The 72,089-nt window shown below is 41.7% G+C and overlaps 3 protein-coding genes and 1 long non-coding RNA gene across 7 annotated transcripts; 2 read left to right on the top strand and 2 right to left on the bottom strand.

Moving 5' to 3' along the window:
* Positions 1-10,500: 10,500 nt before the first annotated feature.
* On the top strand, positions 10,501-11,782 carry LOC133930102 (aquaporin NIP1-4-like). Its single transcript, XM_062376802.1, has 5 exons — positions 10,501-10,662; positions 10,828-11,049; positions 11,151-11,348; positions 11,448-11,509; positions 11,587-11,782. Exons 1-5 carry the CDS (start codon positions 10,501-10,503, stop codon positions 11,780-11,782), a joined length of 840 nt encoding a protein of 279 aa, XP_062232786.1.
* A 17,031-nt stretch (positions 11,783-28,813) lies between these two features.
* Positions 28,814-31,385, bottom strand: LOC133883714 (uncharacterized). The gene is made up of 4 exons (XR_009902951.1): positions 30,434-31,385; positions 29,959-30,031; positions 29,226-29,856; positions 28,814-29,146 (listed from the first exon to the last, which is right to left on the bottom strand). It is a non-coding gene; the product is annotated as an uncharacterized LOC133883714 (long non-coding RNA).
* A 504-nt stretch (positions 31,386-31,889) lies between these two features.
* LOC133931135 (protein FLOWERING LOCUS T 1-like) lies at positions 31,890-34,484 on the bottom strand. The gene is made up of 4 exons (XM_062377942.1): positions 34,226-34,484; positions 33,816-33,877; positions 33,671-33,711; positions 31,890-32,297 (listed from the first exon to the last, which is right to left on the bottom strand). The coding sequence occupies exons 1-4, from the start codon at positions 34,415-34,417 to the stop codon at positions 32,071-32,073; spliced, it is 522 nt and encodes a 173-aa protein (XP_062233926.1). The 5' UTR covers positions 34,418-34,484; the 3' UTR covers positions 31,890-32,070.
* A 29,306-nt stretch (positions 34,485-63,790) lies between these two features.
* LOC133930305 (E3 ubiquitin-protein ligase CCNB1IP1 homolog) lies at positions 63,791-67,706 on the top strand. Of its 4 annotated transcripts, none has more exons than XM_062376934.1 (9): positions 63,794-64,123; positions 65,324-65,431; positions 65,548-65,620; positions 65,899-65,944; positions 66,032-66,062; positions 66,352-66,607; positions 66,678-66,841; positions 67,026-67,290; positions 67,406-67,706. In XM_062376934.1, exons 2-9 carry the CDS (start codon positions 65,362-65,364, stop codon positions 67,410-67,412), a joined length of 912 nt encoding a protein of 303 aa, XP_062232918.1. In that variant the 5' UTR covers positions 63,794-64,123; positions 65,324-65,361; the 3' UTR covers positions 67,413-67,706. The 4 variants fall into 4 exon arrangements, with proteins under 4 accessions (XP_062232921.1, XP_062232919.1, XP_062232918.1 ...); XM_062376936.1 differs by having other exon boundaries at positions 63,795-64,123; positions 67,053-67,290; XM_062376937.1 differs by lacking the exon at positions 67,406-67,706 and having other exon boundaries at positions 63,791-64,123; positions 67,053-67,294.
* The last annotated feature ends 4,383 nt before the right edge of the window (positions 67,707-72,089 follow it).

The raw sequence follows: 72,089 nt of genomic DNA, 5'->3' as shown, positions 1-72,089 counted from the left end.
CACGATATGAAGTTCTGTCGCACTAGCCTCAAGCAGCTCGAGCAGCAATGGCAAAAGGGGTGGCACTTGGGGAAGGTCTCCAGCTCCAAGCTGTTGGGGGATGATAGCGACGATCTCACAATCCAAGAGGGACCTCACGATGTGAATCACATCTTTGGGGGGTCATCTAGCTAAGTCCAAGAGACAAATCAAGAACACCGAGCGGGAGATCCTTGCCGTTACTCTAGCGCTGCCGAAATCCCCATAAATAGGTAGAAGTCCCCATCTCCTTTGATCAGTCTGATTGCCCAGAAGTCGTTAATCAGTCAGGCCGCTATCCAATAGTGGTTGAGCTCACCAGCAATAATTGTAAAGTAAACTGAGTACTTGTCAATGGTGGGAGTTCCCTCAATATCTTGTTTCTTGGTGCTTTGGATAACATGCAGATACCTAGATCTAAGAATGAGCCGTCTAAGTACACCTTCTATGGCATCATACCAGGCTCTTTGTCCAAGCTGCTTGGATAAGTCTCACTACCCATCACTTTCAGGAACATGGAGAATTTCCGAATGGAGAAAATCTAGTTCGATGTGGCCGATTTTGATATGGCATATAATGTCATCCTTGGTTGACCAGCCCTTGCAACCTTCATGACAATGGTCCAGTACACATACCAGTTTGTGAAAATGCCAGATCCCAAAGGAGTCATCAACGTCCTAGGTGATAGACTTATGGCATTCAAATATGATAGAAAGAGCCTCGAGTTGGTAGGACAAATACCCCTTCACAGGTCTAATCCCGTGGAGGAAGAACCCAAGCCGTCAAAGCTAAAAGTTACTTCAAAACAAGGCAGAGAGGTCAAAACTGCTTTCCCATGTCCAACATAGCCGGCTCGATGCATCTAACATAAACGCCAGGTTCGAGTTAGAACTCGGGCCCGCCAACTCAGCTCTAGGTCTTATTATTAGTAAGAAGTGTAGTTCGTTTCATCTTTAAGAATAAATAAAGTCAAAATGTTTCCTATAAATAGTGTTCGATTTGATTAATTTCTCCTGAGCTACTTAATGGCTAATTCCCAAGTCTGGTAGATCTTCACCAATCTGATGAAGCAATGGCATTCTAAGTACCCACTAAGGCGGGAACAAATTGTGCACTCTCGATATAACATCTTCTCTAATTCTTGACTATCCGATCGAAAATATTACTTCAATCGAATAGTCAGGCGCTAGGGAAATAGAATCTGTCTTTCCTCAAGAATTTTTATTGTTTACCCGACTGATATGCTTGCCATGTCAGTCAAACAGTCAGGGGTCTAGAGGAAAGTATATCACTCATAGAGCAATCCAAAAAAGTTTCGCAATGCCGCTTGATCATGTTTATCTTCAGGTGGTTAGTTCAAAGGAGCCTCAAGATAGAACCACAGAGATTCAATGATGGGCTAATACGTTCTTGAGTACACTCAAGACAATGAGTTTGTAACACTCGAAGCAAACCTCACATAGCCTAACCCGAGCAATTCGCGGAAAAAGTCATCAAGGTATCCTCGTGGCTAACTACTCAGCAGTCCACGCTCATCAAAAGACACCGAGTTGCTCTAGAAGGGCTATGTGATGATTCGTTTTAACTCCCCAAGACATGATTAATCAAATAGAATTGTGTTGCAGGTTCAAACTCACTCGAAGGCGTATACTAGGAGAGTTCAAAACTTATTACATAAACTACGTTAAATGTTCTAGGATTTGCAGGAGCATATGGCAAGGTCAAGGCATCGTTGATCGCTGAAGCTACTCAGGCGCCCTCCCATTCGAAGGTTGCCGTCTATGAAGGGTTGCACAAGGACATCCAAGTTAATCTAAGTAAAATGACTCTTGAGAAATCTTAACGTACTTGCTGGGCAATAGCTCGTCACCGCCTTGTGCTCCTCGAGACTCAGGTGTCGGGCCATTCATAGCCACTTGTTGAAGGTTTCCCCAAGCTTGATGATATGTTAAAATTAGTCCATGGCATCTACATCCCGCAGGGAATGGAGCGACTGGCCGAACTTCCTAAGCGAGCGGTTGAAGGTCTACAAAGCATTCTTTTCCATGGGAAACATGGCATCTGATTACTTCTGAAGGATCTCCGAGTCCTCCCTCGCCAAGGCCTCCGACTCCCTCAGCCAATTGACCTCGGCCGCGAGCTCTAGCACACCGTCCACCAGGATCAAGATCTTAGACCAGCAAATATATTAAAGTTACACTCACTTGACATCTCTTTTCGCAGCATAGATACTTTGGCTGAATGGTGTGTTGCCTCCGACTCAGAGCAATGTTTTCTTTGACCAGCTCTGACCGAAGAGCCCCCAATTTTGAAGGAGAAGCTCAGAAGGAGTCGACGAAATCACGGATAATCGAGAAGGTCTCCACGAGCTGGAGATCACCTATGCAAGAGACAATGTCAAACAAAAGGAAAAATCCCTTACGTTGAGAACGTATCGGGGGGTCACGCAAGACAATTAGGCCTGAAGATGTTTCAGGGCTGCAGGCTCGCCCCCATAGACGGATTTGTCACAGGAAGATCTGTGACTTATTCTACAGTCACGTCCACCTCCATGGTGCTGGCGCCCATTGCTACCTCGAGAGCGTCATCCGCCCCGGCCTGCTCGACCACAATCGAGTTGAGCTCAGGGCCCGGGAGTTCTACCTCGGGTAAAGCTGCACATGTGATGGTTGGAGGTAAAGGATCTCCCAAGGTGACTCTTTGAAGCTCCCCTGTGGCCGCAGCAGGAGTGACGAATGGAGCCAAAGAAGATGACATCCCAAGGCCTCCATCCTTTGGTGGGAGGCTGGAGAATATGGGACGTTATGAGTGAACTGAATAAGGAAAGGGATAGTCAAAGAAAGTCAAGTCCACCCTAGTAAGGATCATAACTCAAAGTGGACAAAAACTAGTGGGGCCATGAGGGTGAGGGAGTTCTGCCCGAAGTGCTGGCCGACCCACCACCCTCCGCTGAGAGAATGGTCAACCGGAATATTCCCCTGGTAGAAGGGTGACTCAGATGACTCAACAGTCAACCCGCCTGTCAGGGAAGGTCGCTGGTGTCCAAAATCGGACGTTTGCACCTCTAGATCCTCCTGCTCCAATAAGTCAGGCAAAGATGGGGGGCTGAGCAGGTACAACCAGATCCTTCTCTGGGGCCAGTAACCCCTCCTTCGCGAACAAAGCAGGTACAGCCGGGGGTTAGACCAGTTCGACTGGACTATCCCCTGGGTTCGCCAAGGAAGGCTGGACTGTGATATCACTAGATGAGACATCTGTGCCATCTTCGTCGAACCCTCCTATTCAGCGACGGGTGTGATCTTCCTTAGACGCTTCAAGGGACGTTGCTCCTCTGAGCTAGGGGAGGAACGGATGGGCATGACCTCTTTCTCTACTTGCCCGCTAGCCTCAAACGGGTAGGCCCATGATGATTTGGGTGGACGAGGAGCCTACAACAACTGTACAACATGATTTGCACTCAGATGTTGGATGTCGATACATGTCATGGGGAAAAAGTCTTTACCATGATCTCCTTGCTCCTGACGCCGTCGACATGTCACACAATGCCCTTGGGATGTCCTCACGTCGCCCCGAGTATTGCTCAATGAAAAGAAATTCAGCCTTCTTAGAGGACTATATCTAAGATGAAGAATTTCCATCAGCAACCAAAATGATGGAAGACAAAAGGCAAAGATACTCGGATGATGTCTTACCATCCGATGTATCCCTAGTCGGGTCAAAGGACCCGGTGTATTCCCATGCTAGGTGGTCTCTGGCCTTGAGAGGATTGATCCGGCACCGAATGAGGTCGAGCACCACATCCCAAGTGATCAATCCTCGCTCCCTCAGATCCTTGATCTTCTTGAGGATCGCTCATATCTCGCTTGTGCGTTAGGCTTCATGTGCCAACACAGATTCTTCTTCACCTGAGAGTTCTGATATTCAATGGACTTCTTGACCTTGCATTGGAAGTAAAACCAATGCGAGTGCCACCCAGGAAGTCCTGGGCAAAAAAGGGAGATATTCACTGGAAAAACTGTTCGGATGGTAAAATTGACGGAATGCATTGAGTAGGGACCTTACCCTGATAAAGGCCTCACATAGATGAAAAAAGATGCTCATCATAGTGATAGAGCTGAGATTGAGGTGCACGAGCTGCATGCCATAGAACTCCAAGTTGTCTGTGAAGAAGCTGGAAGCCAGGAGCTGAAGTCTACAGTAGGGGAACTCTTCAAACATTACGACTTCGTCAGTTTTCGGAGTGGGGATTTCTTCACCATCCGCCGACCTTAACGGAACTAAGCTCTGGGGAGGGAGCAATGGCTGCAATCTTGGTCTGTGTTGTAGCAAGCAGGAGGAGGCACGGGAGTTAGTCTACCCGGCGTGCCTTGAAGGTCACCATAATGAAAGTCTTCTTCAAGCACGGGTGAAAATTTAGTTACAGGCTATGCACTACTTGATAGCTTTCAAACATCCTATGGCTTATTAAACAATGTTGTTTTTCCAGCGCTGTGCTGAAACTCTGTAAGAATGTACTGAGCCGTGTGCATGACACGATACAAAGGCCAAAAGTTTCTTCCATTATCTAAAATAAAAGGAGACAAGACATACACATTGTCTATTAGGTGTCTCAATGTGGAAAGCGCTACAAGATTTTCTAACTATCTCACAAGTTCACTCTTTTGACCTTACAAATTAATATCTAAGAGCTAGATGGTCTCTTAGCAAAGAGACAACCTACATTTTCTCTTCTCTTACCCCCAACTAGGATTTCGCTGATGTGGCTATATGCTATGAGATGGTTAAGGTGACACCATATATCAGTGGCGGACCCAGCTAAAATTTTTAGCTGGGGCGAACTCGAGCGAAAAACTAAACCAAAAGTAAAAATATACTACACACCGCATTCGTATATTGCAATCACACAAATTAGAGTGTAAACAGTAAATGAACGACGTAGAAGAAGATTTCAGATGATACATCTAATATGAAGAAATAAATAACAGTTCTTGCACCAGCACCATATAATTCAAAATACACCAAAAGATAATGGATCAAAGCAACCTGTCAATTTAATAAAGATCATTTAGTTAGTGATAATGAAGTGATCATATGCCTTAAAAATTGGTGAAAATTATGAGAATATACATACTACTAGTCAAACACTAAGCACGTCTAGATCCTTTAGGTTTCCTCGGCAAGTCCATTTTTCGGTCTTTTATGACTTAAAACCTCTTCTTAATTTTATCACAATCATGTCCTTTAAAAATCTCCTTCTCAATGTAGCACACCAGCAAGTAATTGAGCCAATCATCGGACATCTTATTGCGCAAATCTGTCTTGATTAAGTGCATAGCTGAGAATACTCTTTTAACTGATGTCGTTGCCACTGATAGGATAAAATGTTAACTCAATGAGGTGATAGACCAATGAGAAAGCAATATGCTTTTCAGTTTCAACCATCTTCATGGCCAAACTTCCAAGATCATGACAAGCAGTGAAATCATCAATTCTTCTCACATGTATAATGAAGGTCTCAAATTGATCTTTTATAAGAGAACGATCAACAATTGTGAAATATTCGTCATAGATCTCCGTTAGTCGAGCAATCTTACCAACATCAAACTTAGAGAAGAAATTTCTTGATCAAGATAAGAAAAATAAACAAGCAACTCTGATGATACCTCATTGAAGCGATGATCCATCTCTGTAATAATAGCATCAAGTGCAGTAAAGAAATTGAAATTGAAATACAGTCCGGCCCACTGCCCATCAAAGTTGCTGTACTCTTTAGGCCCTTGTTTCTTTCCTCTTCAGCAGCATCAACAGATAACAGAGCAGAACGCCAACACTTTTCTTCTTCACCTCCAGTCGGCTGGACGCACGCAGCCCACGCCGGTAGCTGGGGCGGCCGCCCCACCTCGCCTATAGGGAGGGTCCGCCCCTGCCATATATATACTTACTCTTTACACACTTTTCTGCTGACATGCATAGAGGTGAAAGGTCAAGAAAAGTGAAAGAAATCTTTGTGTGGAATCTGTTTATATACACATATATATATATATATATGTATACATATATATATATATATGTATAGCTCAAATTGAGTGCTAATCTATCCCATATAAACCACAGGTGCTGGATGACGAACTTTGCGAAGAATAAGCCAAAAAGTAGTATCAGGAAAGTCAATCCGGCTGCAGCTGTACTGCCTGTCAAACTAGCAATTACGCATGTATTACACACACGTGAAATCAACTAAGTAATCATGCACGTGCCGAACGTATGCGTGATTTTTGTACATCTATGATTTTTGATATAGTTTAGGCATCAAGAATAAAAATAGATAGTCATGTGTAAATCTAATATCACAACTAATTTATTTTTCAAAGTATCTCATGCCTAATGCACTTAATAATTTCCAGGAAGGGATGTTGTCTTCACATTCGTTCGTATTATACTTCAGTAGGTTTAAAAAACTATTTTCTCAATTGATAGCCATCCTGCGTGTGCATTGCATATCAATAACAAGAATAATAATTGGACATAGATCAATGTTAATTATACATAGTTGTGCGATAGAGGAGACCTACTCTATGAATCGCTGGTTCTAGTCTTTCTCCATTACATTTGCACATGAACTCGATAACAAAGAAACTAGAAGCGTTCCTATATAAAAATTAATTATTATATTTGCACTCCACAAATGAATCAATTATAGTGGGGTTAGAAGCAAGTTATCAATCATGAAACCAAGGAACACCACAAGGTGGCTTAAGAGTCCATATGAAGATATCATAATTCGTACTAGGGTTTGCTACTTCCATGGCAAGCCGAAAGTTCTTGGCAATCTTTTCATGTTTGGGTTTATAGTTTACATAAAATGGAACTTTGAACCACGCTAGCACAAGAAGAGGGTCTGGTACAGATATAGTTCTATTATCCATGTCCAGTGTGAACAGAATGTAAACAATGAAGGTTGTATTATTCAGGACCTCAGACTGCCCTCGTTGCCCGTGAACATTTAGAACAGGAGCTTCCTCCACACCACCCAGTCAAGTTACAGCTGCATGTGTAGGCCATCAAATCAGAATCATATTTGTACCCGAGATTGACTCCGTAAGGAAACAAATGAATTTAAGCAAGTAACTTCTATTACCAAATATATTATCTCAACATTGGAAGGAAATGGAAACAAAAAAGAAAGAAAATACATTTTCACATGATATGGGATCCGTGGAGATTGGATGAAAGGTTGCACCTTTAGTGGCCTAGTGTGTTTAGAAAGAGAAAAATATATGAAAAGAGGATAAAATCACTCAATATCAAATATCTCAACATTTGAAGGAAATAGAAACAAAAAAAGAAAGAAGATATATTTGTACATGATATGGGGTATGTGGAGATTGAATGAAAGGTTGTACCTTAATGGATTAGTGTGTTTGGAAAGAGAAAAATATACGGAAAGATGATAAAATCACCCAATATTATCATTTTTAGCTTCCCTCAAATATCTCAACATTGCAAGGAAATGTAAACAAAAAAAAGAAATAAATATATTTGTTCGTGATATGGGGTCCATGGAGATGGAATGAAAGGTTGCACCTTCAGTGGCCTAGTGTGTTTGGAAAGATAAAAGTATATGAAAAGAGGATAAATCGCTCAATATTACATTTTTAGCTTCCCTCAAATATCTCAACATTGTAAGTAAATGGGAACAAAAAAAGAAATAAAATGTATTTATACGTGATATGGGGTCCATGGAGATTGAATGAAAGGTTGCACCTTCAGTGGCCTAGTGTGTTTGGAATGAGAAAATTATGCAGAAAGAGGATAAAATTACTCAAAATTACTATTTTTTAGCTTCCCTTCAATATCTCAACATTGGTATTGAAAGGTATTGATTGAACCATTTGTGTAATAAGAAAAAGGACTAAGAACGAAAATATTCTATAAAGATGCATATGGTATGTTACAGTGACTCAATTTATCTGTGAAACAAATTAAGCAGACATGAGAAGTATAGAAATTGACCAAAATTGAAATAGATATTAGAGCTTTGATGTGGAGCCTCCTTATTTGTGACTATCCTTGATGATGATTGGAGTGTGTTCCTCCTGACTATGATAACATAGATGTATACCCCCAGAACACAGACTAGTTCATGGCATCGAAGTTGTAAGGGTGGTTCAGACAACAAGCTTCATGTAGTACTGTGATTTCAAGTTCCAAAATGTGTGGACAGTGTGTCTATCGGTTCAAAATCAACATTGGAAAAGTCGTAGATGTGTCATGTTCAGAATGCATGGTTAAATCTTTTTGCTTTAGGACCAGGCGCAAGTGCCTCCATCCTAGTTCCCTGTGATATATATATATATAACAATGTTGAGTTAAGCACATCAAAAAATGAAATGCATAAAACTATACCAAAAAATTTGAGCATATAAGTTTATCCATTAGGATAACCCTTAGGAATGGATGGCCATCCGAACCATACTGGATGGGTGATTTCAACGTAACCCGTGCACGCACTATCAAACATCTTTTGTAAGTATGTTTCTTCTCCACCTGATGGAACTGTAGTGACCTATATCTGTAAATTGAAAAGCTACTGGTTCATAAACACTTGCCGAAATGTACAAGACATGCAGTTATAGGTTATGAGATAACACATGATGAGATAGAAGAAATTGATTTGCCTGTTGATGAAATACATTCTAGCATTTGGCATAGTCAACGCATAAACCATCCTGCTGGATTGTGAACGACGTAAGATCATCTCAACAATTACCGCTTGACAAAACAGGAAGAGTGGAAAAAGGATGATCAATGCGAATGCTTGCAGCAAGGGATACGTGTGTATATATATATATATGTATATGTATATATGTGTATATATATATACATATATAGACTAATCAAATGAATTTTCCCACCAAGACTTCACCAAAAGGTTTAAATTTTGAGCAATTTGGCTTGCCTATACTATATGTCAACCTTGAGTTGTGCCGGATATTTTATGAGTGATTTATTTATTTAATTTGGAAGGAAAGTGACAAGGCAGTAATGTAGTGCAATAATTTTTTGATATGTGATAATGTAGATTCTGATCGTCTGCGAATATTGGCGTGCATATAATTTCATGCAATAATTTTTTTTTCATATGTGAACAGGTAGGAAGATAGGACGCAACTCAGGCAAAATACGCAAGGAGGCGTTGGATTTGATCTGGAGGCATTGGATGGGGTGTTCAACACTAAATGCATTTGTGGCTTTATAGTTTAGATAATATTGTTAGGGGGCAAAAAAAATTCATGGAAAATATAATTAACAAATAAAAGCATCTCTACAGATGGAAGGAAGTAATAGTGTATTAATACTTTTTAATGCTAATAGCATCTATTAATTATAGATTTTAAAATTTATTGGAAGTTTCTAAACAATTGAGAGGAGAGGAGAGGAGATAGGGGGACCAACTTTGATTGTGAGTCGTTTGATCGTATAAAATGTATGATGAAAATCGTTCGGATCTACTGTAACTCATTATTTTATAAGAGTATAAATATAGAAGTATAGATGCATGCCACTCTAATGTTTGGGGGTGCATGATTAGTTTTTGGAACGAGAATTTTTTCTATGAACTAGTGACGAAGCCTAGTATGTCTCGCTTCCACAGCATGAAGAAAGTCTAGCCAATTTGCAATATTTTAATTATTTCACAATTTCTATATATATAACCTATTTTGAGGTATCACTTTTGGCAGGAGCAATTTGTACTTTTACTTTTCGTATTATGACAGACTAGTATGAATTTTTCTACTGAATGCTATTCTGTTAACTTCGCGCACATATCTTGAAAATCCTGAATCTCACACTCATCATATATACGTGCTTTGCTGGTGCCGTCCATGTGCCGTTTCAAACGACACTTCATCCCAGCTTCCCAAGTTTCGTTAGTACGCGTGGCAGAGCTCTTAACGTATGCGCACGCAAACGGACGGGGAATCTGGTTTTGTATCCATCCTTGGCATTACCCCTTTTGTCGATATGTCCAGTACGTTTGGCTCGTGGGAGTTCTCGTTCATTTTTGTCCATTTCATTCATCAGCACCTTGTGGCCATCCAATCCTCTCGCCTGAATAATCTTGTATCGAGTGAATTCTTATTTGTTAGCGGATCCCCAATGATTGAAGTAGCAAATGAACACATCAAAACCAGTCTGGGAGAATCCGAAGAACGTAGGAAAGCGGCAGGGCATGGTGAGCAAAAGAGCAAAACTAGCTGAGGCAGGCCAGCTGCTAGGCATCTCCTCTGAGGATGCCGGACAGGGTAGGCTCGGCATGCACGTCATTTGGAAAAGCGACCGTCTTACTCCTTGCTTGCTCATATATATATGTGTTGAGCTCGACTTGGTCCCTGCTTCTCGCTGCCATTTCTCCTCTCTGCATCTAGGTGTCCTAGTCACTTGGGTTCCCTCCCTGTTCACTTCCAGGAGAAGGGGGAGATGGCAAGGCGAGAAGACGACTCCCACACCAACGGGTCCGTGTTCGAGGCGTCCGTGGAGGAAGGGAGGAAGGACAAGGCGGAGGTGTACGACGATCACCAGCCTGAGGCTCACGAAGATGCGGTCTGCGGCATGCCGGCGTCCGTCTCGTTCCTTCAGCAGGTACGTGATCGTATCGATCGAGTCGATAGTCGTACGCTAGCCTGCATGTATCAATGCAGCAGCAGAATGACACTTCCTGTCCTGTGTGTGCGCGCGCGCCTGTCGTTGCTTTCTCTGATTAGTTTTCTTACACTTTGCGGCCCTTGCCGGCGTGCTTGCACGCAGCTCCTCGCCGAGTTCTTCGCGACGTTCTTCTTGATCTTCGCCGGCTGCGGCGTCATCACGGTGAACCAGAAGAACGGCATGGCCACGTTCGTGGGTGTCGCTGTGGTGTGGGGCATGGTCGTCATGGCCATGATCTACGCCGTGGGACACGTCTCCGGCGCGCACATCAACCCCGCAGTCACCCTTGGCTTCGCCGTCTCCGGCCGGTTCCCCTGGAGGAAGGCAAGTTAACTAATCAAACGGCGGCACGATTAACCAACTACTGGTCCACTTCAGCGATCCATGACTAACTTACTCGATCGATCGATTGCATGTTCATGCAGGTCCCGGCGTACATGCTGGTGCAGACGGTGGCGGCGACGGTCGCAAGCCTGATGCTGCGGTTGATGTTCGGCGGGAGCCACGAGCCCGCGCCGGTGAACCTCCCTGGCGGCTCCAACATCCAGTCCCTCGTCCTCGAGTTCATCATCACCTTCTACCTCATGTTCGTCGTCATGGCCGTGGCCACCGATGACCGAGCGGTAACTAATTGAGCTAAGCGCGCGCGCTCGACATGTCCATCTGAAATTCTGAACCGATCAGACTGATGGACGCATGCTACTTCTCACGTTGCTGTGCAGGTCGGGCAGATGGCCGGGCTCGCGGTGGGCGGAACCATCATGCTTAACGTCCTGTTTGCCGGGTACGTACGCACGCACGCACGATTCCGTTTACTTATTTCCGCTGAACACACATGACATATGCCCGATCGATCAACAGGCCGGTGTCGAGTGCATCGATGAACCCGGCGAGGAGCATCGGGCCGGCGCTGGTGGGGAGCAAGTACAAGTCGCTGTGGGTGTACATCTTCGGGCCGTTCGCTGGCGCGGCGGCCGCAGCGTGGGCGTATGGCCTCATCCGCCCCACCGACAAGACCCTCGGCGAGCTTACCAAGAGCATCTGCCGGACCAACTGACGAGCTGCTCAACGTAGTACGTACGTGTGCATATCTTCTGCGGTTGTGTATGTTTGGATCGACGCATTCCTGTCCATCCAAGTGAGTGAATAATACAGTAGTTAACCGGTATATGCCGTGGCAAGTGTGGCGCCGGAAGATGGTTATAATGTCGCGTTATGCAATGGTATGATCGGCTGGATGAGTATATACGAAAGAATTAAGGTCGATGTGTTTCGGTCGATACATGTTGAGACACGCAATAGAAACGAGACGGTAATGATATTATAGGTGATAGGTCGTAACCGTGACATATTTTTAACGTGCAAGTGACCGGTAACTTTTTTACCTGTCACTTATGTTAAGACATAAGTAACGGGTTAATAGGTTACCCGTCTCTTATATTTAGATACAAGTGACGTGTAAACTCTTCACCTGTCACTTATGTCACAAGTGACAGATTAAGAGGTTATCTGTCACTTATGTGTAGGTTATCCTGCAGGATTGTCCTGTTTCCTAGCTGCATCTTGCAGCATAGTCAGGATTTGACAGTCATCTTTTCCTTGCAAATAAAAAAGATACATACAAATCCACATTAACAAATACACTTATATAAGAACTTACTTCATCACAGAATCGCAAAGGTTACGAAGTTCTAATCAATTCATCATAGATCGCAAATGTTATAAAGTTTCAATCAATTCATATTACATAATACTTCACATTCTAGGGTTTCTATATTGCAACTCGCCATGTGGGTTAATGACTTCATATAGCAAAAATGACCGTATTAGGTCATAATTGTGATTTTAGTGATTAATGATAACATAGTCATTGGGACTAACATATTTGTCAAAATATATGTTAGTATGTCTTATAGATACAATACATCAAGAAGCCACCGCAGCCGAGGTAAAGTTTAATTGAATTAGAAAAGTCCAAGGAAGATTTACTCCATCGGAAGGTCCGATATAGAGGAGTTTGCACTCATAGGAGTATTGTGTTCAAAGGCTGATAGCCTTACCGGATGGTCCGGTGTTCAGGGGTTAAACTCAACGGAGTATTTTTGACGAAAGGGGAGAAGGCCGATGACCTCACCAGCTAGTCCGGTGATATGCACTAAGTAACACCGGAGTATTTCCTGCAGAGAAGAATGCAAGTGTAGAAGACTAAAGATCAATTCACCAGACAATCCGGTGCTTAGTTTGTGCACACTGGAGTATAGTACCAGAGCATTTCTTGCAGAGGTGACCGCAAGTGCTGAAGAATGAAGATCAACTCACTGGAAGGTCTTGTGATGGATTTGAAGGCACAAGTGAGTGTCCTGTGTTCACAGAGGCATTGTGTGAAATTTCAACGGCTAGTTTCTGAGTTTGTACTCACTGGATGATCCGGTATTAGTACTACTGTTCTCACCAGATTGTTCGGTGTTAGCAGCTTTTCTAAGCCATTGGAAAAATGGCTAGTTATTTGATGCTATAAATACCCCTCCACTCAGTTATTTGAAGGTGTGGTATGCTGCTGGAGTCTAGAGGAAGCTCATATACACTTGAGAAGACATCCAAGCCACCAAAGTGCTTATCCAAGGCAATTAAGCACATGATTAGAGAGTGTTTAGTGTTTATAGGCCTAAAGTGAATTTTAGCTATATGTTGCAGCATAAAGAAGGGATCAAGAAGTGATCCTACCTTGTACCGAATGGTACGTCGGCAACTTGGAGTCTTAGTAACTCACCAGCATCTTGGGCCTTTATTGCTCAAGCTTATTGACCCTCTGACTTAGTGTGGAGCGATAGTAAGACACCTGTACGGGGACGTAAAGACCATTGTCTTGGTGGCTCAAGCTCCAAAGTAATCACAGCGGTAAGTGACCGGAAGAGAGGCTAGTCGTGAGATTTTACCTTGGCGGCTTGGTGGCTCATCGTGCTTGAGATCTTGTCTTGGTGACTAGATAGCTCAAGAGCCATAACCGGAAGAGAATTGGTGACTGGGTGCATATCCTTTGTGGAGCTCTAATATGGATTAGGGGTGGCATTCATGTCATCAATACCACATGACCTCTTGCACTAGAATGTGTCCCGTGAGGTCAATCACCTATTTGGAGGATCAGCCAGTTATGAGTCCAAGCGACAGGCCAAGATCACAGAGTGGGAAATCTTGTCCACCTCCCCTACACGACCCAAGACCCTTAAGTGGGTGGACGTTCCAATCTCCTTCGATGGGTCTAATTGTACTGGAGTCATCAACAACCCAGGCCACTATCCAACAGTGGTTGACCCCACCATCAACAACTGCAATGTAAATTGTATCCTAATTGATGGAGGGTTCCCGTAATATTGTTTCGTGGAGCTCTAGACAACATGCAGATACCGAAATCCAAGATTGAATTGGTAAAGTACACCTTTCATGGCATTACCCTGGGGGATTCATGCAAACCTCTAGGCTGGGTCTCACTGCCAGTTACATTTGGGGATTTGAAGAATTTTCGGATGGAGGAACTCCAATTTGACGTGGCTGATTTTACCAGATTGTAAAGATATCAGGTCTGAAGTGGGTCATTCAAGTCCAGGGTGATAGATGCAGAGTGCTAAAGTGCGAACGTAAGAGCCTCAAGCTAGACAATCCGCCCCTCACGTGAGGTCAACATTGCAGAAGAGGATCTCAAGATCTCAAAGCCTAAAATTGCACCTAAATTAGGTGATGAAGTAAAAACCATCACCCTGGACCCCGCAAAGCCATCCAGGTGCATTCGGATCAGCACTACGCTAGATCCCCAACGAGAACTCGCACTTGTCACGTTCCTGTGGGCTAACTCAGACGTATTTGCTTGGCAGCCATCCGATATGCCTAGAATTCTTAGGGAGGTGATTGAACACAAACTAATAGTATGACTCGACACCCAGCTAGTTCGGAAGAAGCTTCAGCGATTTGCTAATGATCGTAAGGAGGCCATCTAGGAAAAAATAGACAAACTTCTGAAGGTGGGCTTCATAAGGGAAGTCATGTATCCTGAGTGGTTGGAAAATCCCATTATGGTAAAAAAAATCCATTGGAAAATGAGGAATATGCATTGACTTCACTGACCTCAACAAGATCCCTTCCCACTTCTGAGGATCGATCAGCTGGTTGACTCGACCTCTGGTTGCGAAATGCTCAGTTTCCTGGACGCTTACTCAAGATATCATCAAATTAGTATGAGCAAAGAAGATGAGGAGAGAACTTCGTTCATAACTCCTTTTGGAGTTTACTATTATGTCAATATGCCTTTTGGCCTAAAAAGTGATGGGGCCACCTTCCTACATACCGTCCAGCTCACCCTTCACATTCAGATAGGGAGGAATGTGGAAGCATATGTTGATGACGTGGTAGTCAAGAGTCGAATCAAGGAAGACCTCCTCACTGACCTTCGAGAAACCTTGAATAACCTTAGGAAGCATCGGATGATGCTAAATCCTGAGAAGTGTGTCTTTGGTGTAGAATCAGGAAAGTTACAGAGTTTCCTAGTATCCAATCGGGGCATCGTGGTGAACCTAGAAAAAATTAAGGCAATTGAGAAGATGTGTTCCCCAAGGAATAAAAAAGAGGTCCAACGGCTAACATGATGTATGGATGCACTCAGTCAATTCATCTCCTAGCTCGACGAACAGGGACTACCTTTCCTTAAGCTGCTGAAAAATCATGAGACCTTCAAATGGACCAGTGATGCCGAGACAGCGTTCCAAGATCTCAAAAGAAAACTCTCCAACACTCCCGTCCTAACATCATCAGAATTAGGCAAGGAATTATTCTTTTACATTGCAGCTTCCCCTTAAGCTAGCAACACTGCGGTAGTCGTGGAACGACCTGTTGTAGATAAAAGGGAGCGTGTCCAGTGACCCATGTATTATGTCAGTGAGGTGATGCATGGATCTAAGGTACACATGGAGGAGTGCATGTAGATTACGCTCGAGTACCCCTAACTATATAAGGTAGGGAGGGGGCACGTCCAAGACACCTTATCTCACATCAAACCAATCCAAGCACAAGCAAGTCATGCCTTTAGATATCTGAAGTCACAAAACCCCTCAAGATTAGTCGAGTACATAGAAGACCAACACCCATCTAAGATCCATAGCAGAAAATAATCCCCTAGTCAATTAGATCTTGAGCCCTAGACACAGCCAAATTCGCCTACTTCTTAGGGTTAGATACCCCATATTTCATCATTGTACTATGCGATCCAAGAATAATCAAGGCAAGATATGACGTAGGGATATTACCCAACTCAGGGCCTAAACTTGCATAAACTCTGTGTCTCTGTGCGCGATACACTTCTATGGCTACACATGTATCCCTATTTTCCTTATCACAAAATAATATATGGCCAAGTATCAAATCCTCGATGATATCTAGTAGAAAGTTAGGTAGAAAGTTGAAAGCAACTTCAGTGAGCATTATATAACAACCCTACAAATGAAAGTGTAGCAATTTCAATGAAAGTTAAGGTACCGATTTTTGCAAATAGGTTAGCTACTTCAGTGAACTGTTAGATAGCATCTTCTGTGAAATATAGTGTAGCAACTTAAGTGCAAGTAAGCTAGAACTTCGATGAATGTTGGGTGCAAACTTTGAGGAAGCAAATTTAGTTAAAGTCAATAATAACTTACATATGTTGTATGAGTAATAGGTAGCAATTCACAACTTTAGTGAATGTCTAGTAGCAGCTTATGTAGAGCCTTTGTAACAACTTATATAACAATTTCAAAATTTAACTTATGGTAACATCTTATGGATATGGTGTAGCAATTTTAGCGAGCGTTCAGTAGCAACTTCAATGATATATTTAGTAGCAGATTATTTTTTAAAAAAACTCATTGGCAAGTTTATATATAAGTTGCTAGTATTATTACATATAACTTGCCAGTACATATAACTTGCAAAATACACTTAATTAATATGGATATCATTTTGTTAGGCTCATCGTAAAGGAACACAACGGTGCGAATAGAATCGAATATGAACAACGGATGTGGGAGCTATGATCATTCAAAGTAATGGAACATACTAGTACAACCATAATTAAATTCAAACTGCTAACTGACATGAGCCACTGTTTTGGCCCAAAAGCCTCTCCCTTCTCCAGTTTCACACCGCACGCCCACCCTCAGCCCAACATCACCACAAAACTCCCCCACTTGGCCTGCATGGGAGACGCGGGCCCGTTTCACGCGCTCGATCAGACTTTTTTATTTTTATATTTTTTCTATTAAATATTTAAATAAGTAGACTCTTGGCAGCAAGATTTGTATAAATAGGCGCCTACCGCCTCTGAAAGGGTTGCAACCCTTTCAGAGGGCGGTAAGGATGGCCACGGTAGCAAATCCACCCCTTACCGCCCTCTCAGAGGGCGGGTGGGGCTAACCACCCTCTCAGAGGGCGGGTAGAGAGTAACTCCGCGGCCGCCACCCTTACCACCCTCTCAGAGGGTTGAGAGGGCGGTTATGCCCCTTGCCGCCCTCTCAGGGGGCGGTTAGGGAGCCGCCCCCGCCCCGCTCTCCTCTATATAAACCGCAAAAATGAGGAAAAATACTCATTTTAATCTAGAAAAAGAGAAGGAAGAGGAGAGAAGAGGAGAGGAAAGGGAGGCAACGCGGTGAAGCCCTATTGTTTTCGATCTGCGGATTTTGGATCGTGTTTTTCGGTAATTTTTTTATACTTATGTTTTTATTAGTAATTAAAGTACCACTAGATCTAGGGTTTAGCGGTATAACGATAGCTATATTAGATACGACATAGGGTTTAGAAATGTAGAAAATGCTGTATTTTGTAGTATATTGTAAATATTAATTACGACATGGTAGGATAGCTATCAGATGCATAATAGTATTTATAGTACGGTAGTTTTGAATATGTAGATTTTACAGAATAATGCTGTAAGTAATAATTATAGCTAATTAGAAACTTTATTAAATAGACGGAGGGTTAATTAATTTGGTTTGTTTGCTTAGGGGCAATATTAAAGAAACCTATTGTTAGGCGATTATCGGTGTTGGTAATTTTGTTAGAGTTTCGATAACCAGAAATATAATTTTCCGGTATTAACATTGGATATATTTTTGGATGTTTCCAAGGATGTTAGATAAATTATATTTTCAGATATATTATGGTGAAGGTCAAATTAGTTATGGTCCTAATGGTGCAGATCTCTCTGGGTTTCAGTATGTCATTAAGGGACTTAGTAGAGTCAATGAGAGGACCATAGTGGGCGTGTGCAAGTGACTGATGCGCCATTTTCAATTGGATCCCCAGCAACATGATCTTAAGCTGAGAGCTGCGCTAAACCGTGCTAATCAGGGCTACTTTGGGGAGCTCGTCCCGATTAATGTGACATCTACTTGGAGGCAGTATGTAGATATATCATGTGACCGTGGTCTCCCTCTGGTTTTGTTAGCTGAGGCGTACTAGAAGGATCCAACAGCGATAAACTCTATGGAAGCAGTAACGGGAACAAATCAGACAGTGGTAGATGAACCAGACCCGGCAAATGTCAGAGACAAGCAAGATGTTGGGGATATGCATGAGATGCAACCGGGGGGTGTAGCCGATGAGGGGGAGCACATCCCTAGCATAATTGAAGAGATAGAGATGTAGGATCAAGAGCTGGAGGAAGCCATTGCCGATGAGGATTCATCCGACGAGAACGGAAATTCTCCTGTTCTTGCAGAGTGGAGGAATCAGGAATTTTCGAAGCTAGTGGTTAGTGAGGATCATCGGACACCATGGGAATATCATGAGAACGAGGTATCCTAGGGTGCTATATACCCTAGTAAAGAGTCTGTTATTGATGCAGTTAAATTCTGGTCGTTGTCTCTTTGGAGGCAGTTTAAGGTTGTGAAATCGAGTAAAAGGGGGTATGACATTAAGTGTTTGGTGTCTGATTGTCCTTGGTGGGTGCACTCATTCAGGGGGAAGTGGGTTGAGTACTGGGAGTGCTCAATAGTCAAAGAGCATAATTATCACATTGAGGAAATAGAGTTCTCCCATCGGAACTTGTCATCTGCTTTTGTTGCCAATGTTATGTATGGAGAGATTGTGGATAACCTGAAGAATGAGCCACGATCAATAATCCGTGCTATTGAAGAAAAATTCCAGTATACAATAAACTACGCCAAGGCATGGAGTACGAAACAGAAGGCTATTGAGATGAGGTTTGGGACATATGAAGATTCATATTACAATCTACCGTGCCAATTAGCCATAATATGTGCAAGAAACCCTGGAAGTTACTATGACATCAAGCATTACCCCTCGACTGATGTGAAGTATAGAGGGAAGCAAGTATTGCAGCGTGCTTTCTTTGCATTTGCGGCAACCATCAAAGCATTTAGGCACTGTCGATCCATCATTTGCTTGGATGGGATGTTCCTCACTGGGAAGTATAAAGGACAAATGTTGTCTGCAATTGGGGTCGACGGGAACAACCAAGTCCTGCCACTGGCATTTCCCTTCATGGAGAGTGAGAACAGGGACAGCTGGTATTGGTTCCTTGAGCAGGTGAAGCATGGTATTGTTCTGGACCGGGATGTTTGTTTGATTCATGATAGACATGCGAGGTTGTTGCAGGCTTTACTGGATATGCAATATGGGAGTGTTCGATGGTGTGTTACAACAAAGTGGCCCGACTTAAAGAGCAGGTGGTGCATGCGGCATATGGGTGCAAACTTTTACAGACAATTCAGAAACAAGGACTACATGAAGCTTTTCAAGAAATTGTGCAGCCAGAATCAGCAGAGAAAGTTCAATGCCCTATGGGAAGACTAGACGAACAAACCATGAAGCAGACAGCTGAGCTAGCAGCCACAGGTTATGAATCGATTGCTCTTGGACCTCTCCCAACAGATACTCCTCAGATAGTAAGGAGGTCAGGGTTAGCTATCAGGAACTTTTCGCAGTGGATACAAAATAAGCCAAAAGAATGGGATAATGACAACTAATCTTGCTAAGGTTTACAACTGGGTCATGCGGGGTATGAGGTCCCTCCCACTTGTTAGAATTATAGAAGGTATTATGCATGGGACTTGTAGATATTATATTGATCGCTACACAGCTGCTTCAAAGGCATGGAAGATAATCGTATGCTGTATGGATCGATGCTATGTGAGTACATGGAGAAGGCCACAAAGAAAACACATATGCACCGCGCCAATCAGGAGGGAACTAGGGAGCACAGGTTCAGTGTCCTGTGCTGTGATGAGGGTAGTAGGGGTGGTAGACGTGAGTGGCATGTGCAAGAGTGCTTGCTTAGGATTGAAATATGCATCTATACATGCCAGAAGCCACAATTGCTACATAGGCCGTGTACACACGTCATAGCTGCACGTGCGGAGCACAATATGCTTCCCAGGTAATATGTTTCTAAGTACTTTATAAAGGATCAGATATTGAACATATGGAACCATGAGCTGTATGGCTACGACATTGTTGATACATTTACAAGTAATCCAAGTCTGTCACAAATCTATGTGCTAGACTTCAAAAGGATGAAGAACACACTGGGACATCGACAAACTCACCGGATTCAAAACGATATGGATGAATCCGAGACGGGTCCAAGGGTGAAGCGATGCAGCAAGTGCAATAAAACAGATCACACATACATGTACTGTCCGAAAAATGTACCTGTTGTGTAGGTGCGGGCATGACCGCAGATAAGTGTGAATGTATTTAACGTATCTCGCTGTTATATTTGTAAGGTATTAGCCTTAGTTACCTACGTTGCATTTGGACCTTACATTTGTACCTGATTGTGTACCTACATGTTGTAATATATTCATGTAACTTTTCGTACGTGTATGTTATATACTATTCACGTAATTATGTGTATATTTTCATGTAACAGGCTGTATATATTATTCATGTATATGTAGTTGCAATGTATATTTGGTTTCAATATATATTCTTCTTATCTACATGTTGTAATATATTCTTGTATATTTGGTTTCAATGCAAATATGACGCACCCACCAACCCCCGAGCTTCTTGACCCTGCAGTGGACAAGAAGCACCGCAGCTTCTTATCAGCCGTTCACCAGACGGAGTTAGGGGTATCCGACCACGTGGCCTTGGAGAGCTACTTACGATCGACGATCATTAGAAGCATTGGTATGTCACTAATTAGCTACATATATGCCAATTTATTTATTTATTGCATGCCCCACATTCACGTTCTATTCCCAATGGTGCAGGTTGGTAGCATCTGGACTCCTATCGCTGTGTCGTTTGGTGGAGGCCCGAGCAACAGAGAACCCTGAGGCAGTGGCGAGACGATTCTATTTTGATCGCTCGCTGATCGCTGTACTGGTTGATCGATGGAGGCCTGAGACTCATACTTTCCACCTCCCCTGTGGTGAGATGGCTCCGACGTTGCAGGACGTAGCCTACCTGTTAGGCTTACCTTACGTTGGAGCTGCCGTTGGAGTCATCGACATGAATGCAGACTGGATGAACATCATGCATCAACGTCTCTCCACTGTTTAGCAGATTGACGACGCACCCGTCTACATGCCCGAGTTCTTGTCGGATCCACGTGGCCCACGAAGAAGTGTATCCTACAGTTCCAAGTACCTTCCAATTTACCTTCCTAATTACTTTATGATTTTTCAGATATTACTCATCATCATTTGCATTACTTGTAGCCTGCATACATGCACCCGGAGGCCGGCTTGTACTTGGTTTCGAGGCAGTTGGAAGCCTACCTGCTTTGGTTGTTTGGCTGGGTTATGATCACCAGCGACCAAAGCCACCTGGTGTTGAGGACCCTTGTTTCGTACTCGAGGTGGATAGCGGATGCGGTGCCCGATGATGTCCCACAGTTGAGCTGGTCCTCTACTGTCCTTGCTGCGATGTATCGAGCATGGTGCGACACGTGCACGAAGAAGGAGTCACTAGCTATATTTGTTGGGTGCCCACTACTACTACAGCTGTGAGCGGTTCGCGATAGGCCGGCATATTGTCGACCAGTCCCCGTACCCTGAGTAATAGTACGGTGAGCCTGAGGAGGATGGGCCCACCATGGCCTCACTGTGGTGTCGACGACAGGTACGCACGCAATATTTTAATGCTTTACTTGTCACATGTTTTTGTTCTGGATTCTTACTATGTTTCTCCACAGTCGCACTAGGCGCATGAGCAGGTCCATAGTGCGTACGAGCTTTTTAGGTCACAGTTCGACCATCTTCGTCTAGACAACATGGTCTGGACCCCCTACAGCTACTTGTTCATCCAAGCTCGTGTGCCTTTCGGTCTATCTCCGTTGTGTAGCCGTGACGAGGAGTACTGGCTTACGAAGAAGCCGCTCGTCTTTGACATCTACGTCGAAGAGTACTCACCCCACCACGTCATGAGGCAATTCGGACGCTTCCAGGGTTTCCCCCTCATCAACGTTCGCATGATTCCAGGCCACATCCATAGGTCACTAAAATCAAGTAAATAATCCATAGCATTCATCTCATTAACAGTCTATTTAACGTGATTGACTTGCAGGTATACACGAAAGGGACAGCCGGGTGGCAACCTCTGGGCAAATCGCTTGGCGTTGTACATCTCAGCATGGTCCCATGCCCTTGAGGATGTCGTGGAGGAGGCTCGTCCTTTCGACGAGCCGAGCTTCGAGGAGTACCTATTACCTGTGGTGGTACGTGCCACGTACACGTACACGGGTCACCTACACCCCAGATACTGTCCGGGACCACGTCGCATCGACTACGGAGGCCTACGCAGGCCATTGGGGACGAGGACGTTGCATTAGCAGTATGTGTAATTAACATCTCATTTATTTATCATATAATTCCATAAGAATGACTATAAACTGAAATTCTCATTTCTTGTTTGTTTCCACAGGCCGATATCATTTATGATATCCATAGGGACGCGACTGGAACCATGGACCTCCTCTGGCAAGGGGTGCAGCTCAGTGCGGCGGATGTAGCGGGGTTTGTCAAGCGGGTTTTTGACAAGACCGCACGGGCCCCGAAGCTTACCTCTTGCCGATCCATCGTAGAAGTCACCAGTGCTCCTGCCAGGTTGAGTGAGGTCCACACAGAGTCGTCCAGGAGGTCTGATGTGCAACGCCGTCCACCAGGACCGGCACCCACATGGCCACCTGGACCACGCCCTACATACCCGAACACAATAGGTATGGATATTTCATACGCACGTCATTTAGAGATATTCTTTTGTTACTAATGCATTAATTTCAAACAAATATTAGGTGCACAAACACACGTCTCGACACTGCCACCTAGACCAAGCCTAGTGCCGACAGCCTCACCGCTTGCAGGCTTCTTTGGTAATGGGTGACACTACATTGCCGTATTCAATATATTCAATAGTATATCTAATATTTTCCATAGGTTACTACGGTGATGAGGCCGGACTGTCTTCAGCTGCACCTGGACCGGCCGCACCTGCATCGTTCGCCCCCTACTACGGCACACACGCCTGGCCATCTACTACTGCACCTGCATACCACATAGGTACACTATTGCATTTTATACAAATACATTCATCTGCACATTTTCTGTATCTAAAAAATTCATCTGTTCATAGGCCCCTCCAGTCAGTACACATGGACGACGGCGGAACCTTCGCAGTCGTCATACCCGAGTCAGGAGGATGAGCTTGGGCCAGACCCTCTATTCAACCTCGTCAGGATCTTCTTCAGGGGCACACCAGACTACGACGTTGTCGCGCAGTCCCAGCTGTCTAGTGCTCCACTTCGTACACAGCACACCCAGGAGGAGGCCTCGACACCGTTAATCCCTACTTAGGCCTACCAGGCAAGTTGGACCACCCGACGCTCTGACCTACTCTAGGGGGCACGTGAGGGCGAACTAGCGGCAGCGGCTCCGAGACCATGATGGTGGGACCGGCCGACGGTAGCGGGGGAGACAACAGTAGGATTGTACCTTTGCTTTTATAACTTACATGTCTGTTTCATGATGCATCTTCAATTAGCGAACTATTCTTACATATTCGTATGTGTCTACTCTCTATGGTCTACTTACCATGTCATAACTGCATTTTTTATTCCAACGTGACCGCACGCTAGTTGCATTTCTTAATCCAACGTGACTACACGCTACTTTCTATCGTCCTCGACTTTGTATGAACCGTTCATGACAGACCTAGAAAAGCATTTCTTACAATGCTACTTATACACAAAGTGACCACTCGAAACCTCTATCGGGAGTCTAGCTTTAGACACGAAGTGGCCACACTACTCAGCTTGAACCATGAGATGACAACGCCTCTGTCCTGACATAATCTGTAGACACGAAGTGACCGCACAACTTAACTTTAACTATGAAATGACAACACATCTATCCTAGCGTAGGCTGTAGACAAGAAGTGACTACACGGGAGAGTTTTAACTATAAATTAAATGACAACACATGTATCTTAACACATAGAATCTCTGCCCAGCATCAATGCCATAACTTTTCCATTCTTGAACAAGGAATCCAATGCTTCAGCCCGCAGCAAGCCCATACATGTACTCCATGCACCTGCCCTCTGCCACCATAAATAACCCCACCTTCATCCATGGATACACCACTCATTTCTCAGCTATCTCAATTGCAATGTCTTCCTCAGCTCCACCAAGCCCACCCAGGAAATATTGGGGTATTTTCATCCTCTAAGGAATCAAACCACCGATATGCTTATGTGGTGACATTTATAGGCTTCGCGGGTCCGAGGACATCTTCTACACCTATGGCCTACACTTCTTCATATGTGCCAACTACCAATACGACAAGCCTCAACATGGACCATATGAGTACCCACCGGTATAGCGATATAAATCAGTCATGTGGCACTTTCCACATCTTGTTCCCAATTTCACGCACTGTTTTACTAATCTCTTATTTATCCAGTCTCCTCCACCTATCTGTGACTTCATTAAATGGCTCGACATTGAGCAAAATGAAGATCAGAAGCGGTAGGTCGATATGAGTATGCGGTGAAGAAGGGAAGCTTACGCACATCGGGAGTACAAGCAACAGCAGGAGGAACTACGACTGAAGCGGCAGGAAGATGAGTGCATGAGGAAGGCAGCGCAGGACCATACTACGGCTCAAGCCCGCAAAGCTGGGAGGGAAAGGAAGCAGGGGAGGGCCCGTCGTGCTAAGGCGACTGGCCCTGATGCCTTGAGAAATGGCAAATATCCTATGTGCACTCAGTAAAGAGCATCTAATGTAACCCGACATGTTTTCACTCTCTAAGGCATGTTAGGATTAGCAGCGGTACGCTATTAGGTAGGTCTTTATGCGTACCATACATACCATCATTTTTTATTGTCGTGTCTTCGTGGTTAGGATCCCATGTAATGTTTGCCACCGTATGTCCCATCTAATGTTTGTCGCCGTTTGTAACCTCCATGACGGGTAATATGCTAAAAGCGCTTCACATCTATAATTTATTCACAAAATTAGATTTTGTATCCTCCCAACAATAGTCACTAAAAAATTATTGATATAATTTTACATCAAATACATAAACATATATCGACAAATTTACAACGATCCACAATTTCCAAAATATCACTACTCCATAATGCCGTATTGGCCACTTTTTGACCATTTTGATCCAAAATTTGCAACATATCAGTTTCAAATATTTTTCATTGAACGAATGTATACTGTTTTTCAGATTGAGCTATACAAATGTAAAATTAAAAAAATAAACAAATTTCACCAACCTGGTCCTACCTACCCTCCCAGAGGGCGGTTACTCGCTACCCACCCTCTGAGAGAGTGGTTAGCTCCACCCACCTTCTGAGAGGGCGGTGAGAGGTGGCTCTGCCACCATGACCATCTTTACCGCCCTCTGAAAGGACTGCCTTTCAGAGAGCGATAGACGTCTATTTCTGAAAATCTTACCGTCAGAAATCTATTTATTTAAATAATTAATAGAAAAAATATAAAATAAAAAAACTCGCTCGGTCGCCATATAGAGTTTCCGATACTGGATCCGTGTAACTAGGCTTAGACCAGTTCGTTTTCGGATGTGCAGGCCATGCTTTGGCCCAATTAAAACAAGTACTATTATATGGGGCGGCCAAACAATTGGTTTCCAAGTACAGGATATCTGAAATATCAAGATACCACCATTTTAGAATCAATTGTTTCTTATGTTCCTCACAATCCAAAAAGAAAAAAGAAAAACTGTTTGTTTAGTTTCGACAATGAATCTGGGCGAATCCAACGATATGTGAATCCTAGTTCTTCTCTACCATGCATAAGGAAATTTCGTACCGTTATCTATCAGGAACTACAATTTCACCACCCATGCTTTCTCGACAGCTGCCGGATACATGAATCGACCAGCAATAGGAGAGCCCCTAGCTACTTGCTGGCCTGCAGCTTGCAGCACATTATTATTCTCAAATCTCCGTGGCAAGTCAAGTCTCCCAACGAGTAGTTTTCAGCTTCAGCTATTCCCACTACTGAAAAAGCAACCGTCCTATCGCATAGCATCGGACATATGTTGTGAACAAGCAGCCAGAACCACATTAAGAGCTCGTGTTAAGAGTTCTTGTTCAGTGACCACATTGTTCATCGACCAAGTTCTGCATGAGCCTTTCAAAACTGGAAACTTGTCTGATGGGGGGACGACTCGAAATCCTAGCATCAAGGACAAGTTGCCATTCTCTCGACCACACATGCTAGAATACTTGCCAACCAGTGATGCTAGGATTCGCAAATAGACTGGGAGGAGAAATCGGAAGCAAAAAATCTGGTTGTCATGCGTTCCTATTCGCCGATTTTGTCAGCGATTAACTAAACCGGAAACATGAGACAAATTAAAATTAGATGCACTAGTACTTAGGAAATTCAGGAACCGCGATCAACCACCCTGTCAGCTCACTGTGCCACCCTGTCCAAAGGAATCGCGATCTGCCAGAAATTCAGGAATGCCTAATAGATTTAACTATTTGAGCAAAGAAGCAGTGGCTCAAGAAGACAAGAAGTACATCACAGTTAAGCTTGTGTGCAGTTGCTTCGTTCTACACAGTCAAAGATTCACAGATGCGGGCTGCAGCAAACGAATAAGGCGGCACGCTTACGACCAAGAAAGGCCACCGCTAAAACAATGATGCCTTTGGCAAACTCCTCAAGTTGATACGCCTAGGAACGAACAATTGATTACCCCAAAGCATCTGAGCAGCAACATATGGAACAAGTCCTTGTCAGTCGTCAACTTTTCAACAGGGATTGTGGCGGCAAAAACTGAAGAGAACCACTAGGCCGCATCACTATATATGGCAATTTTTTGTATTAGCAAAATATACTTAAGAAGTTTGTCATCCACTAGTACCATGCCTGTGCGTTGCAAAGGTTCCTAAAATTGCATATCCATTTGTTTGGTTTTTGTTACACAATACATTATGCTGCATGCAAATACATCGTAAAAGATTGCAACGCTTAAAAAACTTGATACATGGAAATCTCACATGTACCCACGTGAATACATTTTCCCTATAATTTACAACACCACATGACTTCAAATTTGTATAATGCTCATGTAAAAAAGAGAAAAGGTATATGTTTGCTTGAATCCATCGGTCCTTTGAGGAATACTTGCAACCTTGCAATATGTAGAAACGATTGTATAGTTGCAACATCCCAGTCATACCTGCTAGAGGAAATCAAGGATTGGTGCTTCTAAATCCTTTACATATTTGCTAATCCATTTCTGAATAATAAGCATATAGGTGTTTTGATAGAAAAACATTAAACCTAACACATATTCACATTAAAAAAATATCGGCGAAATGATTTCACCTTTATAGAGAAAGCACGTATTACATGATATCTTTGGCAATGCTCTTTATACAATAGACATTGGCCAAAAGGATTTCACCTTAAACCTAGGATCACTCAATGTCAAAACAGTCAAGCCCTACGGTTGTCAATCAAATCTCCTGGGCAATACAGGTAAGTAGTAGAAATAGCAGTGAGCTTAAAATGATTAAAACAATCCGGGAATTAGTTAACTCCATGTTTTCATGCTACATATTCCATTCATCACAGGACTTGTATAACGTCGGAGCTCATAACTTCATGGTGTTCAACATGGCGCCAAGCAATGTTTAAAATGAGAGGCTATATGAAAAAGCAAGCTACTTTGATTGATGGAGCAACATCAATTTTTCTAAACCAACGAGCAAACAGTCGGTGTAAGCAGTACAATACATGACTGAATACACTAGTCTGATTGGCACGCGTACGCCACGCCCATTTTTATTTTGCTGTGTAAAGCACGATAAAAGAAGACTAAAAAATTAAGTTCACAAATTTTGTACATTTCAATATTTATTTATAAAATTATTAATGTTAAACACATTAAATTAATTATAGAGAAAACAATAGTACTTTTATGCATGCACATAGTTTTAACATGTAGGTGAAAGTAATACTAACCTAAAAAAATTTGTTTCATATTTTTTTGAGTTTTAGATATTTTTCTTTGCATTTTAGATTTTTTCAGCTGATTTATTAATGTAATTAATATTCATTTCGATATTTTGCTAAAAAATTTTAGAAAAAATTACATATGTATGTATATATACGTATATACCAGTATATATACGTATATACGTATATATATACATATACATATATACCTATACGTATATATACATACATACATCTAGGTATACATATATACGTATATATGATATGTATATATATACGTATAGGTATGTATACGTATTTGGGCCCACTGCTACAGTAGCGAGGCCCTGAGAGGGCGCCATTCCTTCATATAGATATTGATATAGCAATGGGGGGCAATAGCTTCAAGATCAGTTGAGGACTTTAATAGGACGAATCTATCTGGAAGAACCTGTGTGCATCTCCTCGGTGTGTGTCTTCCATCCACAAACCCCTTAGGGCATTCTTAACCTTCAAATTCAGAAAACATAGACATCCAGAGAGGGAGAAATGCATGACGTGACGTATAATAAAAGTAGTCATTCTACTCCTCTAAAGAAAAAGGAAAGGAGTCAACCTGCTGTTCAATATATTTTATCTTCCGAATATTCTCAACGTGTACACATTTACAAAAATCTGCACTTGGCTGTCAAAAATGGCGTAAAGGTGGAATTGCAAGTTTTTTTCCTAACCAGTTCACAACTTGCACTTAGTGTCAACCATCCTTATGAAATCAATTTACAAAGTTATATTGCATACAAACTGCATTTCCTAACCATAACCCAGATAACTCGGAATGAAAAAAAATTGCTGAGATCCCTGTTGCACATATATGCGGCGAGAAGAATGACCAGCCAACTGTGACGTACTTGCGCATAGTAAGCAGATTAGCAGATCATGTATCTTTCATCCTAAATCAATAAGGTAGTGAGATGATAAGACCCAAGAAGCATGCTCAAAATGGAACATGGGAGTTCGATCAGGACGTACCTGCTTGACAACTCCATAGAGGCGCGGGTCTGGAAGCAAGTTCGGAGGTCGACTTCCGGAGAAGGGGGCTATGCAGGCGGAGGGGCAGCACAGCCATTGGCAACCAGCTCCCCGTCCTCTCCATGTGGCTTGCCCTCTCGCCTGCTCCATCGAATCGCCGGCTGAATGAGCAGGGCCCCATGCTCTGTTCGCATCAGCGACTTTGGCCCTCGTCGGTTCCCCATCTGAACACCTCCCTTGCAAGGCGTTGAATCCGCCTGCGGCCGGCCAGATGCACTGGGTGGTGGAGCTAACGGACCTGGCGCCGGTCGGTGGATGATGATGAGCATTCAACAGCTATCAGAGGTACACCAGAATTAACATGGCCAATCATATAAGCACAGCTATGCAGCCACTCCACTTCAGGTCAGTAAGTTCCACACATAAGACATAAGAGTGTTCTCAGAGTTGCTAATAAACTTCTGTACAATTACGAGAAACAGATTTGAGCCCAGCACAGATTTGAAATCAGGAAACATCCATTGGTTCAGTAATATAAGCTGTGGAGTTCACTGAGCTGCCTTTGCCACAAATGATTATTCTGGGAAGCGATAGCTCATTACACATCTGGGGGTGAACCACCAGGAACTAACTGTGAGAGTACAAAAGAGTAGAAATAATGTTAGACATGGCAAACGGCATTAGAAAATAGAAAAAGCATTTAGCAAAAGCATTATCTGATCAAGATCCTTACAATGGCTATGTTGTTGCCGTTCAGGAGTATCTGGTCAAGTTTTGTAATGCGACGACCTTCGGCAGTGTATTTGCTGCAGAGCAACAAGAGGATATGAAACATTGACACATTAAATCGTTAATAGCACCGGTTGGGAAAAAAGATCTGAGTAATCTACTAAATTAGTCGCAAGTATAATGGGTGTTGTAAGTACAAGTTTCGGCTGTAAAATGACAACTATTCATGTCAGCATTTTGACACAAACTCATGCTATACTTTCTCATTTTTTTCTTATTTACAGAGGATTTCAGTATGAACCTAAGAGGTCGTACAAAATTGTTAAAGATGAGGACCTAACGCAGCTAGAGGGAACATTCACCAAAAACAGGACTTCGGGGCTTGGACTTCGTGACACAAATTCAATTACAATTTAGAAGTGATATCAGACTTATTACCACAGACTTGCCAATCGATTCAATGTGACAGAGAAAGCAACCTGCATAGATGAACTCGGTTGGCTTGATCTAACCAGCGCATGCGCCAACGTCCCAATCGACAGCATCGTCCTTCTCCAACCCGCTCACCCATCTGCAGTACCAGAACCTCGTTGTCTAGGCCTCGGCGGGAGTGGGAGATCGGCTGGTCCAGTGGGGGTTCCCGAACCCGGAGGGCAACGATTGCGGCGCCCTAACCCCGGCCGGCAGCGGTGACCCCAGGTGGTCGATTCTGCAGGTGGACAGAGGCATGTGGACGGGGTCGGCAACCGCGCCACCGGTAGCGGAGGAAGAGGAGGCGAACAAGCGTCGGGGACGCCCACTGCCTCGACGGTGTCAGCCACAGCTTGAGTCGTCGGCGCGTGTGGGCCTCAAGGATCTGTTCGCCTGTCGTTGTGCTGAGACCCGCCGCCGCCACGCCATCGCTGAGGCTCACCGCCGTCCGCCACCGTAGATCATGCCGAGCGTCGCCTGACCTCGTCACCGAAGGCTTGCTGTTGTCCGCCACCACAGATCGCGCCGATCTCCGCTCGTGCCCCGCCGCGCTGAGGCCCACGCGAATCCCGCGCAGGAAGAGGAGCGGAACCAACCACTTCGCCGTCGTTCTCGAGCTCCACCATGGCCATAGCTGGTGCAACCCCTCCGAACCCAGCCTGCCGGCGGTGGATCAAAGAGCGACGGGGGAGGTGGGAGCAGATGCGGGTTGGGCCTTGCGAGGGAGGCGGGGATCTGGCAAGGGCGGGCGGGGCCGCGGGGTAGGGGAGGGGGGCGTCACCTCTCGATGTGAGATGCACCGGCGGGTGGAAGGAGGGCCAGACTTTGCCGCGTCCCATCGGTCTCCTGCTGGCGGCGAGGCCGCCTATGGTGATGCGCAGCAAATTGCGGTGGCGGCGCGGTAGACGAAACCCACCCGCGAGCGGGGAAGGCGGTTGTGGCGACGTGCCCAGGTACTTTATTTTTGAAAGGGACGTGCCCCTTTATTTTATTTTTTCGAAAGGTTGTTGCGACGCTTCTTTTCGGTAATACTATACTCACTTTAATCGCAAATAAGTACTGTTCCGGGAACATAGATCTATTATAGAGAATATTAAAAGTCACTGATACGTAGACTATACAGAGGAGCGGACCCACGTATAAGTGATTTTAATGTCTTTGTGGTACTACAGATGATATCGTTTACCGTTCTAGACATCAATACGGTTCCAAAACATATATTTAATTACTAATTTTTGGTGTAAAATGTCTATAGCATATATCAGATTTATACTATTATAAAACTATTTTTGGGCAAATCTACTTGTATTACTTTTCAAGTATTTTAACTCAATACATAAAGGGTAATTTTTAACTAAAATTTAAAAATATTGACAATAAACCATCCAAAATGACACATATGTTATATATCTTATTGTTACTGACAAAATGTCACACCTGTATTCTCAATAGTAACATCTTGTATCATAAACTTATTGAAAGGCAGTCATCCTCATGAAGGCACACACAAGAGCCTACATGTACAACAAGTACACCTTATTCTAGCTTTCTTGGTACTGTATCACAATGCGGTTTTGTATAGGTAAGCACGCATATGCAGCTAGTATTTAGCTCAACTTGCCTTCAACTTGAACAGGACTGGTAATCAGGTGAACCTTCTGCCACCTGTGCCCGTTTGCCGCTGACAATTGAAGTACATGGCGGCCACAGGCTTGCCAAGGTTGAAACGGCGTGCAAAATTGCGCAAGTTGAAGTTCTGACGCACTTGCGGTGCAAACACCGTGCCCCGCCCCATTTGCTGGTACAACACCAGGACGATGCGGTGGATGCCCACGTTGGGGTTTGGGCTTTCATAGGTTATGACCTCTCGGCCTGCATTTAGTTTCAAAAGAATGATAAGATACACATTCCTCGTGACATTTTACCTTTGCTCTACTCATTTCCCTATTTTTTACAACCATTAATCTATGCTAAGGTGCTGGAGCACCCAGTGTTTAGATTCAATCGTGTAAATCACGCTTGTTAAAATTTCCATGTAAAAATTAATTTTAACTAATGTTGGATGAGAACAGTAGAAAGATGAGTTCTCTCTGGATATTGATATTTCCTTTAAGATAATATGTGTCATAACTTATTACTATTATAAATGGATTGATTCGGTTTCAATTTTTTACTGTGAGTTCTAGAAAGCACAAATACATTGTCATGTTTAGGACCCGTTTTGAAAATATTTTACACTTGTTGTATGTTGCAAAATTATTTTTAGGTCATTCTACTGCCATTATTACATGTTAGATTGATGGTTTTGCCACTTGTGCGTTGCAGCACGTGGCACGATACAGAACTACAAATAATTTTTCATGACGCATTTTTTAAGGAAGAGTTAATGCCATAGGTAGATTTTGAATATAAAGGAGACGTCCACAAACATGCAGCGTAAAGATGACCAATATATTCCCACATAATTCTGGAATATTATATTCTTATATATAAGTCTAAATCTAGTTTTGTTGCATATATACCTAAGCACATATGTATAGTGTACTATTGTAATAGGAAAAAATGTTTTATATATACATACAAAATATTGTTGCAAAGGACTTTACCTAAGTCATATCTAGGACAAATTTGAGAAGCTAGTAAAAATAACACCTGTAGTATTTGTGTTAAAATGTTCCAATATGAAAGTAACACAAAGTTAGGACTAGATCTATAATAATACCAAAACACAAAAAAAAGTTTGTTATAAGTTAACATATGACTTGGAAATGCATTGCAGTATTTCCATTTAACTGATAGTACAACATTTTAGGACATGACTGCAGTTTGGATAGTAAATGTTATGTATGTTGCATACGATCGGAGTATATACTAGGCTAAAAGGTTTGACTTGCATTTGGAAAATTTTGCAATATAAATCTGCAAGTTACAAAGAGATGATTAAAGATACTTAAGTTAAGGTTATAATGATCAAATTTTGAACTCAAATGTGAGAGAACTTAAATAGTGCATTGCATTAAACTATAGAAAAACAATTTCGTTGCTTAGGTTCTTAAGCAACAAAGCATTATTACATGCTTATCAGGATAGCATAAAAGATAAATATGAACGGTATGTCTACTCTTTGTATTCACCAACCAAAGGGACGTCACTCCTAGCTATAAGCTTTACGGGAATAATTATTGGAGGCATATATGAATGCAAGATGTTGCAGCTATGCTTGCATACGGTGCGAGTATACTCACCAAAGCTATCATCTGTCGATGCTGGGATGTCAGTTACCATCCTGTTAAAATTAAGAGGTATTGAGATTAGTTGATCTGAGTGACAGAACAAGAAATGTACATGTAGTGGAATAGTAAATGCAAGAGCTATAAGCCTATAACTTACCAATGCAAGTACTCCCTCAGGGTAGGATTGCTGGGATTAGGCGCATCAGGATCCACCATAACCTAATGGGTTTACATTAACACAAACACATGGTCAACATGTTAGGGAATTAAAATAAACCTGACTATTTTTGGGCTGGGCTGAAAAATCCTGCATTTCGTATGTCAGAGTCTCGCTCACTGTAAACACTATATATAGCAAGAGCCAATCAAGATCAGCCCTAACCGGGCTGGGCACCAGGAGACTATTTTAGCCTTCACAACGAGCTAAGCCATTGATTTCTTGGCCAGTCCAAAGGGGTTGGGGGCTATGCCTAATTTGCTGTGATCCCTGGATTAATAAAAAAGTAGTCGATACCTCGGCCATATGTTTGGCCTACCATCGATGGACTTTGCGAAGTGATGGCTTACTATGGTATAGGCCACACGAAAATCATCACCACCAATCTCAACTCTAGGTTTCACCGACACCGCCGACGCCCGAAACTCCATCCCATCAAATACAGGTCTGCCATCATACATGACAGTTACAGGCACTGAGCTAGTGAACGGATCTAAGACATCTCCGATTATCTGCCCCCTGGTCAAGGAGTCACTAGCCATGCTATATATTTGAGTGTGAGAGTTGTATTGTGGTAGTAGCTAACAACTACAAATGCTAATTGGCCTTCCAATGGCTTGGGTAAATCACAAGGTCCTTGGGCTATTTATAGTGGCCTAGAAGATGCTCACGCTGTGCACACAGGTGTGTTTCTCGTTTTCAAATTACACCTTCAATTTATTCTTATCTGCCAACTCTCCACAAGATGCTTCTACTTGTTTGACAGGATTTCAAACTTTTAAGCATCACAGATGGTGGGAAACAACATATCTATGTCATGTTAGTCATGTACAATTATATCCGTGGAATCTTTCATGCATATAATTCCACAGGGAAACATATGGAAGGGCTCTTCTGACTTTACTTAGAATCTTCTAGTGTTTTGCAAATTGTTCACTGTCTGGTGGAGGGGGAGGGGCACCGGTGCACTGCATCAGCTAGCTCTCGTGTCAATCAATTAGCTAGAAAGCTTGATACATACTCTACATCAATGGATAGCTTTTATTCGAAGGAATTGGTCGTTTTTTGTGGTCATCCTTAGGGCCCACATACTGAAATGTCATCGATGATGAAACCATGAACAAAAAATCCCATCAAGAGTGTAGTTGATATCCATTGTTTAAATTATACCTTGGATAAGATATTGGTTCTGGCATCAATAGATATAATTTTTTTGTGCAAATTCAAGCTTTTGAATTACAAACCTTTTTGTTGAAGTATAAATGAATTGCCCATCATTCCCCCATCAACTTAAGCTTTTGGGGTCAACTAGCTCAGCTCAAAACTTTTGGTCGTATAATCTACTAATTACTTATAAAATTGCCTCATAAATTGGGTCCTTCTTCAAAAAGTATTACACACATCATCAAGACTTCCATATATTTGCATGACACCACTACAGAAACACCATTCACTCCTAGCACATTACTAGCTTTATTGTCGGTTTTCAAGCCAGCAATGATTAGTCGACAATGAGAGTCGAGACTATCACTGCTAGCTCAAGAATCGGTAGTGATACTCTGAATATCACTATTGACTCTAGACTCTTACCCTAAACTATAGTACAACTATTCAAAGCAATCTTACCCTAAACCACAGTACTACTATTCAACCATTGTACTACTATTCAACCATTTTCCTGTGAGATGACTCAAGGAAATCTCGTCAGCTTGCATGGTGAAGGACCTGGGTTCATAAGTCCCATGATATTCATAGAAAATATGTTGCATGTCCTTCATCGTGTGTGCCGGAAAAGTTTTCCGTGCCATCACTATGTCTTTTCTTAAAGAATAGCATTGTTCTATATGAATGGGAGAAAACACATTCATCGTTTTTAAGATGAATGTGTTTTCTGCTATTCATGTATAACAAGTAAAAGTGATCCTACATTACTCACTAAAATTTCAACAACATCAACATGAAAATTATCAAGAAGAAAATGATTGAAATTCATCCATCTCTAATTTCCAATTGAAATGCTATCTACACCATCCACTACTACAGAAAAGGTCATCCGTGCCCCCTTTTCACTACCTGTTTAGAAATAACTGGCAGTGATAAAGTGATAGCCCATACGATTCTTACAAAAAAAAACTGGCGGTGATAGCCCATACAGTAAAAATTGGTAGTGATAATCATGTGTCATTGTCGGTTCAATTAAAACCAACTGTGATACTCACTACTAGTTTGACAGTGATAATGGAAGCATTGTGACTGTCAGTTCATTGTATTAATAGGTGTGTCAATAGAACATATCATATCTTCAGAAATTCATAACTTTTTTATAAGGAGTTGGAAGGAAACAAACTTTATATGAAAATTATAGATCTCGACGAGTTATACAATTTTGTAGTTGAAAACTTTTTCTTTGAAGCCATATAGATGCCCAAATAATCATCTAAAACTATCAAAAGAAAACCACGTACCGAACCATAAAGTAAATTGTCAGATCTGGTGTAACACTAATAGGAATGATTGAAAAAACCACACACAGGACCTCAAAGTTGAAAAAAAAAACTTCAATGGCCCTGTCTAGGGTCTTTTGAACATTTTTTAGGTCAAGAAAGGTACATGTGTACCACCTATATTTTTTTCAAATGTGCCTCCTCGTTAGCTTCAAAAGTAGAGGTCGAACGTCGAAATCGGACTCCGTATGCAAAAGTTATTGCTTATTTACCGAACAGTTTCACGGATTTGAGACAAACTTTTCATACAGAGTAGTATGGAGATAAACTTTATATGTAATATTGTAGCTCTCAACAAGATATATAACTTTATAGTTGATAACTTTTTATTTAAACAATATATATGACCAAATAATTATCCAAATATTTGAGCAGGAAAGATCAAAAGAATAAATTACCCTATAGCCATCAAGTAAGAATATGAGGTGAAATGGTAAGGAACCTTCACGCGAGGCATGAGGTCACAGGTTTGACTCACTCAAACTGCTCTGGCATGTAAATTGCTATATTTGTGTGTTTGACTCTCACAAAAGCTATGAGCACAAGTGAGAAAAGTTGCGAGGGTTCCTTCATCAAGTGCAAAAAAATCATTCCCAAAAATATTGGATTTGGAACTGATTATCACTATCGTTTCATAACACAAACTAATAGTGATAACTCTATTACTGCTAGTTCCAAAACTATAGTAGTATCACTGCCGCTTATTCACTGTCAGTTCCGAAACTGGTAGTGATGCAATTTTTGAACCAGTAGTGATGACGTTTTTTAAGTAGTGATCATAACTAAAATTTCAGCTAAATTTCTAAAATTCAAATAAAACTAAAAGACTAATTGCTACTTTTCAAGCTAACTAATTGCTACTAATTTCAAAATAACTAATTGCTACTAATTTAAAGCTAACTAATTTCTAACCAATTGATAGTAATTTCTAACTAATTTAAGGTTTAGGGTTCACACCGGGAGGAGGCCGTTGGTGGTGGGGTGGTGGAGACAACGTTAGTGGTGGAGACGGGGAGGAGGCCGAGGTGAACGGTGGTAGCGTTGGCGTGGAGGGAGCCTTGCGTGGGTCAACGAGGTTGGATGAGGTCGTGACAGCGCAGCGGTTGAAGGAGGCCTGGGGGATGGCACGTCTGGTGAAGCCACAGTGGCCATCGGTGGTGGAGAAGGGGAGGAGGTCGATGTGGTCGATGGCAATGTCAGCATTAGCATGGAGGGAGCTGAGGCGCTGGTGGTGAGGAGGAGGCAATGGCGGTGGGGGTTGACAAGGTTGTAGGAGGATGTGATGGTGGGGGTCGATGAGGTTGGAAGAAGTTGTGGTTGTAGGAGAAGGCTGGGAGGCCCGCAATGGTGTGGGGGCTGATAGATTTGGAGGCTGTTGGATTTATAGGGGTTGACGATGGTGGTAGTGCTTGGCAAGGATGCGGAGGCGTGTCGGTGTGTCAGAGTCATGGCAGCACGATGAGGAACTATATGGAAAATTGCTAATTGTCGAAGGGATGGGGTCGCTTTCCTCTATAGGGGGAGGACATCACTGCTAGCTCCTAACTAGAATAGGTAGTTATACAACACTATCACTATTGGTTTATTTAATGACACGGTCATGATATATCACCATTGATTCTTGTAACAAACTGGCAATGACACTCTATTTATCACTGATGGTTCGTGTTACAAACTGATAGTGACATCATTGTCGATTTATAACACGAATCGACAATGATAAGAAGAATATCACTGTCGGTTCACAAGGGATCAATGATTGAGCAGCCATTGCAACTTATGAATCAACAATGATAGGGGGGCACAGAAGGGTATTTCTATAGTGGCGTGAAAAATTTGCATGTCGTTTCTTGATAAACCATATAAATATAAACAAATATATTATATATAAAGCCTTTTTTTTACGCTCATGAAAACAAACTCCTAGTTTGATCCATAGTTCATCTCGTTATAACCGAAGTATATAGATTTTATGAGATATATATACTACTTATATATATATATATTGTGTGTGTGTATATATTGTATATATATTATGTAGGTATGTTGCGCGTACCTACAGAATGCGCACAGGCCGAGCCCATGGGCCCACTAGAGATGAAGCAAAGATTGTGACTATTTGCAACTTCGTGTATAGAGGAGTTACAACTATAAGCATTTTGTAAATAGTCCACACCAAAAAATGCATGTCGTAACTACAGTATCTACCATATTATAACTAGAGTATCTATCATATTATGCTGTAGTGTTTACTATGTTGTAACTGTAGTATTCACCATACTGTAGTATTCACTCGACAATGCATATCTTAACTAGAGTGTCTATTATATTATAACTATGTTGTTGAGCATATTGTAACTTGGCTATCGGGGGCGGTGGCATGCGGGTGGATTGAAGGCGAACTCAGTCGGGAACGCGTTAAAGCAGTCAGGGGCACGCAGAAGGGAGAAAGGCTCGGTCGGGGGGCGGGCACGAGAGGGAGGCTGCCTCGACCAGAGTGCGCGTGGGGAAGGAAGCATGGCTCGGTCGACCAGCAGTGCGCGACCGAGGGCTGTTCTGCACGTATGAGTAGAATAGACTCGGTAGTATGAATTCCTGGGAGTAGACATATATATATATACATACATACATGTATTATTTGATACTCTCGAGAGTATGTATTCCCACATACATATCTCATAATATAGAGTATCTCATGTGATAAATGGTATGTACACAGAGCATGTGAGTATATAAGATCATCCAATTGGTATGTATACTTTTGTAGGTGGATTGCACATATTTTTTTTGTTTATATTATATGTTATGTACAAATATAAAGGTATTATCAAAATATATTAAAATTGATGGACTTTTTTTAATTTTTTTCATGTAGTTTGTGTTGGAGTATCTTAGAATGAGTATATAAGTATACTTCTATTGATAAAAGAGTATATCTAATTTATTTATGTAGTATATCATAGTATGGAGTATGTGCTTCCAGAGTATAGACTAGTTTTTCTATCTATCTATCTATCTATCTATCTATATATATATATATATATATAAATATAAAACAACGTTACTGTGGAGAATAGATTCCACGGTCCGGGGTATGTGCACATGAGCACATCTAAGTGGCACATGTACGGTGTACATTTGCCCATTTGCGGCTTGACTAATACTTTCCTATGTTCTTCGAACAGTTCTCTAAACTTGTATAGAGAATTGTTGAAAATATCAAGAAAGGAAGAAATTATATATATATATATATATATAAACCTATCAAGTCTGTCCACGAGCTAGCTTTTACTTGAAAAATAGGTCTATGTTGAAATATGAACTTTACATATCAGCAGTTGGATGGGCGAGTAAGTCCACATTGACAAATATTGTGTGAATTACCCTCTCAGACAAAGGGAAATTGCTCATGGAGACCCTACCACCTTGATACGGTTTACGGAGCGAGTGTAATTACAATCATATATACGGGTAATAACAGGTAGCTCTTGATCTAACCTGCATGTTTGTTTGGCTGGGGGTTAGCTCCGTTGATTATCTCTTATAGGCTTATATGGAAAATCTCTTGCTCGAACACTATCACATATTCACATGTACCCTGCGTATAACGAAAAGGCTCTACTTTTGCCAGAAACAAAAAAAAATCAAAACTGATCTGTACATATCTGAATTCTTGTACATATGTCTAGCATGCAAATTGCCACGATGATTAAGCTTTATTTCTAAAAAAATTCCATTACAAAAGCGCGCATAAAGATTGCTTCGTCATTTTGTTTTGATGCATTTCCGGTCATTGTTGAAGATGACATGACCTCACTAAAAGAGAACCAACGCACTTCCATGCATCGTTGGCTCTTTTTCCTCACGTTTTGTATTTTGTATGGTCAATAGCCCCTAGTTGCTAAAGTTTGTCTGAGGTACCCCACAACTAGCGCAAGTGCACCGTGCATAACTCTTCATATCTTACTGCTAAGCTGCACCGCATTGCAGCCCCATGTTCTCATTCCACCAATTAAAAGAAAAAAGACATAGTAACAGGTCTAATATTAACACTATATAGAAAAGTAACTCTTATGTACACCAGGGTGCACGTCATCCTATAAAGGCTTTGCACAACCTGTAATTTTCCGCATCTCTGTACTATATGTTTTCATCCGAATTCTAATTCCATCTATCTTAAAAGAATAATCTCACATCCACTTCTATTCTTCCATCATCGTGATATGCCATATTATCGCACGCGACTCAACCAAGATCTTCCAGTAAACTAGCATATATTTGTAACAGCTGCTGTTTGGCGACCTTTGCTGGATTTTAAGTTCATTATTCTTACTTGAAAACATAAGGGAGGACTTCGAACACAAAATTTGTACTTTTAAATAAAAATTCTCACTTTCAAATTGGACATGGGCATCCAACTCAACACTTCATTTATTACTCCCGAATTCCAAAATTTCCTCCCTAGATTTTACTCAAAAAAGCGTGACTGGAGAACAATAATTATGATAGAGTTTTAAATGACGAAGTCACAAAGATATACACAGTTTCAACTTTGATTAGCAAACTTTCAAATTGAAAGGTACTTTTTACTTTTGTTTCAAACATTGAAAATCGGTCGACCTAGTTATTGAACTTGATATAACCTTTACATTTGGTTGACGTTCCCTTTTGTTAATCTGATTGATCAATCTAACCTGCCGAGCTAATCGAGAAACATAAAGAATATATTCCAGCCCATATTAAAGCTTGACATGATACATCTCCTTTGTACCATTCCTTTTTTATCTGAAAGCTTAAGCTCGTTTTTACCCAAAAAAGGAGAAAATATAGATGGAGACAAGTAAACAGTCAGAGTTGGAACTAGCCCCACCATCATGTTCTATAACTTCTTGCCTTCTTCTATTCAACTTACTAGGACTACTTGTATTTTAAAACTTTTCATGACAATTTAATTACTTCAAAATGCTACAGTGTGTATCTATTGCTTCATAGCCTCGGATTTAAACATTCTTGCAGCTCGCTGAAACAGTGAGTAGTGGATTCTTTTGCCCACTCTAAGGTCCAATGATCAGAAGCAAGGAGCTATAGATGAGGGACAGCCGCTAGGTGCATGCAGTGCTTGGGTCATTCCCATTATCAATTCTTGTGGGGATTACATCTTGTCACAGCAGCCACTTTAGCCAGCATATCTTTCATGATGGCTATATAAAAATCCAGGTTAGATAAGCTATTCGAATTTGGCTCTAGGGTTCGCTCCATCTTGCAATATATACATACGTACATACATATTGCAATACATTATATCATCCCCAATCTTTTTTTTAGTCAAACTTGTGCTTATTTGGTCCTTAAATATACTTGTGAGCAGGGTCGGTCCCGAGATTTTAGTGGTCCGGACGAAACTAAAAGCGGGGCCCAATGAACATAAATATTGAAATATTTATATATCAATTATAAAGATAATATTCTGGGTAGAGTACACGAGTATCTACGATAAGCTTGAATAATCTAGAATGCGTCCGTTACGGTAAACTGAAATAAAATTATCGTAAATGCTCACAAGAACAGAATTGTAAGCGATCGATATGCTTGCGTTAATACATGCTAGCTAGGTAGAAATACTCGCATGCTTATGTAAAACTTGCTATGTGCAGCTCTAGTTACTCATCGGTACATGCAACAGATATCTTGCCGTCATAGTAGCTTTAGAGCTATCTGCTCACATGTGCTATCATCACAGTAAAATGCTGGACCCATTGATCGCTGGAGCAAGCGGGGATCTTTCCATATTTCAAATGTGCGATCTTAGCAAGGGTTGGATCTATTTGAGGCGGAGTAGAAATTATAGAGGAGAAAAACTAGCAACGAAAACCATATGGCAATAGCTGATGCATGTCCTCGATCGAAGCTGCAGGCATGCGGGACACCTTAGAGTCGTGGTCCCATAGAACGTAGGAAATTGGCCTGTCTGGACCGAAAAAAACATGAAATAGGCAAACATCCAAATAGACTAGGCAGACAGGTACGGAGGAACCAACCCACTTGTGTCCTACCTTACGGACTACTAGGCCTAGCTGCTACTTTAGACCTAGTTCTATCTGTTATCGTATGGACTATTAGACATGTATACTATACACAGGTATATGAGGAGGAGCCCTCGTTTCGACCCCCTCATGACCAACCTGCTTGTGAGGAATATTTATAGAGGTACCAAAGCCTCATTAATATGCTCAAACATATGTACTTTATTGAACCAAATCAAGCCTGTTCAAGCTGTTGGAGTTGTGCAATAGATTACAGCATGATTGGTTGGTGTAGCAAACATGCCTTTAAAAAATTGTAGCAATTATTTTAGGGTATTTATATGATTTTAGTGATTAATAACAATATAGTCAATGAGACTAACATTTTTTCAAGTATATGTCTTAGTATGTCTCATGATTACAATACATGAAGAAGCCACCACAATCGGGACAAAAATTGATTGAATTCGAGAAGTCCTAGGAAAGCTGTTAATACCGGATGGTTCGACGCAGATAAGTTTATAGTCACCAGAGCATTTTCCTCGGGTGTTTTGAACACGCCGGATGGTCCGGAGCTCAGAGGTTTGTACACTCTGGAGCATTTTCAAGGAAAGATTTGAAGATTACAAGTCAGAAGGTTCGGTGTTCGGAATTGCACACGCCAGATGGTTGCGTTAGAGTATTCTTTGAAGAGAAGGTTTCAACGGCTACTTGACGTGATTGTACACGCTGAATGGTTCGATGCTCTGAAGATAGTGCACGATAGAGCATTTCTAGTGGAAGGAGAAAATGCACAACAAATCGGAGCCGGCGATGAAGAGGTTGCTATGCCGGAGTGATTTGTCCAGAGAAGGTCTCAACAACTAGTTTGGCATGGTTGTACACGTCGGATGGTCCAGCGATGAAGATTGGCTACGTCAGAGTATTTTGCACAGAGAGAAGTGGCGCGGTTTGGCTCGAGTGTACATGTAGGATAGTCCGACGATAGAGTTGAAGGTAACACCAAAATATTCAGTGTTTAGAATGGTTTTGAGTGGGGTTCCAATGGTTATTTTGTGGAGGATGTGCACGCCGGATGGTCTGGTAAGTACAATCTATTTACACTAGACCATCAGGTGTATACAGAAAAGTTGAACCATTGGGGCAACAGCTAGTCCGGGGGGCTGAAGCTATAAATACCTCTCAACTTGGTCATTTGACGGTGTGGCAGTGTGTTGTAGTTTAGAGAAGTTCACATACACTTGAGAAGACATCCAAGCTACCAAAGTGCTTAAAGTTATCATTCAAGGTAATTAAGCACAAAATTATAGAGAGATTAGTGCTAATAGGCCTAGAGAGAGTTGTTACTAGGTATTGCTGCCTAGTGAGTAGGTCAATGAGTGATCATACTGTGTACCAAATGGTATGCTAGCACCTTGGAGTCTTAGTGACTCGCTAACACCTTGTGCCTTGGTGGCTCCAGCTTGTTGATCCTTCGACTTGGTGTGGAGTGGCGGCAAGAAGCTCATACGGGAACACGAAGACCCTTGCTTTGGTGGCTTAAACTCCAAAGAGAAGAAGATAGGCTAATGTGAGACCTTGCCTTAATGGTTTAGTAGCTCATCCGGCTTGAGGCCTTGCCTTAGTGATTTGGTAGCTCAAGAGTGTTGATTGAAAGAGTATTGACGATTAGGAGCATATCCTCATATCCTTAGTAGAGCTCCAATGTGGACTAAGTGGGACATTTATGTCATTGATACTATAGGATAAAAATCTCTTATGTTGAGTTTACTCTCTCTACCATATTTACGTTTCTGTATTTACACCTTGCAATTTACTTTTCTAGATAGATTATAATCCCGTTTGAATGATAGAATAGACATACTAGATAACTTGAAAGCATATTTAGATAGAAATTGATATAGATTTATCTTGTAAAGTATTTAGCGTTAAATAATTTTAAATATTCTAATTCATCGTCTGTCATAACATCACGGATCCCTACCTTTGGTTTTTGTTACTTGTATTAGAGATAGAAAGAAGCTAAAAGTGATTTGGACTCTGGAGCTCTAGAGATAACCCTTACTTGTATTAGAGATAGAAAGAGGCTAAAAGTGATTCCGACTCTACAGCTCTAGTGATAACCCGAAACTGACCGGATCATGTTGTATCTCCAACATGTAATTGCTGCTGCGACATTGACGTCACATGTGCCTGAGCCTGCGCCTTCGAGTGCACTGATAGCATCGGCTGCAACAGCATCAGAACCAAAAGGGATTTTCTCCGTCGATGAGATCAGTGGCGCCAACAACCCCTCTGGTAATGATTTTTCAACTGATTCAATTGTACAGGATCGTTCTCGTCCTCATACTCGTCTACAAAGTGGTGTACACAAACCAAAGGTCTACATAAACGGAACAATAAGGTACGATCTTTGGACTGAAACTGGTGAACCTCAGAATTTGCAAGAAGATTTAAATAATGAATCATGGAAAGCTACAATGGATACAAAATATATGGCGCTGGTTAGAAATAAAACTTGGCACTTAGTACCATAGGAAAAAAAGGGAAGAATATTATTAATTGTAAGTGGCTTTATAAAATAAAGTGGAAGTCAGATGACACTATTGATAGGTATAAAATTAGATTGGTCGCAAAGAGTTCTAAACAACATTATGGCATTGACTATGAAGACACTTTCAGCCTTGTAGTCAAAGCTGCTACTATTAGACTGGTGTTGTCTATTGTTGTATCTAGCGGATGGAGTCTTCGATAGTTAGATGTACAGAACATGTTTCTTCGTGGTATTCTAGAGGAGGAAGTATATATAAAGTAACCACCAAATAAGCATAAAAGCTATTAAGGATCATTGAGTCTTCACGATCCATGATGGATGCCACCAAAGGCTCATAATACGGACTCAGTTTGGCCAGCATGTAGCCAAGAACTTCTTCATCAGTGAGAGGATTTCCAATAGATGCCATCGTGTCAGCAAATCCCTTCATCTTATTGATGCAGCCACTAGCATATCCTTCTTGAGATTGGATAATTGATAGCACACTTGCATGATCCAAGCACGATTTTGTGACAAAAACATGAGATGAAGTGCTTCCCAGATAGCATGCAATTGTCATTAACCGTGTCATCTGGCTGAGAATATCCTCTGTCATGGATGAGAGGAAGGCAATGAGTACCTGATAATCAGGATTAGCTGTATGCACCGTCGAGTCTCCTATGCCGAAGGCGATGAACTAAGTAGGCACCAATGTTGTGCCATTGACATAGCCGAATAGTTGTCCACCTCACAGAGTAGGAACCACCTAAGTCTTCCAAAGGAAGAAGTTCTCCCTAGATAGGCGAATCATGATCATGTTGCCAATCGAGGGGACGGTCATGTTGGCACTCGGTGATGAAATCAGAGCGCCGGTGGTCGAGTTGAGAGGAGAGGAGGCTGGCATGATGAGCAGATGGGATCTGGACCTTTTACCAAGTCAGAAAGGATGGAAAATACATGAGGAATACCTCACGCCTTGGTGCAATATATACCAATGTACAAATAAGATACAATCAAGAGTTTGTTGTACACGGGATTTGGATCAAGGCCTATTGCCAGATAAATCATAGTAGGTATACAATCCTAACAACACACAAATAGATGCACATTGGTTAGTTTAACAATAAGTCCATACCAAGTCATATATGTAAGCTAGACAAAGCTTTGTATGGTTTAAAGCAGGCTCCTAGAGCGTGGTACTCACAGCTAAGTACGAAATTATAGGATCTAGGGTTTTGTCCCTCCAAGGCTAAAACTTCTCTATTCTTTTACAATAAAGGTGTTGTTACAATATTCTTTCTTATATATGTTGATGATATAATTGTGGCTAGCTCTTCACAGGAAGCAACTATAGCTTTGCTTCAGGATCTTAAGACAAAATTTGATCTCAAGGATTTAGGTGATCTACATTACTTCCTGGGAAGTAAAGTAAAGAAGGTACGTGAAGGTATCTTATTGACACAAGAAAAGTATACTTTGGATCTACTAAAACAAGTGGGTATGATGAGCTACAAGCTAGTTGCTACACCACTATCTGTGAAAGAGAAACTGTGTCTACCTATGAAGGAGAGATATTTGGACCTAAAGATGTAACACAATATAGAAGCATTGCTGGTGCTTTACAGTACCTAACATTGATGCGACCAAATACTGCTTTTCCTGTTAATAAGATTTTTTCAATATTTACATGCTCATACTACTCAACATTGGACATCAATTAAGAGAATTTTGAGATATCTAAGACATATTGTAGGATTAGGACTGCAAATTGTTCGGTCATCCTCCATGCTTCTAAGTGCTTTCTTTGATGTAGATTGGGTAGGATGTTTAGATGATAGAAGCTCAACTAGAGGTTTTGTTGTCTTTATTAGAACAAACCTTATATCTTGGAATGCACGAAAGAAGGCAATTGTGTCAAGGTCAAGTACAGAGGCAGAATATAAAGTGTTAGCTAATGTAATAGCAGAAGTTATGTGAATACAAACACTACTCAATGAATTGGGAATTCAATGTCCCAAAGCAGCTTGGTTATGGTGTGACAATATTGGAGCCACTTGTCTTTCAGCCAATCCTATTTTTCGCGCAAGAACTAAACACCTTGAGGTAGACTATCATTTTGTTACAGACCAAGTTTCACAGAAGTTTATGGAAATACAGTTTGTTCCAACAGGGGATCAAGTGGTAGATGGATTCACCAAACCTTTATCAGCTCGAGGTCTAGAAGAATTTAAACACAATCGTAACATAGGTAAGTCATGAATGACGGGGAATGTTAGAGATAGAGTTGTGCAACATATTGCATCATGATTGGTTGGTTTTGGTTACGTGTACTAGAGATAGAAAGAGGCTAAGGGCCTGTTTGTTTGAGCTTCTGCTTTTGGCTTTTCTGAAAAGCTGTGCTTTTGGCTTTTCTGAAAAGCTGCTTTTAGAAATAGGTTGTTAGCTTCTATAATAAATTTTTGGCTTCTCAGCACATAACTTCTCAGAAAAGCCACTCTCAGCGAGCTTCTCAGCTTCTAGTTCATTTTCCTCAGAAACAGCTTCTGGCTTCTCCAAAAGCCACTTCTCAGCAAACCCGTTTGTTCTGGCTTCTGGCTTCTGGGCTTCTGACAGAAGCATAAGCCAGAAGCAGCTGGAAACAAACAGGCCCTAAAAGTGATTCGGACTCTAGGGCTCTAGAGATAAACCCGAAATCTACCAAATCATGTTGTATATCAAACTTGTAATTGTTGCTGTGGTTTGGCAGCCATATAAATACATATATGCAGCCTCGAGGGAGGTGATAACACTTCCTAAACAAAGTTACACAAGCTTAAGTTGACCCATACTTAAAAAAACATCATCTAACCTTGATAGTCAAAGATTGAGCCGCCTTGCAAGGCCCATTGAGACCCCTAATGTTTCCTTCTTTTCGGATGTTGAAGGCCCTAATCTTTAGAGGGAGAGAGTAATGTGCTAGGTAGAGCATGAAAGGAGGTGGCACATTTTTCTTTTGTGTTGATGATTGGTAAACTTGTTGAACAATTGGGGAATACTTTGAGTAGATGAATCACAAGGGGAACACACAAAGGTTTTTAGACAGGTTTGGACCTCCTTGAGGATAATAATCCTACATTTTATTTGTCTTGTATTGATCTGAGCCTGGTACAAGGGGGGTCTAGCTAGCCTAGATGGATCTAAACCTAGTCGGTGACTTATGCTTTGGCTTCTGTTGGCTCGTATTGCTTGTTTTGACTTCTAATGACTTGTCCTTTGCAGGGCCCACGACTCTATATATATATATATATATATGGGGCTGTCGTACGTCCTATGTACTTTTCTTCCTATTCTTGGAGATAGACCTTCCCAGTTACGAGATGTCTTGGGTATCTACGAGTAGTTTCCTTTCTTCAAGGGATCCCCTTCCTAGAGGTAAAGATATGCCTCGAGAATTACAGGACACCCTAGGGTACCCAGATATGGTAACTATCCATTATTCATCGTTAAGGCCCCCATCAATATGTGAAATGAGGCTTCGATGATTCAAGTACATAGTCAGCAATCATCGAGTAGGACTCGGGTCCCTGGTTAGGGTGAAGCATCCAACCGGGTTCTTTAATTTTCTACTCAGGATTTCGAATGCCTCTAAGTCCCCAATAGAGTTCTCGAGAAGGTGTTTCATCCTGGTAGATTATTTGTAGGACTAGCCCTTTAGAAGTAAAAAAGTTTGTTACTGGTGAACTTTGAAAATTTAAATGTTGTAGCACAGATTTCGGGTAGTGGTGAGAATCTTTTCATGCCATATCATCATAATTATGGTAGCAGCGTGAGGAGCTGAACTCCTCGGGGTGAGGTGCCAACTGGCCCGCATGCGATGGACATTAAATGCAACATTATGACAAAGAGGGAGATCATAGCCTCAAGTCATGCCACATCGTTAGCTGAACTGCCATCCCCAGGAGCCCCCGCTCTGCATAAAGGTAGAGGGAGACCCGCTTCAACGTCTATTCCTTCATCATCAACTACTTTCCATAACACTCATCGTTCTCCTTGCACCCCTACTCCAAGAACCCCTAAAAAAACTTCCCACAATCTCTGTGCCACCATGGGCAAGAAAAGGATCGAGAAAGAGAGCTCCTCTGTCGATGAGATGGTGAGCGCAATCCTGGAATGGCGGGAGTCAAAGATTATGGAAGAGGCTTTGGAGAAGGCCGAGAGCGAGGAGGTGATTCCTCCCCAGGTTCTGATCCCTTGCACGCCAGTGGTGGGCAGACGATCCTGAGCCCAAGCACCCAAAACTTGGTGGCCTTCCTTAACTTCTTCTGCTGCCAGTTCAACTTTCCCCATGTAGCTTCTTCCTCGAGGTGTTGGTCGTCTAAGTCCTATAGCTCATCCATCTGAACCCCAAATCCATCATCATGCTGAGTGTCTTCATGCATCTATGCAAGGCCTTTCTCGACTTTTGTCCATCTCTCGACCTCTTCCGGTACTTCTGTGTCCTAAAGAGACACCAAAACAAGGTTGCTGGCTACGCCAGATTCTGGCTCCAAGAAGGAAAATCGACAGAGTACATCAACTTCACCAACAAGTTCTCCTGGTCGGGTTGGCACAAGAACTGGTTCTACTGCCAACCTGGCTTGAAAGAACTTCCTTACCAGGGCCTGTCACTGCTGTCAAGGGCCGTCTGGGTAGAAGAGTCGGTGATGACCACCCTTTGTTGGAATCTTATCAAGGAGATCTTGCTCCTGAAGGAGAGGAATCTGATGGCATACGATGTTGCCAAGGACTTCATCAAGCGCCTCCTTAGTCCTCTAAAGTCGAGGATTACCGGGGCTTAGATTTTTCCAACTGGATTTGATCTGGCCCGAAATGGTGAGATAGGTACTTCTTGATCTCAAGTAGCCATATGTAAGGGATCTGTAAGATCCATCCTCATTGCTTGCTCCTTCTGCTCTCATCGACCTAGTGCCACTTTCAACAATGGCTTTGGTCTTGGTAAGTTGAGAATTTACCCCGATCATTTGCAATTGTGCTGGTTCTTTAATTTGTCGAGTACGTTTTAGCCTTCGCCGCAAGAGTGTGGGAAGGCAACAATCCCTGTGAGTCCATTGGGCGATGCTCTCTTTACCTAGCTAGCGTCAGGGAGCAAGATATTGGCACCTCTTCTGGTCTCGGTGAAGCCTTAGGGGGCTAGAAAATGACTCAGGTGCTGAGAATTATTTCCTATGATTGGTGGAATGCATGTTTTGAATTTGCCTCCCCTGCAGGCTAGTCAAAATACTACCGATAGTACTAAAGCCCTCACTTCCCTAACCTCCAACACCTCCCTCCTCTAAAGGAGATGACAACAAATCTAGCGAGCCCTCGGTATTAGTGGCCACCAGTCTGGAACTGTAAGTAGCCAGTACTGAGGTCACCGTTGTTCCTCCATGGAAGGAGCACGAGATTTAGGCATGTCAATGGGGCCCTGATCCCCGTTCCCCTATGGGGAATTCCCCTATTAGGGGACGGGGATGGGATCATTTTTCCCCCACGGGGAGTTTAATGGGAAAAATCCCCCCATCCAGTCATAATAAGCACTCTAACTACTGATCTTTTATTTGCTTATTCCTTCGATTAGTTTAGGACACGTTGATCAGTAATCAGAGTGCTTATTATGACCGGCCTTCAGCCCGCTTGAGTGGGAGGCATCATAGCCCCAGTCACCCATGGAACGTGACAAGAAGCCTTTTCGTAACCCCAAGTTCATAACACAATGTTCTTCCCTTCTCATTAGAATATGCTTTTAGAGAACACATGTTCTTTTCGGTTACTAGCACCTAGTACTTATTAAGCCCCTGACTATCTACTCGGAAATAGAAATTTTGGTGGGCAGTCCAGAGAGTAAAAAAATATCTTTAAAAGTAAAAGGAATTCATATTGCCATTGGATCGAGATAAACTTTTCGCCACCCCAGGTGCACGTTTAGGATGCAAGACATGAGAAGCGACTTACCCCATTTGTCAGGCATGAAGATATGTGGAAAGACAGGGAAGGCAGAAAAATAGAACCGATCGACTTCGTAGGCAATATGATCTTTATTATTATGAGAAATTACTCTAATGACTTACACTTAGAACTTACAAAAAACTGTTGATGACCCTTGAGCTATGTAGACCCATCATCTAAAACCTAAATGGCACAAACTAGATTAAGCCAATAAGCAATGACCCTTATTATTTCAAGGGTGGTGTAGATGTTGTTTTATGGGCTTCAGACTATTTGTGAAGCCGAGCCCCTGAGGCTTTAGGTTTGTGTATCAAGGCGTTGTGATCAGTTACGGCTGAGGCTTCTTGTCCACCTTGATCCTTGAGCTTTTGGGTTCCTCGCTTGATTGGTGTTGAACTACCAATTCGAGACTTCACTTGTTACAACGTAGACCTGCCTTAGGACAAACCTAGATGGTGATGATTCCCTCGGATCCGAGGATCTTCACGCACTACGCACTGATAAGTGTAACGCGTGGTGGCCATGAATTTTGCGATAGTTGTCTTCCTTGGATGGCATTGTATGCTGTCTCGATGTGAACCACGTCGAACAAAAACTTTTCTGTTCATAAGTTGTCTTGCTTCCCAAAGATAACAGGTAGAAATATCTGGCCATTGGGAGTGACCAAAGACTCAGGTACTATATCATAAGAAGGCTAGAGTAACTGGCTTGATAGCAGACCGAGAGATCTGCATTCCTCCGAGTGCGTTAGCGAAAAGGATGTTTAGGGAACTCCCTCCATCAATAAGGACTCGGGTAACCCTATAGTTATTTATCATTGGCTCAACCACCATCGAGAAGCGACTTGATCGTACGAAGTTATTAGGACAGTCTTCTTGGCTGAAGGAGATTTTGGTATTCGACTATTTCATGGCCTGATGACCCTTAGGGATGGCGGCTAGGACTTCTTAGGCTACCGTCTTGTATTGTCGCTTGGACTTGTAGGACACGGAACCACCAAACATGTGATCTATTGTCTTCTCATCCAGTTGGAAGGACATTATTTCTGTATTGTTCTCATTGCCATCTGAGTCAAAATCCTTGCTCAGGATCTTCTTTCCCTTAATCGCTTTTTCGACCTCCGCCTTGACCAACTTTTTCTAGAGGCGACACTCATAGATGTTGTGGTTGTTTGTTTAGTGGAAGTTGCATCAAGGCTTCCCATCTCGTTTATTGGAGCCTGCTGTAAAGCTTCTACCTCGGGAAGGATCGAAACGCTAGTTGGGACGAACATCAGGCAGATTTGTAAAAACTTCATCAGAATTAGCTTTCTTTCCCTTACTCCCTTGGTGTTCTACTTGCGCTTGCTCTAGACCTTGTCACCGCCGAGTCTGGGTTGAGGACACTTGATACCCTGAGTCTTTTCCTTAATGTAGAGGAGTGCATCCTCGCCCCTAGCAACTTATCGATGATCTACATGAGCTCCTTAACCATTTTGGGTTCTTTTCTGGCAATGTCTTCAATGCAACACTGGCTCTTAACTCCCTGAGTGAACGACTAGATGACATCGTAGTCACTAATCTTGGGGATGGTATTTTGTGTATTGCTGAAGTGGTGCACAAACTCATGCAAGGTTTCATTCCCCATCTACTCTCAATAGTGGAGATCATTTTTTTGTGCCAGGGCGAACATACATACCTTGCAAGTTAGCTTAAACGTACATTCCCCTTCTACTCGCAAAGCTGCTCCCATGAGTAGATTGTCCCTGACGATAGATTTGTCAACCATATCATGGCTGCCTCTTCAAGGGCCATGGGGAGGTAATTCGTCATTACCTTCTCATCCCCACCAGCTGCTTGGATGGTCATGGTATAGATCTATAGAAACTCAATGAGATTTATGCTTCCGTTGTATTTCTCGATCGTCTTGGGGCAGGACCTTGTCGGCTAGCTTACGTTATGTAGATATGAAGGGAAAGATATGCATTTGTTGATGGCGCCTTGCTTGGTTCCAGCACCTCCGAGAGTCTTTGGTAAGGTGATTGGAGATTGGTCCCAATTTGATTCATGTCTGGATGTTTCCCAATTAGATCGATGAGGAGTAGAAGAAGCCTCCTCAGAAGCCCTCGGGCATCTTCGCCAGTTGTCGATGACCTGACGCAAGTCATTGATCGTATGACCCTTGACTAGTGAGGTCCGACGATATTTATTTGCCCGATTGTCATCCTGGGAAGCCTTATTCCTATGGTTACGCCTTTCTGGGTCCAACACGATTTGCAACGAGAGATTGTCTGGCCTGCCTTGATTAGTACTATTTTTGGTTAGGGCCAAATGCAAGTTCTCAGTCTAGAGCATGATCTCCTTTGTTAAGTCAACTGTTGAGTTCACCCAATCCTTATCGGCTGGGATAGCCAAATCTGTGATTGGAGGGCACATGAGGGCCTCTTATAGAAGGAGGATCCTCTTAGCAGTCGTGGATTTAAAGTGGTCAACCCCTTGTTGATAATTGGGAGACTGTATGACCGGTGGCCCAATAAGGGCCAGAGGTGATGTGCCTGCTTGAGGCTGACCATTGCTTGCCATCGGGGTCGGAGGACCCTAACCATTTGCAAGGTTATCATCATGATGACCTATATCATTACCTCCGTCTCTAATAGCGAAGACTTCTCAAAGTAAACTCTGCTTGAGGAAGTGTCTAGATCCATAATGGATACTTCATGGGATTGCTTCGGGTGGGTATCTTGACAATCCATGTTGTCAGAAACTGCAGAGATTGATCCCGACTTGTTGTGAATCAGACATTCACAATTGTCTTGGTAGCCAAGTAGTTTAAACTCTGTAAATAACCGTCCAAACAGTTTTCTAATTAATCATTAAGTCAATTATTTACCTAATCACGACATCAACGATTAATAAGAATACCGATCTGGTAGTCCCAGCACGTGTTTTGTGCCTAAGATCAGAACACATGCCTTTTCAACATTTAACATCACAACACAGCTTAATAAAGAGCAAGTAATTAACATTAAATTACAAATTCTTAAGCATAAAAAAGAGAGTTAGGAGGAGGCAAAGTTGACTCAACTCCTAACCAATAAAAGAAACTACACAACGAAAGACTAAAAACTATACAACAAAAGGAGGATGGAGCCATATGCCCTTAGGCTCCATCACAAAAAGCACAACCTCATAGTAGGATGCACTACTCATGCCCGCCACCACCCTCGCTAGGCACGAAGTAGCCAAAGACCAACTTCTCCTCACCTGCAAAACCTGTAGAGCAGCTGAGTACGAAGGTACTCACAAGACTTAATCTATAGTGGGCACTTATAAATAGCCCGACTCCAAGGATTATGCATTTGGATGTTAGCAAGGAAACAACCACATGGTTAAGTAAATTTACATGCGAAAGCAAAATTTGATATAAACATGTGCGAGCAACTATACATGACCAACATGGCTATCTAACACAAAAGCATCAATTGAACAAAAAGTACAAGGAACCATAGCAGTAACATCTATAAAGGAACTATTTCATCACCTCCACCCTACCAAACCACATTCATAACTCTATGACTGCTGCAAATGGACAAAAATATGCTCATGACTAAGAGCGCGGTATTTTGAAATATTTTTACACCCTACAGGGGGGTACTCCTTTACCTACACGACTTGAGGACCATACGGCTTGCATGACCACACATGTCCATACAAGGGGTACTCATATCAACCTTTCCCAATAAGCCCCGACAATTTGAACATGCGCTGATAGGTGCGGGGGTAATCCAGAACTACTCTCGAAGCAAACTGGATACCCTAACTGTCCTCATGCCCGACTCCATCGACTCGCACGCCAAAAATCCACACCTAAAAAGGTAATTGGCTTATCGTTCCCATATGCGACAGGTAGTAAGCATAAAAAGTGCTAAAACCAATTGCAACAATGATCGGTACATAAACGATGCAAGTGGTCTACTATGTCCGGCTTCCTCTCCCGACCTACCTAGGGGAACTTCACATTCGGGCAGGAGAAGCACCCCTAACACCACCCATATCTCATCTCATCCTCACTACTCATCCAACCAACACCAATAACCCATCATTGTGATCATTGTGCAAGTAATTAAAGCCTATGCTCATGAACGATGAAACATTTCACGCTCGACTTCTACCGAGGAACTAAGCACTTGCTAAGCACCACGAGTAACATTTTAAGTTAGAAAACACCATATTAAACCCAGGCTACAAGGATACAGACCAACAATTAATCACAACTCCCTCTCGTCCATCCGCTGGCTGAGAAGAAAAAAAGAGTCTTCTTACCTTCAAATCACACAAAGAAACCACATCAATCTTCCATCAAGAACCACCAATCAGGGTTCAAAAATTCGATCGATCATCGGAATTCACTACCCAGCAAATTTCCGAATTTCGCGAATATCGAAAAATTCCCTCAAAATTTGGTGAGAATTCGCTCAAAATTCACTCGGTTAAATCTGTAATTTAGTGGAAAAATGTGGTCAAATTACCATTATATTTGTGAAATTCCAAATAAATCTCAAAGACACAACCATGTGGAGGTGGGAGTATATTTTTTAGTCCCACCTTGCTAGTGGAGGTGGAGGGAGACCAAGTTAACAGGGATTCTCTTCTCCACTCACTTAGCATGTATAGATGAGAGGACTAGGAGAACACACGCGCACGCTTGCCTCACCGGGTCGTGGCTGGGGTGGAGGGCACGGCACCTGCGTGAATGTCTCCCAAAATGAGGTCTAGTTGCTTACACCGGTGCAGCTTCCTTTTGAAGTTTATTCTTTTTGCTGCATGGGTAAACAAATAAAATATGGAAATTGTGTCGGTTAAGAATATAATTGTGGCGTGTAACAGAGTTCGATCGTGGCGCATCTCAATTGCACAATTATCCCTCTCTATCTATATATATATCTGCCAACCACTGCCACAAAGAATAGACATAATTAGGGTTTTGCCAATTTCTCTCTGTTGCACCATCGCACGTAGTCTACTCCATCCCGCTGCACTGGCGTGCACTAACAAACAGGGGAGCAGGTCTCCGAAACTCGTCGCTCTTGGGATCCTACACTAGGAGAGGACAAATAAGGTTTTTTTGGAAGCGCTCGTCGTGACTACTTATGATCAGCTTCCTCTATATCATCGCAATCTACTTCGACTACTTCATATTTGTCATCGTCCACTGTATCGACATCATGGGAGCCTCTGTATCTCACATCGCCATTAGGTATCTACATTGCAATCTGTATTAGATACCTAGTTGAAATTCTACTCGAGTATCTAGTCGAGGCTCGTCAGAGTTAGTTGAACCTACTCGAAATTGGTTATTTGCAAATGCTCATGTTCATGTTACATTAGGAATTGAATTAAATTAAATTAAATCTGAAAGTGCTATTTATTCAACAATATGAAAAACTTATTGTAGGCACTTTGATTTAACAATGGCTGGTTTTGCCAATGCAATGAGGTCGGACAAGTTTACTGGTGTGCACTCTAAGAGATGGAAAATAAAAGCCACTCTATGGCTTACTATTATGAACTGCTACTAGGTTGCGTCTGGCAAGCATGAAGGAAATTTTTCCTCTGATGAGGAGAAGAAGTTTGAGGAAGCCAACACACTTTTTGTAGGATGTGTTCTTAGCACTCTTGCTGATCGTCTCTATGATATGTACATGCACATAAATGATACAAAGAAGTTGTGGGATGCATTGTTGGTGCGTCTTATGCAGGTAGTGAACTGTATGCCATGAAGCAGTATCATGACTACAAAATGGTCGATAATCAATCGGTAGTCAAGCAGGCTCATGAGATACAGTGTATTGTAAAGGAACTTGAACAACTAAAGTGTGCATTACCTGACAATTTTGTGGCTGGTGGCATCATTGCCAAATTTCCTCCTTCGTAGAGGAATCTTGCCACTGCTCTAAAACACAAGAGACAAGAAATCTCTGTTGAGAGTCTGATCGTGTCTCCTGATGTTGAGGAGAAAGCTTGGACTAAGGATGTGCATAACAAATGAGGCGATGGATAGTCTAGCGCATAATGTGGTGCAACATTCCTCTAACAACAAGTTCAAAGAAAAAAAAACAAGGCCAAACAAACTCCCAACTTTAAGAAGAAGATGATGAACAAAGATGATAAACCTTATTTCGTGTGTGGCATGGTTGGCCATTAGGCTAAAGATTGCCAAGACCGCAAAGGAAAAAGGTTAATTAAGGAAAGAACATCAAGTTTTTCAATGTGACCATTGACAACACTGGAGATGGAACTAGTGAGTAGGGTAATTTGTCTATTTTTCTTTTAGTAAATCAGTCTATCAGTTGGTGGATTGATATTGGGGCTAATGTATATGTGTGTGCTGACATTTCAATGCTCTCTTCTTATCAGGTCGCTCGGATTTCTTTTGTCTTAATGGGAATAGATCTCATGCTTTTGTTCATGGTGTTAGTATGCTAGATCTGAAGTTTATTTGAGGAAAGATTGTGTAGTTGAGGAACGTGCAGTATGTCCATTCAAGAAACAAGAATCTAGTTAGTGGTTTCCCTTCTCTGTAGAGACATGTTCAGGGTGATATTAGAGTCCGATAAAGTAGTTGTATCAAAGCATGGATGTTTTATTGGTAAAGGCTATGAGTACGGATGCTTGTTCCGCTTTTCACTTTCTGGTTTCTGTAATAAATCTGTGAACCATATTTGTAGCAATATTAATAGAGATAAGGCTAGTGTTTGGCACTCATGGTTATGTCGTATAAACTTTGGTTGTATGACTTGGTTTTCCAACTTAAATTTAATTCTGAATATTTTCATTGTCAAAGGTTCTAAGTGACAAAGTTGTGAGCAATCTAAGCAACCTCGTAAGCCTCACAAGGCAGCTAAGGAGAGAAATTTGGCACAATTAGAACTCATACATTCAGATCTATGCAAAATGAATGGTGTGTTGACGAAAGATGGAAAAAGCTATTTCATGACTTCAATTCATGATGCATATAGATATTGTTATGTGTATTTGTTGAAATGTAAAGATGAGGCTCTAGACTACTTTAAAATCTATAGTGCAGAAGTTGAAAATCAATTGAAAAGAAAAATCAAAAGACTTCGATCGGATCGTGGTGGAGAGTATTTCTCTAGTGATTTTGACTTATTTTGTAAGGAACATGGGATTATTCATGAGAGAATACATCCTTATTCGCTCCAATCAAATGGGATAGCTGAGAATAAGAACCGCACTGTGACTGGCTTGGTTAATGCCATATTAGACACTGCGGGTTTATCTAAGGAATGTTTGGGGTAGGTCTTGTTGACTTCATGTTATGCTCTAAATAGAGTTCCTACTAAGAATAAGGAGAAAATCTCATATGAAGAATGGGAAGGAAGAAAACCATCACTTTCTTATTTGCGCACTTGGGGATACTTGGTGAAAGTCAATGTACCAATAATTAAAAAGCGCAAGCTGGGACCTAAAACAGTAGATTGTGTCTTTCTAGGATATGCTCATCGCAACATTACCTATAGGTTTTTAGTAGTTAAACTTGAGGTACCTGACATGCTTGTTGATACAATTATGGAGTCTAGAGATGCTACTTTATTTGAGAATAGTTTTTCTATGAAGGATATACATAACACTTCTAGTCAAACTTCTGAGATAATTCCTGAACCTGCCATACCAATTGAGTATTCTGAACAACCACACGAGCTAGTTCCTGAGGAGGATGACAGTGAAACTTCAAGAAGGAGTAAGAGACAAAGGACAATAAAATCTTTTGATGATGATTTCACTATGTGTCTTATGGATGATACTCCTAAGTCTATTTCAGAAGCATATGCATCTCTAGATGTAGACTACTAGAAGGAAGCAGATCGTAGCGAGATGGATTCCATTCTTGCCAACAGGACTTGGGAGTCACAGATAGACCTTATGATTGTAAACTTGTGGGTTGCAAGTGGGTGTTCAGAAAGAAGCTTAGGCCTGATGGTACTATCAAAAAGTATAAGGCTTGGCTTGTGGCCAAGGGTTATACCCAAAACGAAGGCAAAGATTTCTTTTATACTTATTTACCTATCACTAGACTGACTATGATCAGAGTATTACTTTCCTTAGTTGTCTCACATGGTCTTCTTGTTCATCAGATGTTCATTAAGATAGCTTTCCTTAATGAAAAGTTGGATGAGGAAATCTATATGGATCAGCCTGATGGATTTGTATTAGAAGGTCAGGAGGACAAGGTATGTAAGTTGCTGAAATCTTTGTATGATCTCAAACAAGCTTCTAAGCAATGGCATGAGAAGTTCGATAGAATTTTAACATCTCCAGGCTTTGCAATTAATGAAGTTGATAGATGTATGTATTATCACTATGTTGGGGGTGAGGAAGTTATTATGTGCTTGTATGTTGATGACATATTAATTTTTGAGACAAATTTGTGTAATGAAGTTAAGTCATTTTTTGTCTCAACATTTTGATATGAAAGATCTGGGAGAGGCTGATGTGATTTTAATCATCAAGTTGATCAAATGTGAGAATGGGCAAACACTTTCGCAGTCCCATCATGTGAAAAAGATCCTGAGTCGTTTTGGCTACATGGACAACAAGATCCCTCCAACATCTTATGATACTAGCTTAATACTTCATAAGAATAAAATGATTGCTAGGGATCAACTGAGATACTCCTAGATAATCGGATCACTCATGTACCTATCTAGTGCTACAAGGCCTGATATCTCATTTACTGTGAGCAAATCGAGTCGGTTTACTTCTAACCCAGGTGATGATTATTGGCATGCGCTTGAGCGGGTCATGCGCTACTTGTTATGTACTATGAATGTTGGATTTCACTATACTGGGTACCCATCAGTACTGGAGGGTTATAGTGATTCAAATTGGATATCCGTAATGATGAGATCAAGACCACAAATGGATATGTATTCACTCTTGGCGGTGCTACTGCTTCATGGTGGTCTTGCAAACATACCATATTTACGAGGTCAACCATGGGAGCAGAGCTTACAACGTTAGACACAGCTACTGTTGAGGCTGAATGGCTGCGTGAACTCTTGATGGATTTGCCAGTGATTGAAAAACCGATACTAGCTATCCTTATGAACTTTGATAATCAAACGGTTATTGTCAAAATGAACAATTCTAAGGACAACATGAAATCTTCAAGACATGTAAAGAGAAGATTGAAATCTGTCAGAAACTGGAGATACTCCGGAGTGATAGTGTTGGATTAAATCCAAACGGCTAAAAACCTGGCGGATCAATTTACAAAGGGACTATCACAGAATGTCATAGATAATGTATCGAAGGAGATGGGTATGAGACCCATGTGAATTATACTATAGTGGTAACCGAACCTATGTGATCGGAGATCCCATGAATTATAACCTGGGAAGAACAAGCTATTTCTTAAACAAGGAGAGTACCACACAACCCACTCGAGTGAAGATGCAATACTCTCAAAATCTGTAAGACAGGTTGGCTATTGCTTTAATTCATTCTATTAGTTTTAGTTAGCAAAGATGCTATCCTACCAGGCATTCTTGAAAGAACACACCTATATGAGCCTGACTATTAGTTGCAGAATATGAGACTTGCGTGATCTCTAATAAACTCATGAAGAGACCATGAGTATGACTTATATGATCAACCCGAGGGATAGCCTACTGGTAGTCAAGTATCAATTATGGCTTTAAGTGAAACTTATTTGCACAAAACTTGCAATTTAAGGCTTGGTCCATCGTCCAAGTTGTGAATGAGTGTAACTTAATGTTCTAGATGAATGTTCAATCTTAACAAGTCTCTATCGAAACACTGGTATGCCAAATAGTATTGAAAAAAGATAAATCTCTGTAGGACTTTGAGATCTGGTTAGGGTTGTTAGAACATATGGGCTTAGCCCATTATATTTGTGAAATTATAGATAAATCTCAAAGGCGTAACCATGTGGAGGTGGGAGTTTATCTTTTAGTCCCACCTTGTTAGTGGAGGTGGAGGGAGACCAACTTAAAAGAGATTCTCTTCTCTACCCACTTAACATGTGTGGATGAGATGACTAGAAGAATACAAGTTTGTGCTCGCTCGCCTCGTCGGCTGTGGCCATGGCCATGGCTGAGGCACAGGCACACAACAACTGCGTGAATTGTCTGTCAAAATTGGGTCCAATTGCTTGCACAGGTGCGGCCTCCTTTTGCAATTTATTCTTTTGGTGCGTGGGGAAATAGATAAAATATGGCAATCGTGTCGGTTAAGAGTCCGATAGTGGCGCATCTCAACTGCGCGATTCTCTCTCTCTCTCTCTCTCTCTCTCTCTCTATATATATATATATATATATATATATATATATATATATATATATATATATATATATCTGCCAGCTGCTGCCATAAAGAATATACACAATTAGGGTTTTACCAATTTCTCTCTATTGCATCGTTGCACGTAGTCTATTCCATCCCATTGCGCATGTGTGCACCGACGAACAGGAGCAGGTCTTCGGAACCCGTTACTCTTAGGATCTTGCACCGGAAGATAACGAATATTGTTTTTACGAAGCGCTCATCGCAACAGTTCACGATTAGCTTCCTCTACATCATCGTATCTACTTCAATTACTTCATCTTCATCATCGTCTACTACATCTTTATCACGGGGACCTCTGCATCTCACATCGTTGTTGGGTACGTACATTGCAATCTGTATTAGATATCTAGTCGAAATCCTGGTCGAGCTTCTTTAGGGTTAGTCTAAATCCTGCTTAAGTATCTAGTCGAGGCTTGTCAAAGTTAGTTCAACATACCTGAAATTGGTTATATGCATATGCTCCTGTTCATGTTATATTAGAAATTGAATTAAATTAAACCTGAAAGTACTATTTTATCCAAAAATCCTTACCAAGATGTGATTTTGTGGTCGAATAGGTGGCAGGGCTCTTCAAATGGCATCTGACACGGAAGGGAAGGGGAGGATTCGATCCAGGGCAAAGGGGAAAAAGAAAAGTAAAATGTGCGAGAACACACGATGGCTAGCCAGCCCTAAACGATTTATGGAAATAGCTACAACAATGCAATCGCAAGTGTCGTAGGCCGCCGACATAATTTGATACCTAACCTGATAGACCTGTGGATAAAAAATAGAATCCAAACCTAAACCCATTAAACATAGAACCCACGTGTACCCAAATGAATAAATCCAATTGCCACCCCTACCAGAAACTGGCAACATATCCAGTATGGCAGCCACGTGGAGAGCTCCATCCATTGGAGCTTCAATGACGAGCTGCCCCGGTCGTGCGATGAGATCAGCAGCATGGCTGCTCGTGGCCTCGGACGCGGCTTTTGATTGACTTCGGCTTTTGATTCCACATTTTTTAAATAATAGTATTTTTTGACAAATTGTAAAAATAATAGTTAAATTTATAAAATTGTAAAAATAGATATCTATCGATATGTGAAATATCGATATGTACCTAGTCAATATTTTATTTATCGACATCTTACGTGACAGTGTGTATGGGAACCTATCGGCATGCTGGTAGTGAGTCTGGGGGCATATCAGCATTTCGTATGCCGATAGGTCTTATGTTCCACAGATGATATTGAAAAATTTATAATCTTTTGATGTCATGTTGGATGGAGATGATCTTTATATTAAAATTATAACTATTGATGAGATCTACAACTTTGTAGTTAAACACTGAATCCATTTAGATGCCTAAAAGGTGGCTACACTAGGTCTAATTTTTCAGATCTAAAATTTATAATCACTTTTTAGGTATTTAAACGGATTCAAATGGAAAGTTATTCAACTAAAAAGTTGTAGATCTCGTTGAGATCTATAATTTTCATATAAAGACATTTCCATCCAAGATCATATCAAAAAGTTATAAATTTTTCTTTGAATATCGTCTGCGGGATATAGGACCTGTTTGCATGCGGCATGCCGATAAGCCCCTAGGCTCCTTGCCATGTAGGATGTTGGCATATTGAGTGCCAATAGGTACTAGTCGGTATACAACATATCTACTAGGGATCTGTCGGCATTTCACGTGCTTATATGTATCTATTTTTACAATTTGTGAATTCGGCTATTATTTTTATAATGTTTTAAAAAATACTATTATTTAAAAAAATTTGCCGCCAGGTACTGTCTGAGTTAAATTAATGTGTTGCTAGCTAGTTGCTGCTTACTGATCCATTTTTGGCCTTTTGGATTTTGGATCTGGGACACTTCGGCTAGTACTTGTGGTTGGTAGCAGACTAGCTAATAGAACGATTTTGGTTGCACTCATTCTGTACTTAGGCGAGTAACTAGTGCTTCAGTACTTTGTACTCTGCAGTTTGTAATAGCATAATTTGACTGTTTTTCTGATTTTTTTTACCACATACATACGTTTAGAGAATAGTATGTAAAGCATAAATATATTTTTTAGTGCAAACATAAAGCATTCAAATAATAAAATAGATGTATTTAACAAAACCGGCCAGTTCATAGCGGTTGAACCAGCTAACAACTAACACCTTGGTGGGTTAGATGGCGCGTCCGGTCCTAACTATGGTTGCGCCCTTTGCCAAAAGAAAAGGGAAAACACCAAAGCCAATTTTTTGTCGCAATGATATATATGGATAAGGAGATACAGAAAAGGTACTAAGGTAATTTGATCTGATCAATTGAGTATTTGTAGAAAGAAGCACACTTGGCTAAATAAAAAGAGCCTGTTGAGAAATGCAAATAGGATGGAGCCTTAGTGGCAAAATAATCGATGGTGAGCTGAGTCCGTCAGGTTTGTCCCACGCATCATCTAAATAGTCTCTAATAAAAGCTCCAGAACGGGACCGGTCTTAAAAAAATATTAAAAATGCGAAGTGAACTCCATGGCCCGCTCCCGTGTTTGGCGTCGCGGCCCCCGCACCTGACACGGTGAGGCCTGACAGCCGGACGTTGCCTGGTCACCTCCGGACCACGGCTTGGAGACGGAGAGCAGAGGCTGAAATTTTGAAATCACCACGCCTAAGCACACGCGGTGCCGCCACCGGAAATCCCCGATTCCCCTTCCTCCTCCCGCTCTTCCTCCCGGTCGCCGCGATGCGGGAGTCCTAGCTCCCGGGACCCCCCAGTGACTCGCGGCGTCGTCCTCGCTCGACAGCCCCGCCGCCGCGGCCACTCGCGAGCTCGGCGCTCGCACACGTCTCCCCCGCCGCGGGCGCGCACGCGCGAGGTAATGTCCCTGACCCGATCGCTCTCAGAGGCGCCATGACGAACGCGGGATTTCGTGTGCTGTTGCGACCGTATTACTACCCAATTGTGGTCGTGATTGTGTGGATTTCGTGCCGAAATAGAGCTTTTTTGTGGATGCGATTTGATATGCACTGGCGCACGAAGTGGCTAGGGTTTGGCGATTATTTATATGGTCTGTGCTCTGCTCACCAGGGTTTCCATTTGATCGTACCGTAGGGAACAGGCCTGGTTTAATCATGATTACTGCAGCCGTTTCTGCCGAATTACGGTATTTTTTGCCGGCAATTTCCGTGTGGATTTGCCATTTCGAGTGTAGAAATGCTCGCATGCTTATGTTTGGTGTGCTTAATTGTTTTCTGGGGGTGATGTGGAAAGATCAATACAGGTCACCGTTATATCTTTGATTTTTCTTTTCCCTTTTTGAGAAGAGCGTGGAATTTGCTTGTGCGTGAGCTTGAATATTTATTCTGCAAAGGTCTGCTGTACATTAGGTTCCTGCATGAATGTGATACTTGATCCCAATGAATAATTTATCTGGGATGCAGTGTTTGCATTTTATTAGCTTTCCTGTATGTATAACTTTGCGCCAAACAAAACTAGCAAATTTTCACCTATTTGAAATATTGCATTATGTTTTTTCTTAGTGCCTTGGGTGCCGAAAGTATTGGGGTTCCACCAATGGTTGAAGTCATATGGTTTAAATAGGTTGGGGCAATGCTTTAAGTAGTATAAAGTGGTAAGCGACCGACCATCCCACCTTGTAGTGGTATGCAACATTGAAACCGGTATGACAATTAAAAACATAAATATTTATATGTGATATGAATTATAAAGAAAAGTACACAACTAAATAATCGGGTTTGAAATGTATCAAAATAGCAAAAGAAAGCTCCTAGCACTATAACCTACACATGCACCCCACTGAAATGTCATCAAGATTACTATCTAAAACAGTGACTTGCGGTGCCATTCATTGGACAAGTGGAATCAAGATCCAAATTATGATACACTAGCATATATCACAGAGTCATATTGTTATTTTCCCTTTTCCTGGATTTATTTGGATTTTTTGGTGAACTGCCAGCTATTGTATCCATTCAGTTGCTTTAATTTTTTCATGTAAGGTTTTATGTTCCCGTATGTCTGAGTTGTACTTCACTGATACATCTCACATATGTAGGTTTGGACAAATCTGTATTGTTGTCTTTAACTTCCAAAATGAAGTGCAATGCTTGCTGGCGGGAATTGGAAGGGCAAGCCATAACAACCACTTGCGGTCATCTCTTATGTATCGCCCAGCACCCTGAATTCCTATTTATTTTGGGCAAGATTGCATTATCTGCAGTTTTGCAGAGAATGACAACCTACTTTAGTTTGACTGGTCATTGTTAACCTGTTGCATAGGTACTGAGGATGCGAAGAAAATATTGAATAATGATGGTGCATGTCCAATATGTGATCAAGTGCTTTCAAAAAGGTCAGTATGTGCAGTAGGGCCAACATTTGGTTGTTTCTACTTACTATAGCCGTTCCCCTCTTAAACTACGTTACCCATATCATGTATTAAAATGAGCATCCAAGTAAATTTAGTAAATACCTTTTTTCCGTTCCCATTTTACCATATTGTTGTGCTTTTAGTGAGATAATGAAACTATTAAGTTAGTCCTGAGCATGTTTTATATAGGCCTATTGTTTTTTTTGTGTTTCTACTGTTTTATGAGATAATCTGAGTACTGCTGACCTGTTTTTACTCAGCCTTATGAAACCAGTGGATGTAGATCCAAGTGATGATTGGACAAATGTAAGTGGGCTCTTGACATACTAGATACAAAGTTAATCTGATTCTATCATGTGATTCATGTTTTCTGACTATTGGGCCCCATTTCAGATGGCGATGGCTGGGATTCCTCCACAAATACGTATCCTTATAACTGTTATTGGACCATTCCAGATTTTAATGTGGGATCTGTCTTGTTTAGCCGTTTTCTGAATAATAACCCTCCTGGTTATCCACTAATTTAAGCTTAAGAAATATATTAAGTTTTTTTGCCATGTTATGGTTAGCGGAATGCCACAAGCCTAAGATACATTGCTGGAATACACTGAAGCAACAAATACTGTCAGCCTGAAAAGAAATAGAGTCAAAAGATTTTATTTTTGAATATTTTGATAATCACCAGGATGTTTCCCTCACTTGTTGATAACCAGTCATGAAGAGTGCATACAGAAGCGTCATGTTTTACATTGGACAAAAGGAACTGGAGATGCAGTACAAGATGAACCAGGTCGTTGGTCAATGTAGACAGAAGATTGAACTGATGCAGGGAAAGTTTACAGAGAAGCTAGAAGAACTGCATGCGGCATATCAAAAGATGGGTAAAAAATGCCAGTTGATGGAACAGGAAATTGAAAACCTCACCAAGGATAAGCAAGAGCTTCAAGAGAAATTCGCAGAGAAATCCAGGTTGGTGTAATACAGCTGAATCTGTTTTATCTCACATGAGCCCAGCAACAGAATGTTCCTTCTTTTCCAGGCAGAAGAGGAAGCTTGACGAGATGTATGATAAACTAAGGACAGAGTACAACTCTTTGAAACGTTCGGCCATCCAACCTGCAAATAACCTCTTCCCAAGAGCTCAGCCAGACCTGTTCACAGGCATGCCTAATATGATTGATAGCAGTAACCATCCCAGGCAAGGTAATCTAAGCACGTATCATACTGCAAGCCTATTGCGTTGTCTATCTTGATTTACAATTTAGCACTTTAGCTATCAGCTATCCTGTCTATATTATCTATTAACTGCATGTCCTTATCTAAAAAAGAATCACATGTCTTTCTCTTCATTAGCTCTCCACAAATACAGCTGATTTACTCGTTGCAGGTTCGATTTTTACCCCTGATACTCCAGGGCGGAGAGAGGAGATGTGGGCTGCAGCGCCACGGCAGCGGCTCGCCAACTCTGATACATTTGAAATGTCTGGGGGATCTGGTCACTTGGGAGCACCTACTGTTGATGCTAGACCCCGGAAACCAGCTGGGCCTGTCTTTGGAGCTAGCACGAACAATCCTTCTGCAGCCTTGCGGAATATGTTAATCTCACCGGTGAAGCGCCCTCATCTCTCCCGAAACCGTCCACACATATTCACGTAATAATCTACCTTTGCTAGTGCACTTATTGGCATTGTTGAGCCGATTTCTAGAGTTAGCTTGCTGTAGTTGTCCTTATACATTGCATGCTGACTGATCAAACTAACATTTCAGGCTGTAGAACTGGACTGCGAGATCTCAAAGGGCATCTGTACATGATGTAAATCTCTCTCTGATCTTTGTTTTGATAGAAAATGTTCCTGCGTATCCCTGGGACATGGTTACCTCATTTCTTAGATGTCCACGATAAACCAGAGTAGCACATTATTACTTGCCTGATTACAATGAAATGTACAGTATACCTGATTAAAATTTCAGGTGATCATTTGTTGTTCAAAGCTAGAGCTTTGGAAAGAGTTTGTCTGTGTTGATGTATGCCACATAGCTAGTCCAGCAATGAGTCCAAGGATTCTTATTTCTGAGAGGTTTGGGCAGTAACTCCAAAATAATGGTAAATTGTGGCCGTGCCGGATGTGCCTTCTAGCTATACAGGTGAAATCAAATCTCTGTGAAGATCATGCATGTAGCGAAAATGATCCTATTGGATTATGATTATAATTTTAGTGATTAATGATAACATAGTCATTGATACTAACATGTTTGTGAAGAATATATGTTAGTAGGTTTTATAGATGCAATACATCAAGAAGCTACCGTAATTGGAACAAAGTTTGATTGAATTGGAAAAGGTTCCAGCGAAAGTATGACGCTGAAAGAATTGCACTCACCGGAGCATTATGTCCAGAAGCAGTTTGACTCACCGGATGATCCGGTGATAACGAATATATACGCCGGAGCAATTCTGTTAGAAGTCAGAGTGGATTGTACTCATCGAAAGGAATGTACACCGGACTATTTAACAGAAGCTTGGTATTTTCGAAGGAAATGGATTACAAGGCACTGGATGATTCGGTGATGAGATGGATATCACGTCGAAGCATTTTGTAACTTGTGTCACGGTGCAGAAGACTATAACTCAATGGATAGTCCAGTAATGAAGTGATGCACACCGGAGGCTTCACCGAGTATTTAACAAAGTGTGTGAAAAACCTAGAAAAAAGTTCTACACACCGGAAGGTCCGGTGATGAAGACAGTGCACACCGGAGTATTTTGTGCAGAGAAGAAGTTTGGCGTGGTCTAGCTCAGGATAACTCATCGGATTGTTTGGTGATGAAGAGGATGTATACGCCGGAGTATTCAGTGTTCAGAAGAACTCTGAGTGGGGTTCTAATGGCTAGTTTCTAAGAATGTACACACCGGATGGTTCGGTGCTTGTGCCTCTGTTAACGCCGGATCATCCAATGTTCACAGAATCTGTGAGCCGTTGGGATAACGGCTAGTCCCAAGGTTGAGGCTATGAAAACCCTTCCACCCATTCATTTGAAGCTACTGGAGTCTAGAGAAACTCTTGTACACCTAAAAAGACATCTAAGCTATCCTAGAGTATAAAGTATTCATCCAAGGCGATTAAACATACCATTAGTGAGTGATTAGTGCTTATAGGTCTAGAGGGAAGACTTGCTAGGTGCTGCAACCTAAAGTGTGGATCAAGGAATGATCCAAAAGTGTAACGAGAGATACGCCGGTGCCTTGGAGTCTTTGTGACTCGCCGATAATTTGTTGACCCTCTGACTTGGTGTGGAGTGACGATAAGAGGATTGTGCGGGGTTGCGGAGGCTCTTGTCTTTGTAACTAAAACTCCAAAGTGAAGACGGTGTACAAGTGACCGGAAGAGAGGTTAATAGTGAGACCTCGTCTTGTTAGCTTGGTGGCTCATCGTGCTTGAGGCCTTGTCTTGGTGACTTGGTATCTCAAGAGCCGTGATCAGAAGAGACTTGGTGACTGGGAGCATTTCCTTTGTGGAGCTCCAACGTGGACTAGGGGTGGCTTGTGTGCCACCGATACCACAGGATAAAAATCACTCGTGCCGAGTTTGTTTCTCTACCTTATTTACGTTTCCGCATTTACTTACTTGCAATTTACCTTGCAATTCTCTTAAGTGGTAGAGTAGACACACTAGATAAGTCTAGAGCACATTTAGATATAAATTGAGATTGACTTATCTTGTGAAAGTTTTAGAGCTAATAGTTTTAAGTGTCCTAATTCACCTCCTCTTAGAACGTCCTCGATTCTCTATAATTGATATTAGAGTCTCGTGCTCTTCAATTGGGCTTAACCGCCTAAAGTTGTGACGTCCGAGGTTAGGGATGGATATTAGTAGTGCTAATTTCCCCGATGGAAAATTCTAATGGCATGTTATTTGCAAGCAAAAGGTCTAGATGTTTGGAGGATCATTGAAGAGGGGATGAAAGAACACATCACCAAAGTGTAGAAACAATTTGATGCTTTAGCGAAGAGTATCATTTTATCATCTTTATGTGTTGATGTATTTAATAGAGTATATTCTCTCATCAATGCACATGATATTTGGAATAGTCTCATTGAAATACATGAAGGCACAAAGGATGTGAGTAATGAGAAATATCATATTCTTGTGACTAAACTTAATAGTGTCAAACAACTTGCCCATTAAAATGCTAATGACATGTATTCACGTATGAATATTCTTGTCAATGAGATCAATAGGCTAGGTTTAACAAAGATTGAAGATGCTCAAGTGGTGAGAAGAATACTCCAAGCTCTTCTACTGAAGTACAAGCTAATTATCTTCATCATCTACAACATGAGCAAGATGACTCTAAGCCAAGTTTTAGGTAAGATCACCGCCCATGAGATGATCATGAACATGGAGGTGGAAGCTTCTACCTCATCCGACACCAAAAACTTACCCTCGCAAGCAAACAAGCATCATGTTTACACATGAAGGCAAAAATGAGGAGACAAGAGCAAGAGTCAAGCTCAAGTGAAGATGGCGAAGATCAAGATGAAGAGAGTGAAGAAGAAGATGATCAAAGCACCTTAAGTGATGAAGAGATTGATCCCAAGATGGTAAAGCTCATGCTACAAGTGGAGAAGAATATTAAGAGGATCAATGCAAAGATTGATCATCCAATCTACTTGAAAGACTTGATCAAAACAATTGATCATATCAAGAGAGAGAAGAAGACTAAGAACAAGAGGGAGACCAGAGGAAGAAATAAAGCTTTTGCAAGCATGAGAAGATGTGTGAGTGAAGATGAAGATTCAAACTCAAGTGATGAAAGCTTCACCATCACACAAGTCGTCATCGCGCAAGTCTTCTCACAAGTGTCTTATGATCAAAGGTATGGAAAGTGATGTAACTGATGATGAATCCAATGAGGATTTACCCTCTCAAGAAGTACTTCTTGATTTGATAAATCAGCAACAAAGGGTCCTTAAGAAACAATCAAAAGAGTTTAAGAAATTCAATGCATTTAATGATATTCATGCTACCTTTGTTTCTAATTATAAACAATTATTATGCAAATTCAATTTACTAAACAAGAAGCATGAAGAGCTTAAAGCTAAATTAGAGTGCATTGAATCTCAAACTAAGATCCCTTTGAAGCAATCTACCTTACTTTTTAATTATAATCCTAAAGTAGATACTTTTACCTCTTGTGATGATTTAATTACTTTATCTTTCTCACCCTTTTGCAATGAGATTTGTGTTGAGAATGTTGTTGTAGAATTATCTAATAATCTCATTGCACAAAAAAATGATGAGTTCAAGTAAGAAGTGAAGAATCTCAAGGAAGACTTGGCGAGATTGAAGGGCAAGAACTATGTCCAACCTCCTCAAGATAATCATGCCACCATAGTGAAGAAGCTTGCGGAGGGGTCCACCGTGACATGCTTCAAGTGCTATCAAAAAGGCCACAAGTCCTTCCAATGCAAGCAAGTCAAGAAGCAGACCAAGTAGAAAAAGAAGATAAACCTCTCCAAGAATACCTCCAACATCTACATTAAGCATAACTATAAGAACAAGATTAAGAGTAACCACTACAAGCTCAAGAAGAACAATAGCAAAGTGATTGCACACATGGTTAGGAGAAAGGATTGGGGGTGGAATCAACCTATTTGGGTGTCTAAGGAAGTCATCACCAACATGAAGGGCTCTAATCGGTTTGGGTTCCAAAGGAGACTAAAAGTCCATAGGACTTTGGGGATTCTGGAGACTTAGCACACATGATTAAGTGAAAATTAAAGCAAAAAAAGTGAAGTGTACAAGATTGGACGTATTGGTGAAGATCATGATCATTATATACCCAAATCCCCATCCAAAGGTGAAAGGTACTAGGTTAAGTGAAAATTCAAGCAAAAAAGCGAAATGTATAAGATTGGACGTATTGGTGAAGACCATAATCATTATATACCCAAATCCCCATCCAAAGGTGAAAGGTACTAGATATAAAATATTTTCAATTGGTATCTTTGCCTTGTCTAGGATTGCATGTGCTTAATTCAATCCATTGCAATGCCTAGTTTTAGTCTCATATGGTAGGTTGCTTGTATTTCGTTCTTATCCATGAGCAACCTACATGGTTTATTAGTTATAGGTTTTTCATGGCACTAGTCCTTCAATTGGTAATCACTAGCTCTTCAATTAGTATTCCTTATGTGCCATGAACCAATCCATATGATAAATTTCCTATTGTTATGACTAACAAGTGCATATCTCTTACAAGTATTCAACACTTGTATGCATACTTTTAGGGAAGTATATCTTATGGGTTGTGATTTTGAGCCTAACATGTGTTTCAAGTGATATCTTTTGTAGTCTAATGAAGTGGTCAACAAGTCCTCGGAGATATGCAATGCTTAAAAGATTTAATTGGTATCACTGTCAATTCATTTTCTACATTTAAGCTACCG

Source organism: Phragmites australis, chromosome 10 (genome assembly GCF_958298935.1).
Source record: "Phragmites australis chromosome 10, lpPhrAust1.1, whole genome shotgun sequence".
Classification (NCBI taxonomy): domain Eukaryota; kingdom Viridiplantae; phylum Streptophyta; class Magnoliopsida; order Poales; family Poaceae; genus Phragmites; species Phragmites australis.
This window is presented reverse-complemented; position numbering and strand designations above follow the sequence as displayed.

Bases quoted from the DNA above. Each gene is read 5' to 3' on its own strand.
- LOC133931135 (XM_062377942.1), bottom strand. From the start codon at position 34,417: ATGGCTAGTGACTCCTTGACCAGGGGGCAGATAATCGGAGATGTCTTA. The intron at 33,712-33,815 runs GTAAGTTATAGG...TAATTTTAACAG, and splicing joins CTGAGGGAGTACTTGCATTG to GATGGTAACTGACATCCCAG. The intron at 32,298-33,670 runs GTGAGTATACTC...AACTAAATGCAG, and splicing joins ATCGACAGATGATAGCTTTG to GCCGAGAGGTCATAACCTAT.
- LOC133930102 (XM_062376802.1), top strand. From the start codon at position 10,501: ATGGCAAGGCGAGAAGACGACTCCCACACCAACGGGTCCGTGTTCGAG. The intron at 10,663-10,827 runs GTACGTGATCGT...GCTTGCACGCAG, and splicing joins CCGTCTCGTTCCTTCAGCAG to CTCCTCGCCGAGTTCTTCGC. The intron at 11,050-11,150 runs GCAAGTTAACTA...ATGTTCATGCAG, and splicing joins GCCGGTTCCCCTGGAGGAAG to GTCCCGGCGTACATGCTGGT.
- LOC133930305 (XM_062376934.1), top strand. From the start codon at position 65,362: ATGAAGTGCAATGCTTGCTGGCGGGAATTGGAAGGGCAAGCCATAACA. The intron at 65,945-66,031 runs GTAAGTGGGCTC...GCCCCATTTCAG, and splicing joins CAAGTGATGATTGGACAAAT to ATGGCGATGGCTGGGATTCC. The intron at 66,063-66,351 runs GTATCCTTATAA...GTTGATAACCAG, and splicing joins TGGGATTCCTCCACAAATAC to TCATGAAGAGTGCATACAGA.